Raw genomic sequence first — 72,089 nt, 5'->3', positions numbered from 1 at the left:
ATAGTCCCACTAGTGCAAAGACATTTGCAGAGCGCGTCTGCCTGCGTTGCACACTACAACTCATTCTAACCAAGCCATTATACTAGCAAACACTCAGTGTACCTAGTGGCATCCTATACGTGGCTATTGGACTTTGCTATAGTCCCACTAGTGCAAAGACATTTGCAGAGCGCGTCTGCCTGCGTTGCACACTACAACTCATTCTAACCAAGCCATTATACTAGCAAACACTCAGTGTACCTAGTGGCATCCTATACGTGGCTATTGGACTTTGCTATAGTCCCACTAGTGCAAAGACATTTGCAGAGCGCGTCTGCCTGCGTTGCACACTACAACTCATTCTAACCAAGCCATTATACTAGCAAACACTCAGTGTACCTAGTGGCATCCTATACGTGGCTATTGGACTTTGCTATAGTCCCACTAGTGCAAAGACATTTGCAGAGCGCGTCTGCCTGCATTGCACACTCCAACTCATTAAAACCAAGCCATTATACTAGCAAACACTCAGTGTACCTAGTGGCATCCTATATGTGGCTATTGGACTTTGCTATAGTCCCACTAGTGCAAAGACATTTGCATAGCGCGTCTGCCGGCATTGCACACTCAAACTCATTTTAACTAAGCCATTATACTAGCAAACACTCAGTGTACCTAGTGGCATCCTATACGTGGCTATTGGACTTTGCTATAGTCCCACTAGTGCAAAGACATTAGCAGAGCACATCTGCCTGCATTGCACACTACAACTCATTCTAACCAAGCCATTATACTAGCAAACACTCAGTGTACCTAGTGGCATCCTATACGTGGCTATTGGACTTTGCTATAGTCCCACTAGTGCAAAGACATTTGCATAGCGCGTCTGCCTGCATTGCACACTCAAACTCATTTTAACTAAGCCATTATACTAGCAAACACTCAGTGTACCTAGTGGCATCCTATACGTGGCTATTGGACTTTGCTATAGTCCCACTAGTGCAAAGACATTTGCAGAGCGCGTCTGCCTGCGTTGCACACTACAACTCATTCTAACCAAGCCATTATACTAGCAAACACTCAGTGTACCTAGTGGCATCCTATACGTGGCTATTGGACTTTGCTATAGTCCCACTAGTGCAAAGACATTTGCAGAGCGCGTCTGCCTGCGTTGCACACTACAACTCATTCTAACCAAGCCATTATACTAGCAAACACTCAGTGTACCTAGTGGCATCCTATACGTGGCTATTGGACTTTGCTATAGTCCCACTAGTGCAAAGACATTTGCAGAGCGCGTCTGCCTGCGTTGCACACTACAACTCATTCTAACCAAGCCATTATACTAGCAAACACTCAGTGTACCTAGTGGCATCCTATACGTGGCTATTGGACTTTGCTATAGTCCCACTAGTGCAAAGACATTTGCAGAGCGCGTCTGCCTGCGTTGCACACTACAACTCATTCTAACCAAGCCATTATACTAGCAAACACTCAGTGTACCTAGTGGCATCCTATACGTGGCTATTGGACTTTGCTATAGTCCCACTAGTGCAAAGACATTTGCAGAGCGCGTCTGCCTGCGTTGCACACTACAACTCATTCTAACCAAGCCATTATACTAGCAAACACTCAGTGTACCTAGTGGCATCCTATACGTGGCTATTGGACTTTGCTATAGTCCCACTAGTGCAAAGACATTTGCAGAGCGCGTCTGCCTGCGTTGCACACTACAACTCATTCTAACCAAGCCATTATACTAGCAAACACTCAGTGTACCTAGTGGCATCCTATACGTGGCTATTGGACTTTGCTATAGTCCCACTAGTGCAAAGACATTTGCAGAGCGCGTCTGCCTGCGTTGCACACTACAACTCATTCTAACCAAGCCATTATACTAGCAAACACTCAGTGTACCTAGTGGCATCCTATACGTGGCTATTGGACTTTGCTATAGTCCCACTAGTGCAAAGACATTTGCAGAGCGCGTCTGCCTGCGTTGCACACTACAACTCATTCTAACCAAGCCATTATACTAGCAAACACTCAGTGTACCTAGTGGCATCCTATACGTGGCTATTGGACTTTGCTATAGTCCCACTAGTGCAAAGACATTTGCAGAGCGCGTCTGCCTGCGTTGCACACTACAACTCATTCTAACCAAGCCATTATACTAGCAAACACTCAGTGTACCTAGTGGCATCCTATACGTGGCTATTGGACTTTGCTATAGTCCCACTAGTGCAAAGACATTTGCAGCACGTCTGCCTGCGTTGCACACTCCAACTAATTATAACTAAGTTGCATTGTCAGGGATATTTATTCTTTATTATTCTGCTGTTAATAAAGCTAGACCACCACTGCAATCTTCACCACCTCTCAATTTTTACTACCACATTTTCAGTCCACAATCTTGTCGCAATCAACATGAGTGGCAAAATGACAGATGCTGGTGGAAAGGGGAAGAGGCGTGGTGTAAAAGGCAAAAAAGGTTTTGTCCGTGGGGAAGGTGGCAAAGCTCCATTATCATCTGCTGAAGATAGACCATCTACCAGCAAAAGTAAGATGTCTACTACTTACCGTGGACAATCCGATGTGCTCCCTTTGTTACGGACACGAACAACAGGAACAAAGGTAGATGATGGGCAAAAAAGGAAAATGCTTGAATGGATCTCAAGTGGTCCAACAAGTGCCCTCTCTGCCACTTCAAGTACCGCATCCAAAAAACACCAGTCCTCTGAGTTGTCATCCCAATCAAACTTGCTTTCTCCCAGCTCTGAAGTCTCCATCAGCCCTGCACAGTATGGTGGAACTGAGATGGCTGAGTCTGCAGAGCTGTTCAGTCACACTATAGCCTGGGAATCAGAGGTCTGCTCCCAAGCTACAGTGAGTACAGAACAGGAAATGGTCTGCAGTGATGCCCAGAACCTTTGTGACTCAGATTCAGGCCGTGAGGACCAAGTTTCTGAGCATAATGTTGACCCTTTGTCACAAACTGTAACACCTGTGGTTATAGACAATGAGGAACATACTGATGAAGATGAGACGCAGATACCCGATTGGGATGACAACTTAAATATTCGGTCAGGGCAAGAAGAGGCTCGGTCTGAGGGGGAGGGGAGTGCAAACACAACAATTGATGATGACGTTCTAGATCCCACCTACTGTCAACCCCCAGTCAGGCACTCGAGGAGGTCAACAGAGGCGGTGGAGGAGGATGCAACCGACGACGAAGTTACCTTGCGCCTTCCTGGACAGAGTCGGAGCACTGGTAGCACGTCTACAACTGCATCCTCAGCCACCACTCTGCCTATGAGCATTATTCGGGGTGGATCAACAGGTCGCATGGCCTCTAAGCCTTGCCTAGCCTGGTCCTTTTTTCACATCGAAAAAGATCGCCCAACTCATGTGATATGTAACATTTGTCATGATTCTGTTAGTAGAGGTCAAAACCTCAGCAGTTTGACAACTTCTTCCATGAATCGTCACATGACTAAATATCATAAGTCCCGGTGGGAAGCTCACCGTGCTGCAATGCGGCCTAGTGGAGCGAACCATCCACCGCCCGCCCCTTCCACTGCATCCGCGCGCTCTTCATCTTCTAGGACTGTGGGGACAGCTGCCACACCTGTTTTTCCACGCAAAACTTCCACCACTGTAACCGCAACAGGCAGTTTGCTTGTAAGGTCGTCAGTTGGTTTGGAAGGGGAAACAAGTGAGTGTGTACAGCTCTCTCAGACATCGATAGCACCAACGTTGGATGAAGGCAACATCATGTCTCCGCCTGCACTTTCCTCACAAACCTGCATTTTTCAAGGGACACCCTACTCAACACCGTCTACACACAGCAGCCAGATCTCTGTCCCTCAGATGTGGTCAAATAAAAGGCCACTTCCTCCGACCCATGACAAAGCTAAGAGGTTGACTCTATCCCTCTGTAAGCTGTTGGCTACCGAAATGCTGCCTTTCCGCCTAGTGGACACACAGGATTTTAGAGACCTTATGTCTGTCGCTGTGCCCCAGTACCAGATGCCTAGTCGCCACTACTTCTCTAAGAAAGGTGTGCCCGCGCTACACCAGCATGTCGCACACAACATCACCGCTTCCTTGAGAAACTCTGTGTGTGAACGGGTGCATTTCACCACCGATACTTGGACCAGTAAGCATGGACAGGGACGTTACATGTCGCTGACTGGGCACTGGGTAACTATGGTGATAGATGGTGAAGGGTCTGCTGCACAAGTCTTGCCGTCCCCACGACTTGTGTGTCAATCCTCTGTCTGTCCAAGTTCCGCCACTGCTTCTGCATCCTCCACCTCATCTGGGTCCTCCACCTCCGCCCCAAGCCTGCCTGGTCAGGCCACCAGCGTTCTCACTGCGCAGAAGGAATCACGCACCCCTCATTACTATGCTGGCAGCAGAGCGCAACGGCATCAGGCGGTCTTTAGCTTGACATGTCTTGGTAATAAGAGTCACACAGCTGAGGAGTTGTGGTCAGCTTTGCGGTCCGAGTTTAATAAATGGTTGTCTCCACTCAAACTGCAGCCTGGTAAGGCCGTGTGCGACAATGCTGCAAACCTGGGTGCGGCACTTCGCCTGGGCAAGGTGACACACGTACCTTGTATGGCTCACGTGTTGAACCTTGTCGTGCAGCAATTTTTAACACACTATCCCGGCCTAGATGGCCTTCTGAACAGGGCACGAAAACTGTCAGCTCACTTCCGCCGTTCAAGCGCCGCAGCAGAGCGACTTGCATCGCTCCAGAAGTCTTTCGGCCTGCCGGTTCATCGCCTGAAATGCGATGTGGCGACACGCTGGAATTCAACTCTCCACATGTTACAGCGACTGTGGCAGCACCGCAGAGCCCTGGTGCAATACGTCATGACGTATAGCCTGGGCCAACGAGATGCAGAGGTGGGGCAGATCACCCTGATGGAGTGGTCTCAGATCAAGGACCTATGCACCCTTCTGCACAGTTTCGACATGGCGACGAATATGTTTAGCTCTGACAATGCCATTATCAGCATGACGATTCCAGTCATTTACATGCTGGAGCACACGCTAAACACTATTCGGAGTCAGGGGGTGGGACAACATGAAGGGGAGGAACTACAGGAGGATTCATATGCGCAAGGGACAACAACATCACGAAGGTCCAGACGTTCATCATCACCAACGCAGCAGGCATGGGACCATGGGGGACAGGGATCGACAAGGGCGCATAGTAGCAGGCGAAATGTTGAGCAAGGTGCAGGAGAACATGAAGAAATGGAGGACGAACTGTCCATGGACATGGAAGACTCAGCGGATGAGGGAGACCTTGGTCAAATTTCAGTTGAAAGAGGTTGGGGTCAGATGTCAGAGGAAGAAAGAACGGGTAGCACCTCTATGCCACAAACACAGCATGGACTTGGTCCGCATGGCTGCGCAAGACACATGAGTGCCTTTTTGTTGCACTACCTCCAACATGACAGTCGTATTGTCAAAATTAGAAGTGATGATGACTACTGGATTGCCACACTATTAGATCCCCGGTACAAGTCCAAATTTTGTGACATAATTCCAGCCATAGAAAGGGACGCACGTATGCAGGAGTATCAGCAGAAGCTGTTACTAGATCTTAGCTCGGCTTTTCCACCAAACAACCGTGCAGGTGCAGGGAGTGAATCTCCCAGTTGTAACTTGACAAACATGGGACGGTCTCGTCATCTTCAACAGTCTACCCGTACCAGTAGGACCTTTTCTGGTGCCGGTAACAGCAATTTTATGGAATCTTTTCATAATTTTTTTAGACCCTCTTTTGCAAGGCCACCAGAGACAACAAGTCTGACACATACTCAACGGCTGGAGAGGATGATACAGGAGTATCTCCAAATGAACATCGATGCCATGACTGTGCAACTGGAGCCTTGCTCCTTTTGGGCTTCAAACATAGAAAAATGGCCAGAGCTCTCCAGTTACGCCTTGGAGATTTTGTCGTGTCCAGCTGCCAGCGTTGTCTCTGAACGTGTATTCAGTGCTGCTGGGTGTGTGCTGACAGATAAGCGCACGCGTCTGTCCAGTGACAATGTGGACAGACTGACGTTCATCAAAATGAACAAGTCATGGATCCAGAAGGAATTTACTACCCCTGTGTCATCCTGGGGAGAGTAAATGCTTGTGGATTTGGAATGTGCTTGATGCAAATCAAAACATCCTGTTTGCAACTAGGGCCCAAGTGCTGCCACTGATGTGGTGGGTGTCTGTGTGGCCCAATTTTTGGAAAAAAGGGAGACTCCGCTTGGAGTAACCCTTGCTTGCTGTGTTTTTAAAAGAAGCCAAGATGAACAGAGCTGGGATCAGGAAAGACTTTGCTACCTACCCCGGTGTCATCCTGGGGACGGCTAAGAATAGCGTATTTTTGAATGTGCTTGATGCAAATCAAAACATCCTGTTTGCAACTAGGGCCCAAGTGCTGCCACTGATGTGGTGGGTGTCTGTGTGGCCCAATTTTTGGAAAAAAGGGAGACTCCGCTTGGAGTAACCCTTGCTTGCTGTGTTTTTAAAAGAAGCCAAGATGAACAGAGCTGGGATCAGGAAAGACTTTGCTACCTACCCCGGTTTCATCCTGGGGACGGCTAAGAATAGCGTATTTTTGAATGTGCTTGATGCAAATCAAAACATCCTGTTTGCAACTAGGGCCCAAGTGCTGCCACTGATGTGGTGGGTGTCTGTGTGGCCCAATTTTTGGAAAAAAGGGAGACTCCGCTTGGAGTAACCCTTGCTTGCTGTGTTTTTAAAAGAAGCCAAGATGAACAGAGCTGGGATCAGGAAAGACTTTGCTACCTACCCCGGTGTCATCCTGGGGACGGCTAAGAATAGCGTATTTTTGAATGTGCTTGATGCAAATCAAAACATCCTGTTTGCAACTAGGGCCCAAGTGCTGCCACTGATGTGGTGGGTGTCTGTGTGGCCCAATTTTTGGAAAAAAGGGAGACTCCGCTTGGAGTAACCCTTGCTTGCTGTGTTTTTAAAAGAAGCCAAGATGAACAGAGCTGGGATCAGGAAAGACTTTGCTACCTACCCCGGTGTCATCCTGGGGACGGATAAGAATAGCGTATTTTTGAATGTGCTTGATGCAAATCAAAACATCCTGTTTGCAACTAGGGCCCAAGTGCTGCCACTGATGTGGTGGGTGTCTGTGTGGCCCAATTTTTGGAAAAAAGGGAGACTCCGCTTGGAGTAACCCTTGCTTGCTGTGTTTTTAAAAGAAGCCAAGATGAACAGAGCTGGGATCAGGAAAGACTTTGCTACCTACCCCGGTTTCATCCTGGGGACGGCTAAGAATAGCGTATTTTTGAATGTGCTTGATGCAAATCAAAACATCCTGTTTGCAACTAGGGCCCAAGTGCTGCCACTGATGTGGTGGGTGTCTGTGTGGCCCAATTTTTGGAAAAAAGGGAGACTCCGCTTGGAGTAACCCTTGCTTGCTGTGTTTTTAAAAGAAGCCAAGATGAACAGAGCTGGGATCAGGAAAGACTTTGCTACCTACCCCGGTGTCATCCTGGGGACGGCTAAGAATAGCGTATTTTTGAATGTGCTTGATGCAAATCAAAACATCCTGTTTGCAACTAGGGCCCAAGTGCTGCCACTGATGTGGTGGGTGTCTGTGTGGCCCAATTTTTGGAAAAAAGGGAGACTCCGCTTGGAGTAACCCTTGCTTGCTGTGTTTTTAAAAGAAGCCAAGATGAACAGAGCTGGGATCAGGAAAGACTTTGCTACCTACCCCGGTGTCATCCTGGGGACGGATAAGAATAGCGTATTTTTGAATGTGCTTGATGCAAATCAAAACATCCTGTTTGCAACTAGGGCCCAAGTGCTGCCACTGATGTGGTGGGTGTCTGTGTGGCCCAATTTTTGGAAAAAAGGGAGACTCCGCTTGGAGTAACCCTTGCTTGCTGTGTTTTTAAAAGAAGCCAAGATGAACAGAGCTGGGATCAGGAAAGACTTTGCTACCTACCCCGGTGTCATCCTGGGGACGGCTAAGAAGAGCGTATTTTTGAATGTGCTTGATGCAAATCAAAACATCCTGTTTGCAACTAGGGCCCAAGTGCTGCCACTGATGGGGTGGGTGTCTGTGTGGCCCAATTTTTGGAAAAAAGGGAGACTCCGCTTGGAGTAACCCTTGCTTGCTGTGTTTTTAAAAGAAGCCAAGATGAACAGAGCTGGGATCAGGAAAGACTTTGCTACCTACCCCGGTGTCATCCTGGGGACGGATAAGAATGGCGTATTTTTGAATGTGCTTGATGCAAATCTAGCTGTGAAGTGTACAACTGGGGCACAACTGCTGCCACTGAATGGGTGGGTGTGTGTGGGGCCCAATTTTTGGAAAAAAGGGGAGACTCCGCTTGGAGTAACCCTTGCTTACATTGTTTTTAAAAGAAGCCAAGATGAACAAGTCATGGGTCAGCAAAGACTTTGCTACCTACCCCAGTGTCATCCTGGGGACGGCTAAGAATAGCGTATTTTTGAATGTGCTTGATGCAAATCAAAACATCCTGTTTGCAACTAGGGCCCAAGTGCTGCCACTGATGGGGTGGGTGTCTGTGTGGCCCAATTTTTGGAAAAAAGGGAGACTCCGCTTGGAGTAACCCTTGCTTGCTGTGTTTTTAAAAGAAGCCAAGATGAACAGAGCTGGGATCAGGAAAGACTTTGCTACCTACCCCGGTGTCATCCTGGGGACGGCTAAGAATAGCGTATTTTTGAATGTGCTTGATGCAAATCAAAACATCCTGTTTGCAACTAGGGCCGAAGTGCTGCCACTGATGGGGTGGGTGTCTGTGTGGCCCAATTTTTGGAAAAAAGGGAGACTCCGCTTGGAGTAACCCTTGCTTGCTGTGTTTTTAAAAGAAGCCAAGATGAACAGAGCTGGGATCAGGAAAGACTTTGCTACCTACCCCGGTGTCATCCTGGGGACGGATAAGAATGGCGTATTTTTGAATGTGCTTGATGCAAATCTAGCTGTGAAGTGTACAACTGGGGCACAACTGCTGCCACTGAATGGGTGGGTGTGTGTGGGGCCCAATTTTTGGAAAAAAGGGGAGACTCCGCTTGGAGTAACCCTTGCTTACATTGTTTTTAAAAGAAGCCAAGATGAACAAGTCATGGGTCAGCAAAGACTTTGCTACCTACCCCAGTGTCATCCTGGGGACGGCTAAGAATAGCGTATTTTTGAATGTGCTTGATGCAAATCAAAACATCCTGTTTGCAACTAGGGCCCAAGTGCTGCCACTGATGGGGTGGGTGTCTGTGTGGCCCAATTTTTGGAAAAAAGGGAGACTCCGCTTGGAGTAACCCTTGCTTGCTGTGTTTTTAAAAGAAGCCAAGATGAACAGAGCTGGGATCAGGAAAGACTTTGCTACCTACCCCGGTGTCATCCTGGGGACGGATAAGAATGGCGTATTTTTGAATGTGCTTGATGCAAATCTAGCTGTGAAGTGTACAACTGGGGCACAACTGCTGCCACTGAATGGGTGGGTGTGTGTGGGGCCCAATTTTTGGAAAAAAGGGGAGACTCCGCTTGGAGTAACCCTTGCTTACATTGTTTTTAAAAGAAGCCAAGATGAACAAGTCATGGGTCAGCAAAGACTTTGCTACCTACCCCAGTGTCATCCTGGGGACGGCTAAGAATAGCGTATTTTTGAATGTGCTTGATGCAAATCAAAACATCCTGTTTGCAACTAGGGCCCAAGTGCTGCCACTGATGGGGTGGGTGTCTGTGTGGCCCAATTTTTGGAAAAAAGGGAGACTCCGCTTGGAGTAACCCTTGCTTGCTGTGTTTTTAAAAGAAGCCAAGATGAACAGAGCTGGGATCAGGAAAGACTTTGCTACCTACCCCGGTGTCATCCTGGGGACGGATAAGAATAGCGTATTTTTGAATGTGCTTGATGCAAATCAAAACATCCTGTTTGCAACTAGGGCCCAAGTGCTGCCACTGAATGGGTGGGTGTGTGTGGGGCCCAATTTTTGGAAAAAAGGGGAGACTCCGCTTGGAGTAACCCTTGCTTACATTGTTTTTAAAAGAAGCCAAGATGAACAAGTCATGGGTCAGCAAAGACTTTGCTACCTACCCCAGTGTCATCCTGGGGACGGCTAAGAATAGCGTATTTTTGAATGTGCTTGATGCAAATCAAAACATCCTGTTTGCAACTAGGGCCCAAGTGCTGCCACTGATGGGGTGGGTGTCTGTGTGGCCCAATTTTTGGAAAAAAGGGAGACTCCGCTTGGAGTAACCCTTGCTTGCTGTGTTTTTAAAAGAAGCCAAGATGAACAGAGCTGGGATCAGGAAAGACTTTGCTACCTACCCCGGTGTCATCCTGGGGACGGCTAAGAATAGCGTATTTTTGAATGTGCTTGATGCAAATCAAAACATCCTGTTTGCAACTAGGGCCGAAGTGCTGCCACTGATGGGGTGGGTGTCTGTGTGGCCCAATTTTTGGAAAAAAGGGAGACTCCGCTTGGAGTAACCCTTGCTTGCTGTGTTTTTAAAAGAAGCCAAGATGAACAGAGCTGGGATCAGGAAAGACTTTGCTACCTACCCCGGTGTCATCCTGGGGACGGATAAGAATGGCGTATTTTTGAATGTGCTTGATGCAAATCTAGCTGTGAAGTGTACAACTGGGGCACAACTGCTGCCACTGAATGGGTGGGTGTGTGTGGGGCCCAATTTTTGGAAAAAAGGGGAGACTCCGCTTGGAGTAACCCTTGCTTACATTGTTTTTAAAAGAAGCCAAGATGAACAAGTCATGGGTCAGCAAAGACTTTGCTACCTACCCCAGTGTCATCCTGGGGACGGCTAAGAATAGCGTATTTTTGAATGTGCTTGATGCAAATCAAAACATCCTGTTTGCAACTAGGGCCGAAGTGCTGCCACTGATGGGGTGGGTGTCTGTGTGGCCCAATTTTTGGAAAAAAGGGAGACTCCGCTTGGAGTAACCCTTGCTTGCTGTGTTTTTAAAAGAAGCCAAGATGAACAGAGCTGGGATCAGGAAAGACTTTGCTACCTACCCCGGTGTCATCCTGGGGACGGATAAGAATGGCGTATTTTTGAATGTGCTTGATGCAAATCTAGCTGTGAAGTGTACAACTGGGGCACAACTGCTGCCACTGAAGGGGTGGGTGTGTGGGGCCCAATTTTTGGAAAAAAGGGAGACTCCGCTTGGAGTCACCTTGCGGTGTTTTACATGACTTTAGAAGGGCGTGCCATGCCTATATCTGTGTGTCCTCCTCTTTTTCCTTGTCCAGCTGTTTTGTTTTCGCATGAGTACATGTCCTTGTCACTTTCCCATGTGTTTGTGTTGTGTTGTGAGTTGTTTGTCACCTTTTGGACACCTTTGAGGGTGTTTTCTAGGTGTTTTACTGTGTTTGTGATTGCCTGCCATTGTTTCCTATGGGCTCGAGTTCGGTTCGTCGAACGTTCGACGAGCCGAACTCGAGCCAGACCCCCCGTTCGGCGAACCGCCTCGAGCCGAACCGGGACCGGTTCGCTCATCTCTACTGGTAACCAAGATAAACATCGGGTATCCAAGCAAAGCGCTTTGGTTAGTAACCCGATGTTTATCCTAGTTAAGTGCAGGAAGCCCACACTTCCCCGCTAAGCTCGCTCCGCCCCCTCCTGCCCGCGGCATGTACACATACATACATATACACACACACACACACACACTGCACTCTGCACACATGGTCCCGCTCGGCTTACCTGCGGTGATGAAGTCCCGCCATCCCGACCTCAGCGCTGTCACTGTCCTCCATGGCCGCCGCTTGTCACATCACCTTCTCTCGCTTCCGACCCGAGACTGACTAGCGGTGACGTCACGGGCCTCTCGCGATGCTTGGCTGTGAAGGCGGCGGTCATTGAACTCAGTGACAGGTGCTGTCAGTGTGCTGGAGATCAGCGCAGGTAATGTACCTCGCTGACAGCAGCACTTGTCATCCCCTGCAGTGACCTGGGCTGACCCATTGATGTTAGCTCAGGTCACTGCATTGCTCTCCCAGCCAATGGGGAACATTCTGCTCTTCATTGACTGAGACAGTGTGGATCGTCATGGCAACCCCTTGGATTACACCAGACCTGGATTTGTTTTTCTTTCTATTAAATTGGTTAAAGAGGGAATGTTTTGGGGAGTGTTTTTTCAAATAAAAATGTGTTTGTCGTCTATTTTTTTTTATTACTGACTGGGTTGGTGATGTCGGGTATCTGATAGATGCCTGACCTCACCAACCCCAGGGCTTGATGCCAGGTGACATTACACATCTGGTATTAACCCCATATATTACCCCGTTTTCCACCGCACCAGGGCGCGGGATGAGCTGGGGCATAGCACCAGGATTGGTGCATCTAATGGATGCGCCACTTCTGGGGCGGCTGCGGCCTGCTATTTTTAGGCTGGGGAGAGTCCAATAACCATGCACCTCCCTAGTCTGAGAATATCAGACCCCAGCTGTCTGCTTTACCTTGGCTGGTGATCCAATTTTGGGGGGGACCCCTACGTATTTTTTTTTTTTAATTATTTATTTAATTTAAAATAACAGCGTGGGGTGCCCTCAGTTTTGGATTACCAGCCAAGGTGAGGTTGTCAGCTGTGGTCTGCAGGCTGCAGCCATCTGCTTTACCCTAGCTGGCTACAAAACTAGGGGGAGCCCTACGTCATTTTTGTTTTTCATTTTTTTGGCTAAATACAAAGCTAAGCACCCCTTAGTGCCACATGAAAGGCACCAAAGGGTGCAAAATTACAAAAAGCAGGAGAGTGGAACATTATGTGTCTTTCTGCCATTATAATGACAGCAAAGACTGATATGAAGTGCACAAGCACAGGAAAATCACCAGAGCGCTCTACGCTGTGAAAAGCAGTAGAAAATGGCACTGGAGTGAACATGTGACCGCCTCATGTAGGATGAAGCTATGGATCCTGGGTAAATTTATGCATTTACCCTCCTTCAGTTTTTTTGCAGTACACAAAAAAAACGGAAGGCACACGGATGACAAACAGATGACATTCGGACCGTCTACGGAACGGAAACAGATGCCACACGGATGCACCCGTGAAAAAAAACGGACTGTTTTTTGCAGACCGCAAAAATGGATCGGTCGTGTTAATGTAGCCTTATTCTGATCTGCTGTTTATAAACAGCAGGCAGAAATAAGTGAATAACGCCCCCCGGCGTCAGAAAATCTCCGGGGTTTAAGGGCTAGCTGAGACCCTGGAGATCATGATTCAGGACGGTTTTTCCGGTCCCCGCTCACGTGATCACAGGTATACACCGTACACCGATGATCACGTTACAGTAAATGACAGCGCCGGTAAAAAATTATTTATCTCCCATCTGGCATGAACAAACACTTCTTCTCCACTTCTCCACTTCTCCACTTCTCCACTTCTCCACTTCTTCTCCACTTCTCCACTTCTTCTCCACTTCTTCTCCACTTCTTCTCCACTTCTTCTCCACTTTTTCTCCATTTTTTCCTCCACTTTTTCTCCACTTTTTCTACATTTTTTCTCCACTTTTTCTCCACTTTTTCTCCACTTTTTTTCCACTTTTTTTCCACTTCTCCACTTCTTCTCCACTTCTCCACTTCTCCACTTTTTCTCCACTTCTTCTCCACTTCTTCTCCACTTTTTCTCCACTTTTTCTCCACTTTTTCTCCACTTCTTCTCCACTTCTTCTTCACTCCTTCTCCACTTTTTCTCCATTTTTTCTCCACTTTTTCTCCACTTTTTCTACATTTTTTCTACATTTTTTCTCCACTTTTTCTCCACTTTTTCTCCACTTCTTCTCCACTTCTTCTCCACTTTTACTCCACTTTTTCTCCACTTTTTCTCCACTTTTTCTCCATTTTTTCTCCGTTCTTTTTCTATGGTCGGTCTACCCATTAGCTCTGCCATGCATAGTGTAGCTCTACACCTACTGCACATGTTACTTTATGATTGACATCTCTTTTGTACCAGAGCTGTCTAAGCCTACTCTGACCCCATATTTGTCATTACTATATTGTCCTTGTACTGTATTATGACATTTGTATCATGTGTTTCATTTCTTGCTGTGTTGCAATTTTTTTGCTGCATCCCAATTGTACCTCTACATTGTTCGAGTTTATGTTATTGTTCTCTCACTCTTGTGATACTGATTATTGTCATTTTTCAGGATTACATGCAGATAAGTCCAATCTGACGAAGGCTCAGGCCGAAACGTCATTTGTAACTTGTTTTGGACAAAAACATATATGCTTATGAAAATTTTTTTTTCTTAATACGGACCAATAAAGAGGGATTTTGCATTACTATCCGTTGTGACTTACTGACTTAGTCTGGGAGATTTAGAATGTCGAGGTTACTCACTAATTTTATCTATTATTACCTCTGAGCACCTATATACCAGTGAGCAGAGCTTCCTCTACAGTAGTTCTCCTGATTAGGCATGCCCTTACCTCATGAGCAGGGCATTGCAGCTTTGGTAGCAACCATTACGACATGGACTCTGCTGCTGTGGACCCGGGGAGAGTGAGTGCAGATTCATTGCACCCACACTCCTCACATGAAGGGTCCGCACTCCTAGAAAATGGGGGATACGTTCCCTGAGTGTCTCCCCCCCATATTCTAGACGGTCCAGAGTCGTTGTGGGACCCCTTTATTTTTTTTCTTACAATAAATTGGTGAAAGAGGAAATGTTTTGGGGACTATTTTTTCAAATAAATTTCTTTGTCGATTTTTTTTTTTCGTTAGTACTGACAGTTTATGATGTTGGGTATCTAATAGACGCCATGACATCCCAAACTGCTGGGCTTGATTTCAGGTGACTTTACAGCTAGTATCAACCCGATTTATTACCCCGTTTGCCACTGCACCAGGGCACGGGATGAGCTGGGGTGAAGCGCCAGGATTGGCGCATCTAGTGGATGCGCCACGTCTGGGGTGCCTGCGGCCTGCTATTTTTAGGCTGTGAAGGCCCAATAACTATGGACCTTCCCACCCTGAGAATACCAGACCACAGCTGTCCGCTTTACCTTGGCTGGTGATCCAATTTGGGGGGACCCTACTTTTTTTGTGTAATTATTAATATTTATAAAATAATTATAAAAAAAGAGCCTGGGGGGATCTCCACATTGGATCCCCAACCACGGTAAAGCTGCCAGCGGTGGTTTTCAGGCTATAGTCAGCTGCTTTACCCTAGCTGGCTATCAAAAATGGGGGGACCCAACGTCATTTTTTTTTTTAACTATTTTTTAAATAGAAAACATTAATGGGCTTTCCTGTATTTTGATTGCCAACCAAGTTAACGGCAGGCAGATGGGGGTGGCAGCCCATAGCTGTCTGCTTTATCTGCGCTGAGAATCAAAAATACCGCGGAGCGCTACGTAATTTTTTTTAAAGATTTATTTTTACAAATTTTATTTGTACAGATTTATTTTTACAGATTTTATTTTTTTGTGATGTCCAGCAATCAAAATACAGGGAAGCCCATTTTGTTTTTAGTTATTTAAATAAATAATTAAAAAAAATATATATGGGCTCCCGCTGCATTTTTTGTATTGCTAGCTAAGGGTAATCCAAGCAGCTACTGGCTGCTAACCCCCACTGCTTGGTGTTACCTTCACTGGCAATGGAAAATCCAGGGAAGCATTTTTTATTTTTTTTTGCCAAAAAACTACAAAAAAAGGACGTGAGCTTCGCCATATTTTTGTATGCTAGCCAGGTATAGAAGGCAGGTGCTGGAAGAGTTGGATACAGCGCCAGAAGATGGCGCTTCTATGAAAATGCCATTTTCTGAGGCGGCTGCAGACTGCAATTCGCAGCAGTGGGGCCCAGAAAGCTCAGGCCAACCTGTGTTGCGGATTCCAATCCCCAGCTGCCTAGTTGTACCTGGCTGGACACAAAAATGGGGCAAAGCCTACGTCATTTGTTTTCTAATTATTTCATGAATTTCATGAAATAATAAAAAAAGGGCTTCCCTTTATTTTTGGTTCCCAGCCGGGTACAAATAGGCAACTGGGAGCTGTACCTGGCTAGCATACAAAAATATGGCAAAGCCCACATAATTGTTTCAGGGGGCAAAAAACTTCTGCATACAGTCCTGGATGGAGTATGCTGAGCCTTGTAGTTCTGCAGCTGCTGTCTGTCTGTATGGAGAAGAGCAGACAGCAGCTGCAGAACTACAAGGCTCAGCATACTCCATCCAGGACTGTATGCAGAAGTTTTTTGCCCACCAAAAAAATGACGTGGGCTTCGCCATATTTTTGTATGCTAGCCAGGTACAGCAGGCAGCCACGGGCTGCCTCCAACCCCCAGTTGCCTTTTTTTACCCGGCTGGGAACCAAAAATATAGGGAAGCCCGTTTTTTTTAATTATTTCACTTATTTCATGAAATAATTAAAAAACAAATGACGTGGACTTCGCCCCATTTTTGTGTCCAGCCAGCTACAACTAGGCAGCTGGGGATTGGAATCCGCAGAACAGGTTAGCCCGAGGTTTCTGGGCGCCTCTGCTGCGAATTTCAGTCCGCAGCCGTCCCAGAAAATGGCGCTCTCATAGAAGCGCCATCATCTGGCGCTGTATTCAACTCTTCCAACAGCCCTGGAGCCGGGTGGCTTGTTGGGTAATCATGAGTTAATACTGGCTTTGTTTTACTAGCCAGTATTAAGCCAGAGATTCTTAATGTCAGGCACGTTTGACCCGGCCATTAAGAATCTCCAATAAAGGGTTAAAAAAAGACACCACACAGAGAAAAAATACTTTAATAGAAATAAATACACAGACACATTAGAGACTCCATCTTTATTACCCCCTGTCAGCCCAATAAATCCCCAATAAACCAGCGCTGATAAGAGGTTTTTAATAGAGGCTTAAATTATAAGCAGCAATTTCAGCGTTCCAAGTGCCTTTAAATGAATTTGAAGAAACTGCACTTCAGGATTGTAGTGAGGATTGTAGTGAGGATGAGGTGCCCCAGCCCATCACTTGATGGGCTGGGGCACCTCATCCTCACTACAATCCTCACTAGTGTAGTAGTAGTGACGATTGTAGTGAGAATGAGGTGCCCCAGCCCATCACTTGATGGGCTGGGGCACCTCATCCTCACTACAATCCTCACTAGTGTAGTAGTAGTGACGATTGTAGTGAGGATGAGGTGCACCAGTTCATCACTTGATGGGCTGGTGCACCTCATCCTCACTACAATCCTCACTACAATCGGGAAGCAGCGTGCAGCCTTCACTCCGTGAGTGATCAGTGCTGCTAGCGGTATCAGCGGTAACGCTGACAGACGCGTTTCCATAGCAACGGTGCTCCCGGAGCCGCGGTTAGCGGTGACATCACCGCTAACTGCGTTGCTATGGCAACGGTGATCTCCATTAATGACCGGCTGTGTCAGCCGGTCCCTAACGGAACGGGGAGTCAACCGTGTGCTAGAGCATATCGCCGGTACACGGCGATACACAAATGTGCACCGTGTACCAGAGAGATGCACTCGCAGGTCCTACATGACGCGTCATAGTCATGTGACCAGTCTGTAGCCAATGAGATAATAGCCACGTGACTGGTCACATAGCTATTTTGACGTCACGATAGGTCCTGCTTCTCTGCTGGCAGTGCCGGTCACCGGGAGGATTCAGCGATTATCGGATGGAATAGCGGCAGGAGACAGAGTGCAGGAGGGATCGCGGGGACCGGTAAGTGTTATGGCAATGTTTATTTACTGTATGTGTACATTTATAATGCATTTTTATGTGTTTGTGATTGCCTCCCATTATAGCCTATTGGTTCGAGTTCGGTTCGTCGAACGTTTGACGAACCGAACTCGAACGGGACCTCGGCTCGGATAAACCGACCTCGAGCCGAACCGCAACCGGTTCGCTCATCTCTACTAGCGACCACTAACGATCCGAAAAACGGGAAACATCGTTAATTGTTGACACGTCATTTCTTTCCCAAATATCATTGCTCGTTTTGGACGCAGGTTGTTCGTCAAACAACAGCGTTCCTGCATCCTCCAGCAATGAGGTGGGAGTGACATTAATGCGGTTGCTCTCTGCCCCTCCGCTTCTATTGGTGGCCCGCTGTGTGACGTCGCTGTGACGCTACACAAACCACGCCCTTAAAAAGAGTTTGTTTGCTGCCACAACGATGTCATTACGAAAGTATATTGGTGTGACGCTTACCAGCAATATTGTTCGCCACGGGCAGCGATTTGCCCGTGATGCACGAACGACGGGGGCGGGTGCTATCGTTATCGACATCGCTAGCGATGTTGCTGCATGTAAAGTGGCCTTAATATTAACTTTTGACCTATAGAATGTAAGCAAGCAAGGGCAGGGCCCTCTTTCCTCTGTATCAGTCTGTCACTACTAGTTTGTTTACTGAAATATTAAATCTGGATTTTCTATGTAACTAATAATTTTAATGTTTAACCTTTTTAAACCTAATTATTCAATCCTTTCCAAACAATGACATAATAAGAAATGCTACATAGGTAGCTACACTTACAGTAAGTAAAATATGGCAGCAAGCCTTAAGGTACTGTCACACATAACGAGATCGCTAGCGAGATCGCAGCTGAGTCACCGTTTTGGTGACGCAGTTGCGATCCCGTTAGCGATCTCGTTATGTGTGACACTTACCAGCGATCAGGCCCCTGCTGTGAGATCTCTAGTCGTTGCAGAATGGTCCAGGCCATTTTCTTCAAAGGCGATGTCCTGCTGGGCAGGACACATCGCTGTGTTTGACGCTGTGTGACAGGCTCACAGTGACTGCTGAGATCGTTATACAGGTCGCTACTGCGATCTGTATTGTTCTGCATCGCTGGTAAGATCTGACTGTGTGACATCTCACCTGCGACCTCCCAGCGACTTACCTGCGATCCCTATCAGGTCGCATCGTTTTCGGGATCGCAGGTAAGTCGTTATGTGTGAAGGTACCTTTAGTATAGGTGTGGGTTGCCCGATTGTCATATTTCACTAGTTAAACAAGTATGCAAAAATAGACATAGTTGAATGTCTAGAGTTTTTAAACCATTTTTTCTATTTTTTTTTAACAAAATTCAAGTCCTTTCCAAAATAAAATTACATGATGAGTAAAGCTAGATAGGAAAATTTCCAAAAAGATAGCCCATGGAACAACTGGGGTTTTTTTTCGGTGTGGAGTGTACAGTGGTAAAACATGAGTAATAAAACATATGTGCAAAAAAGTATTGTTTGTAACAGACACACACACATACATACACACACACATACATACACACACACACACTTTGTAAGGTCTGTAATGGTTAATTATTTTAACTATGGGGATTTTATTTATAGTAAAAAAACAATTATTCCCCTTCACAAAAAGTATTGCACAAGAATTGCAAAAAAATTCAGAACAGTAACTTGTGACAAGCAAATACTCTCTATTTGAATAAAACTGATTTAATTTCTTCTCTAAAAAATATTGTGCTGCCTTGCTGTTATTTTCTAGTGCAAAAACAATGAGATAAAATCATGTTGGTATCCTAAGCCCGCTTTACACGCTGCAATGTATCTTACAATGTGTCGGCAGATTCACATCGTAAGCGACTTACATCTGGCATCGTAAGGTACATTGCAGTGTGTGACAGGTACGTGCGATTGCGATTGAACGTTAAAACATTCATCACAGACACATCGTACCTTTCTCTAGAATTGGACGTTAGATTGTTCATCGTACCTGGAGTAGCACACATTGCAGTGTTTGACACCCCGGGAACGATGAACAGATCTTACCTGCATCCCACGGCTCACGGCCGACAATGCGGAAGGAAAGAGGTGGGCGGGATGTTTACGTCCCGCTCAGCTCTGCCCCTCCACTTCTAATGGCCGGCTGCCGCGTGACGTCGATGTGACGCCGAACGTCCCTCCCACTCCAGGAAGTGGACGTTCGAAGCTCACATCGAGGTCGTATGGAAGGTAAGTATGTGTAACAGGGGTTAATCGTTAGTGCGGCAAGTTCAACAAATTGAACGTGCCACACATACGATGGGGGCGTTGCAAATCGCATACGATATCGTATGCGAAATTGCAACGTGTAAAGCAGGCTTTAGTCTAAATAGTTTAGCAAGGCTCTTAACTGCTTCACAACCAGAGAAGTACGTTCCATTTTTTTGGGTGCTTCTCGACCAAGGACGTACTGGTACGTCCTGGCAATCGGAGGGGCACAGGGCTTTCACAGCTAGAGATGGTCTTTGCATCATCTCTGGTGGTTTAACCTCAAAATGCCACTCATGATATAGCTCACAGCACTTAAAGGACTGGGAGACGGATTGTTCTCCCTCTCCCCTCTGATCGGGACCCTCACAATGTAATCGTGAGGGCCCAATCAGTGTCATGGTTAACTGAGGTCATCATGACTAGAGACGAGTGATGTTTGAGGTTCGAGGTTCACCAATTTCATGTTCGAGTGATTTTGGGGGGTGCTCTAGATCGAACTCGAACTCGAGCTGTTTGCTAAAAGCTCGACGGTTCGAGTTACGTTCGAGAATGGTTCGATCACCAAAAGCAGGACTTTTTACAGCTACAGTGTGCAGGGAGCCATGTGTGCAGCCTGCGGTAAGGTGGTAACAAATGTTAATATCGGGTATCCAAGCAAAGCGCTTTGCTTGGTAACCCAATATTTACCCTGGTTACGTGTGCAGGGAGCCGACACTTCCCTGCTCATCTCCGCCCCCTCCTGCACTCGGCATGTACTCACACACAATCCCACTCACCTGTTCCCAGCCATGCAATCCCCGGCAGTGATGTCCTCAGCGCCACATGGCCCCGCTAGGCTCCACCCCCCCTGCACTCCGCTGCCCGTGCACATGTCCCCGCTAGGCTCCACCCCCCTGCACTCTGCTGCCCACACACATGGTCCCGCTAGGCTCCACTCACCTCGCACTCCGCCGCCTGCACACATGGCCCAGCAAGGCTCCACCCACCTCGCACTCCACACACATGGCCCTGCTCGACTCCACCCACCTTGCACTCCGCACACATTACCCCGCTTAGCTCCACCCACCTCACACTACACACACATTACCCTGCTTGGCTCCACCCACCTCACAACTCCACACACATTACCCCACTAGGCTCCACCCACCTCGCACTCCGCACACATTACCCCACTTGGCACCATCCACCTCGCACTCTGCACACATTACCCTGCTTGGCTCCACTCACCTCACACTCCGCACACATTACCCTGCTCGGCTTACCTGCGGTGATGAAGTCCCGCCCTCCCAACCTCAGCGCTTTCACTGTCCTCCATGGCCGCTGCTTGTGACATCTCCTCCTCTCGCTGCCAACACGAGACTGTGACTAGCGGTGATGTAACAGGCTCCTGCGAAACTTGGTTTTGAAGGTGGCGGTCATTGAAGTCAATGACAGCTCTGCTATTACCAGTGCAGGAGATCGTCACCGCAGGTAATGTACCTCGCTCCTGACAGCAGCACTTGTTATGCCATGCAGTGACCTGGGATGACCTATTGATGTTAGCTCAGGTCACTGCATTGCTCTCCCAGCCAATGGGGAACATTCTGTTCTTCATTGACTGGGACAGTGACTATGGTATGGATCATGATGGGACCCCCTTGGATTACAGCATACCTGGATTTGTTTTTCTTTCTAATAAACTGGTGAAAGAGGGAATGTTTTGGGGAGTGTTTTTTCAAATAAAAATGTGTTTGTCGTCTTTTTTTTTTTATTACTGACTGGTTTGGTGATGTCGGGTATCTGATAGACGCCTGACTTCACGAACCCCAGGGCTTGATGCCAGGTGACATTACACATCTGGTATTAACCCCATATATTACCCCGTTTGTCACGCACCAGGGCACGGGATAAGCTGGCGCGAAGCACCAGGATTTTCACATCTAATGTATGCGCCACTTCTGGGGCGGCTGCGGCCTGCTATTTTTAGGCTGGGGAGAGTCCAATAACCATGGACCTCCCTAGTGTGAGAATATCAGACCCCAGCTGTCCTCTTTACCTTGGCTGGTGATCCAATTTTGGGGGGACCCCCACGTGTTTATTTTTTTAAATTATTTATTTAATTTAAAATAACAGCATTGGGTGCCCTCAGTTTTGGATTACCAGCCAAGGTGAAGCTGCCAACTGTGGTTCTCAGGCTGCAGCCGTCTGCTTTACCTGAGCTGGCTATCAAAAATAGGGGGAACCCTACGTTATTTTTTTTTTTAAATGCATTTATTTTTTTGCCTAAATTACAAGGCTAAGCACCCCTTAGCGCCACATGAAAGACACCAAAGGGTGCAAAATTACAAAATGCAGGCGAGTGGGACATGATGTGTCTTTCTGCCATTATAATGACAAAAAAGACTGATATGAAGTGTACAAGCACAGGAAAATCACCAGAGCGCTCTACGCTGTGAAAACCAGTAGAAAATGGCACTGCAGTGAACATGTGACCGCCACATGTAGGTTGAAGCTTTGGATCCTGGGTAAATTTATGTATTTTCCCTCCTTCAGTTTTTTTGCAGTACGCAAAAAAAAGGGAAGGCACACGGATGACAAATGGACCGTATACAGAACGGAAACAGATGCCACACAGATGCACCCGTGATCAGCCACCCTCCCCCCACATGTGCTGCAAGCCAGCCACCCTCCCCCCACATGTGCTGCAAGCCAGCCACCCTCCCCCTACATGTGCTGCAAGCCACCCTCCCCCTACATGTGCTGCAAGCCACCCTCCCCCCGGGGGCCCCCCTCCTCCATGTGCCATCTCTCTCTCCCATGAGACTCTGCCCCCCTCCCCGATCTGCTGCCTGCTCTCTCCCATTTTCCATCTACTGCCCCCTCTCACCCTCCTCGATCTGTTGCCTCCTTCATCTGCTGCCTCTTCTGTCTGCTGTGATCCTGCTGCCTAGATCCATCCTGTAAGGTAGGTATCCCCATCTCACCTCCCCCCCATCCTCTGCCGCTCCTCCATCCGCTGCGCCATTTCCCATCCATCCGCTGCGCCATTTCCCATCATCCATCCGCTGCGCCATTTCCCATCATCCATCCGCTGCACCCTTTCCCATCCTCTGCCGCTCCTCCACCCGCTGCGCCCTTTCCCATCTTCCATCCGCTGCGCCCTTTCTCATCTGCCGCCCCGCCCTCTCGCATCGCATTATCCAGCGCAGTTGCTCGCTTCCAGACTGCAGTGGATGATGCGATGCGAGACTCGTGCATTGCTCTCACGTTTGGCACTGGTCTTGGCAGGCGCTCATTTTTTTTTTTTTTTTCTACTGATGTCTGCATTTTTTATTTCGCCAAACTAATTTTTTTTGTATGGGGGGGGTCTAGTTTCCAAAATGGGATCACATGTGGGGGAGCTCCATTGTTTAGGCACCTCAGGGGGTCTCCAAATGAAACATGGCGTCTGCTAATAATTCCAATCAATTTTAATGTGAAATGGCGCTCCTTCTCTTCTGAGCCCCGCCGTACGCCCAAACAATTGATTCCCACCACATATGAGGTATCGTCGTACTCAGGAGAAATTGCACAATACATTTTATGGTGCATTTTTTCCTGATACCCTTGTGGAAAAAAAAGCTACCTGTTTGAAAAAACAATTTTGTGGTAAAAAAAAAAAAATATTTTCACGGCTCAATATTACAAACGTTTGTGAAGCCTCCAGGGGTTCAAAGTGCTCCCTAAACAGCTAGATAAATTCCATGAGGGGTCTAGTTTCCAAAATGGGGTCAATTGTGGGGGAGCTCCATTGTTTAGGCACTTCAGGGGGTCTCCAAACGCAACATAGTGTCCGCTAATAATTCCAACCAATTTTGCTGTGAAATGGCGCTCCTTGCCTTCCGAGTCCTGCCGTGCGCCCAAACATTTGATTTCCACCACATATGAGGTACCTGTGTACTCAGGAGAAAATGCACAATACATTTTATGGTGCATTTTTTCCTGATACCCTTGTGATAAAAAAAGCTACCTGGTTGAAGCAACAGTTTTGTGGTAAAAAATTTTTTTTTTCTTTTCACGGCTCAACGTTATAAACTTCTGTGAAGCCCCCAGGGGTTCAAAGTGCACATCAAACATCTAGAAAAAATATTTGAGGGCTCTAGTTTCCAAAATGGGGTCACTTATGGGGGAGCTCCATTGTTTAGGCACCTCGGGGAGTCTTCAAACCCGACATGGCGTCCGCTAATGAGTGCAGCTAATTTTGCACTCAAAAATTCAAATGGCGCTCCTTGCCTTCCGAGTCCTGCTGTGTGCCCAAACATTTGATTTCCACCACATATGGGGTATCTGCGTACTCAGGAGAAAATGCACGATACATTTTATGATGCATTTTTCCTGATACCCTTGTGAAAATACTAATTTTTATGGCTAAAGTAACATTTTTGTGTTAAAAAAGTAAAATTTTCATTTTTTCGTCTACATTGCTTTGGTTGCTGTGAAGCTCCTAAAGGGTTAATAAACTTCTTGGATGTGGTTTTGAGCAGAGTGAGGGGTGCAGATTTTAGAATTGGGTCACTTTTGGGTATTTTCTGTCGCCTAGGTTTCTCAAATCACTCCAAATGTGATGTGGTACCTAAAAAATTTTTTTTTGTAAATTTTGTTGGAAAAATGAGAAATTGGTGATGAACTTTGAACCCTTCTAACTTCCTAACGGAATTTTTTTTTTTTCAAAAATTGTGCTGGTGTAAAGTAGACATGTGGGAAATGTTATTTAGTAACTTTTTTGTGTGACATATCTCTCAGATTTATGGGCATAAAATTTAAAATTTTGAAAATTGCAAAATTTTCAAAATTTTCGCCAAATTTCCGAAATTTTCACAAATAAACGCAAAACATATCGGCCTAAATTTACCTCTGACATGAAGTACAATATGTCACGAAAAAACAATCTCAGAATCGCCAGGATCCGTTGAAGTGTTCCAGAGTTATAACCTGTCAAAGTGACACTGGTCAGAATTGCAAAAAATGGCCGGGTCTTTAAGGTGAAAACAGGCTGGGGGCTGAATGGGTTAATGGGGTATTTCATCTCCAAGATCCTATCCCCAATATATAGTAGGTGGAATAGCAAAAATATCAGCAATTACCAATATTTGGAAATGTAGAATAGTTCTCCTGATTAGGCATGCCCTTACCTCATGAGCAGGGCATTGCAGCTTTGGTAGCAACCGTTATGACATGGACTCTGCTGCTGTGAACCCGGGGAGAGTAGGTGCAGATTCATTGCACCAACACTCCTCACATGGAGGGTCTGCACTCCTAGAAAATGGGGGATACGTTCCTTGAGCATGTCCCCCCATATTCTAGATGGTCCAAAGTCATCGTGGGACCCCCTTATTTTTTTTTCCTTACAATAAATTGGTGAAAGAGGGAATGTTTTGGGGAGTGATTTTTGAAATACATTTTTTTTGTCTATTTTTTTTGTTAGTACTGACAGTTGTGATGTCGGGTATCTGATAGACGCCATGACATCACAAACTGTTGGGCTTGATGTCAGATGACCTTACAGCTAGTATCAACCCCATTTATTACCCCATTTGCCACTACACCAGAGCACGGGATGAGCTGGGGTGAAGTGCCAGGATTGGCGCATCTAGTGGACGTGCCACTTCTGGGGCACCTGCGGCCTGCTATTTTTAGGCTGTGAAGCGCCAATAACTATGGACCTTCCCACTCTGAGAATACCAGACCACAGCTGTTAGCTTTAGTTTGGCTGGTGATCCAATTTGGGGGGGACCCTACTTTTTTTTGTAATTATTATTATTTCTAAAATAGTTATAAAAAAGATCCTGGGGTGACCTCCACATTGGATCCCCAACCACGGTAAAGCTGCCAGCTGTGGTTTTCAGGCTACAGCCGTCTGCTTTACCCTAGCTGGCTATCAAAAATGGGGGGACCCCACGTCATTTTTTTTTAAACTATTTTTCTAAATAAAAAAATTAATGGGCTTCCCTGTATTTTGATTGCCAGCCAAGGTAACGCCAGGCAGATGGGGGTGGCAACCCCTAGCTGTTGTGGCGCCCCTGAGAGTTCCGTCGCCACAGAGATATTGCACCTCAGCCAGAGGTGTGATGTCCCATCCTGGGTAAGAATGGGGTCACCTACCGGTCCACAGACTAAACTTGCACTCACCAATTGGTAGGCATACACTGGGTCAGAGATAGTGGCATCAACCCCCATAGATGTATTCATGGGGCCGTAAGTCCCATTTCTGGTCCCAATAGTGTGGGTGGGGCCTTGTCAGTGGGTGTGTGGGAGGAGTCAGCAAGTGTGGATAGACAAGGGAACCAGGAATTTCAAGTTCAGTCTAGTCTGTGAGGAGAGTTCAGAGAGACAAGGACTCGATTAGTGTAGTGTGTGAGCTGGGAGCTGAGCTGGATCGCTCAGCCCAGGAAAGCACATCCCCAGAGAGGCAAAGAGGAGAAGAACATTGGGAGTGGAGCGTAGCCAACTCACCCCGACATCGCAGCTAAAGAAATTGAATACCAGAGTTCAGGGCCACTCGAGTATTCGAGTACCGGTGGTCACATCCGGAGGACGAGAGGACTGCAGGTCTCTCTCCACCCCGCACCCGGAGGTGCAGCTGCAAATACAGGACTGGGAGCCCAGATAGACAGAACGGTACCTTTTACAGTCCATGCAGCCCGCCATACGAGGAAGGTAATAAATTACCTCAGAGCAGCAGAACGGGTCTCAGTATACTGAAACAGTGGGACCCCGTTACACAAACAGAGCGTAGGGAGCAGGCATCGTTACTCATCTGGCCAGTGTGAGACCCCCGACTGCTTCCAGGCCACTGGATCGCCAGTACCACCTGTAACAGGCTCCCTGGACTTCACTGATTGGTAAAGACAAGTAAAGGAGAAGGTAAAGAGAATCATTGTCTGTCTGTTCCTTTATACCGCCCTGTCGGCCCTGCACCTCGTTAGGAAACACCGTAGACTTTACCAAGCACCTAAAGGTTGCCCCGGGGTATCCGCTCTACCTGTGGAGAGCAAGAAACACCTCAGCTGCTATAACACCAGCCCCAGAGGTCCCTCCCAGCAGCTGCGGCACCATTGCCGCAAATTACCACAGGTGGCGTCACGAATATTCATATAAACATTATCATAATCTCCCCAATACCATCATCATTAACTGACTCCACCAGGGTCACGGAGTTGGGCTTCACCCCCACTGACTACCCTGGTCTAGTCCGGCCCGACACCGAGTCACCTAAGGCCCTGGGGTGGGCGAGTCACTTTTTTGGCGTCACGAACAGGATGTGAACAAGACCCGTTAACACGGGTGACGTGTACCTTAAAGAACTGTATTTAATAGACTGTGTTTCACTTGTGTGGAAAAACTGACGCCGCTATTAAAACTGCTAAGCTCAGGAGGAATAAGGGTGTGCCTGAAAAAGAGCGAAGATAAGCTCCGCCCCCTCTGTGCTCTGTGGGAGTGTTGAAAAATGGCGCGCTAAGAAAGTGACTGTCTGGCAGTTAATGCTGCTGTCTGGAGGAAGAGAGAAGATGGCTCCTGCAAGCGGAGATCGGGAGGAGCTTGGCTGGATCAGGCCCGTGACTGCTGCTGAGCTGAAGGATGAAGGAGCAGAGCAGAAGGGAGATAGCCGTGTGGGGGAAGGAGATTGTGCTGGCCATGAGGAATCTGCAGATGTCTGTGCAGCGAGGCCTGTGTGGAGGTGCCGCCGATGTTCATCCGGAGCCCACACCAGCTATGGCGACCCTGCTCCAGAGCATCCCTGGCCAAGCCCTGGGTAAGTCCCGCACTGTCCCTGCCCTATCGGGTGTGCTGACACCACCGGCATTACTACCGGAGGCCACTGGATTATGTGTGGCCAGGACTTTAATATGTATATAGTTGCATCAGTTGTGAACCCTACCAGAATTATGGTGGGAAAGTATCCTGCAGCACTTGTGCATTGGACAGTAAAGTGCACCAAAGACTCTAAAGTTGTTTTAAAATGTTTGCAACGTTCAAGAAAAAGTGCCTACCATAAAGGGATGAAAAGTTTATTGCTATTTTAGCATAAAAAATTTTTGCAGTTAGCACCACTGTATTTTTGTTTCAGCCCGTGGACGTGCTGGGATTTGCTGTGGGGGAGTGTGGCGCCCCTGAGGCTTCCTTCGCCACAGAGATATGGCACCTCAGCCAGAGGTGTGCTGTCTCATCCTGGGTAAGAATGAGGTCACCTACCGGTCCACAGACTAAACTTGCACACACCCATTGGTAGGCAAAACACCGGGTCAGGGATAGTGGCAGTTACCCCCATTGATGTTTTAGCCAGGGGGCAGTAAGTCCCATCCATCTTTCCCAATGGTGTGGGAGGGGCCTAGCCAGAGGGAGTGTGGGTGGAGTCAGAAAGGGAGAGCAGCTATAGGAACCAGTCAGTTCCAGTTTTACCTCAGACAGTCTAGTAATGCGGAGAAAGACTGTGGAAAAAAAAAAAGTGCAAATAGGGTCTTCCCCCAATATGTGTAGGGTAGGGAGGGGGGGAGTAAATACACTCACCAGATGCAGTTGTGAAAGTCACAACCACTATAACCGCATGTAATGTCGATCCTCGGCTGCAGCCACAAAACAGCAGATAACAGAAAGCGAAGGAGAAAGGTGTTCAAATGCCGCGCCAACGGATCACTTAGGCAGATGTTCAGATCAATGTCACTTTATTGTCATATAGGTCGACGCGTTTCCGGAGCATCTGCCCCCTTCATCAGGACCACCAGGAATAGAAATAACATCAAATCTCTTTTGATGTTATTTCTGTTCCTGGTGGTCCTGATGAAGGGGGCAGATGCTCCGGAACATCTGCCTAAGTGATCCGTTGGCGCGGCATTTGAACACCTTTCTCCTTCGCTTTCTGTTACCTCAGACAGTCTGACAGAGAAAGAAGAGAAGGGAGGTAGTTACATCAGGAGAGTGAAGGAGTAAAGTCTGAAGAGAAAGTGACAGAAAGAGGTTCCTGGTGGAGATCCTGGGTCCAGTTAGGCCCAGGTGACACCGAGAAGAAGGGATCCTAGGGCCACGGAAGGGCATATTGGCTTATTGCCTGTTCCACTGGAAGATCGGGTGGAGGGGCTGCATCCAGGGATGGTCCCTAGACTGAGGGAAGAAAGACAATTCCTCAAGAGTAACACCGAAGGCCTGGGGTGGTTGCAAGCGCCCAGGGCCACAACCTGCCACAGATCCCCTGTGAAGAGGGCAAGATACAACTGCGGTTAGCCCCCTTTGTTCAGGCCCTGTGGTGGAGGCCAAGACCAGCTCAGCTAAAACAGTCAAGGCTAAGAAGTCAGTCAGGAAAGAAACACAGGAAGGGTGCACCGATATTGACCTCTGAACTACCCGGGATCGGCGGAGGCACTGGACAGTGGATCCCAGCATACTGTGGGCACACGATTTGCTAACACCTGGACTCAGAAAGTGAGTAAAAGATCTTAACTGCAAGCCCTGTGTCGTCTGATTTATCCTGCACTCCAACCACAGCACACAACACCATAGAACCTATAAGGTACCAAAGGTTGCCCCAGGGTACCAGCTCTACCTGTGGAGAGCAAGCAACATCTCAGCTGCTATAACATTAGCCCCGGAGGTCCCTTCCAGCAGCTAGAGCCCTAAAGAGCTGCAATTTACCACACGTGGCGTCACAAATCTTTCATAAACTTTATTATAACATCTCCCCATCAATATTGCCACATTATAATTGATCCCACCAGGGTCAAGGAGTCGGGCCCCGCCACTGCGGACTACCCTGGACTAGTCTGGCCCAACACCGAGTCACCTAAGGCACTGGGGCGTGCCAGTCACTGTCTGCTTTAACTGCACTGAGAATCAAAAATACCGGGGGCGCTACGTCATTTTTTTTAATGATTTATTTTAACAGCACTGTCATGTCAGGCAATCAAAATACATAGAAGCCCATTTTATTTTAGTTATTTAAATAAATAATAAAAAAAATGTATGGGCTACCGCTGCATTTTTTGTATTGCTAGCTAAGGGTAATCCAAGCAGCTACTGACTGCTAACCCCCACTGCTTGGTGTTACCTTCACTGGCAATGGAAAATCCAGGGAAGCATTTTTTATTTTTTTTTTGCCAAAAAACTAAAAAAAAAAAATGACGTGAGCTTCGCCATATTTTTGTATGCTAGCCAGGTACAGCAGGCAGGTACGGGCTGCCCCCAACCCCCAGCTGCCTATTTGTACCCGGCTGTGAACTAAAAATATAGGGTAGCCCCTTTTTTAATTATTTCATGAATTTCATGAAATAATTAGAAAAAAAAAAACGACGTAGGCTTCGCCCCATTTTTGTGTCCAGCCGGGTACAACTAGGCAGCTGAGGATTGGAATCTGCAGCACAGGTTAGCCCGAGGTTTCTGGGCGTCTCTGCTGCGAATTGCAGTCCGCTGCCACCCCAGAAAATGGCGCATTCATAGAAACGCTATCATCTGGCGCTGTATCCAACTCTTCCAGCTGCTCTGGTGACGGTGGCTTGCTGGGTAATGATAAGTTAATACTAGCTTTGTTTTACTAGCTAGTATTAAGCCAGAGATTCTTAATGTCAGGCACGTTTGACCTGGCCATTAAGAATCTCCAATAAAGGGTTAAAAAAAAGACATCACACAGAGAAAAAATACTTTAATAGAAATAAATACACAGACACTTAGAGACTCCATGTTTATTACCCCCTCTTATCCCTCCACGATCCATGGTCTTCTGTCTTCTTTCTCCTTCAACCCATGCAGCTTTGCTTCATCAGACAGCACAGCATGGGAGGAAGGACACTGCTGCCTCGTGGAGAAATCACTCAGTGAGAGTGACCACAGGCTGCCGGCTGTTAGTGGTGACTTCACCGCTCACAGCCGGGTTACCATAGCAACAGTGCTCCAATCACGTGATACCTGGTGCCGCTATTCACTGGCTGTGACAGCCAGTCCTTGCATGTGGGCTGACTCTGCAAAGAGCACCCCATGCAGGAATCGGGAGTCGACCATGTGCCAGAGCATGTCGCCAGTACGTGGAGATACACAAATGATCACCGCGTACGGAGAGATGCACTGACAGGACCTAGGACAGGACATGACATCAAAGCCATGTGACCTGTCTGTAGTTAATGAGATAATAGACACGTGACTGGTCACATGGCTATTTCGACATCACGATAGGTCCTATCATCGGTTACTGGGAGGACGCAGTGATTATTGGAAGGAAAATTGGCAGGAAACAGAGAGCAGGATGCATCGCAGGCACCGGTAAGTGTTATGGCAATGTTTATTAACTGTATGTGTACATTTATAATGTGTTTTTGTGTGTTTGTGATTGCCTCCCATTGTTTTCAATGGGGTTCGAGAGGTTCATCAAACGGCTCATCGAACGGTTCGTCGAACGGGGCACCGTTCGACGAACCGAACCGAACTCGAGCTCTAGGGGGGGTGGCTCATCTCTAATCATGACGACTTCCTGGTCACCTGACTATGGAGAACCTGAATGATCATGACTGCAGCATGACTAATCAGGCTTTCTCAGTGCAGCTCTAACAGTTGCGATGTTCTGCAGTGATCGAGCGCTGCAGAACAATGCAGCTGCAATCAGAGCACTGTGTGCCATAAACGGACTAAATGAAAAAGTAAAAAAAGTAAACATTTTTAAAAAAATATTTAAAGAAACCCAGAAAGTAAAAAAAACAAAAAACAAAAAAACCCCTATTTTAATAGTTACATTTTGGTAAAAAATAAGAGAAAGAAAAAAAGTACACATATTTGGTTGGTAGCAAGCTGATCTAAAAAATGCTATATTAGTTAACCCCTTCAGTGAACACCGTAAAAAAAAAATGTTTTAAAAGTAATGTCTTTTATCATACAGTGAACAAAAAAGTGGAATAAAACAATCAAAATGTAAAATATAAATAAAAATAGTACCTCTGAAAATCTTTTCATCATCTTTTCACAATAAAAATGCCATCATACAGTTCCATCAGTAAAAAAATAAATAAGGTGTAGCTGTCAGTTTACATCAATGCAAAACCTGTTTTTTTTCCTATAAAATAGTTTTTATGGGGTAAAAGTGGCAACGCATAAATAAACTATAAACCGTGTTTTTCCATAATTAAGCCCTACCTCGAAATAAGCCTTAGCAGGAATTTTCTGCATTTTTAGCTTAAGGCTTAAATATAAGTCCTACCCCAAAAATAATCCCTTGTCGTGGTTCAATAATGAAGTGTCCATTCAGCAAAAAACTTAAAGAATACTGCAGAACACTTCATTATTGAAAGCAGACACCCCAAAAATAGAGATGAAAGAGGACAGAGGACCCCATAATCATACTCACCAGACACCAAATGGGAGGATCTGCAGTGGAATGCAAACCCACACACATCAGATTGCATACTCACACACATCAGATTTCACACCCACACACATCAGATCACACAACCACACACATCAGATCTCACACTCACACACATCAGATTGCACACCCACACATCAAATCGCACACCCGCACACATAAATCGCGCACACACTCACCACATCTGGCGATATTGATTACCTGTGGCCAGTACTAGAGCCTAGGATGCAGTGCACTGGAGCACGAAGACCTGCTCTTGAATGTATGAAAGACCTGTGGTGGAACACATTGATGCGTTCCACCTCAGGTCCTCTATGCATTCCACTGCAGGTTTTCACGCTGTGAGCAAGCAGGAAACACTGTGAGCGTCATGTTCTTTGACTTTTCCAGTGCTTTCAACACCATCTGGCCTGCTCTGCTGATAGGGAAGCTGGAGGGAGCCGGAGTGGACAAGCAGCTGACAGCATGGACGATCGACTACCTCACCAACAGACCACAGCATGTGAGGCTCCACGACTGTGTGTCTGATGTGGTAGTCTGCAGCACAGGGGCACCACAGGGCATGGTCCTCTTACCCTTTCTGTTCAGTTTGTCCACATTCGACTTCAGGTATAACTCGGACCACTGCCACCTTCTGAAGTTCTCGGATGATACAGCCATCATTGGATGTGTATCAGACGGGAATGACAAGTAATATAGGGGTGTCATCAGTGACTTTGTTGGCTGGTGAGAGACCAACGCTCTCCAGGTAAAAGCCAGCAAGACGAAGTAGATGGTCATAGACCTTAGGAGGAAGTCACCCCCTACAGCACCTGTGAACATCCAGGGAAAAGACGTTGAGACAGTGGACTCTTACAAGTACCTGGGTGTTCACCTCAACAATAAGATAGACTAGACTACAAACACAGACATCCTGTATAAGAAGGGCCAGAGTCGACTCCACCTACTGAGGAGGCTGAGGTCCTTCAGTGTCTGCAGGACTTTGTTAAAGACATTCTATGACACGGTGGTAGCATCTGCCCTTTTTATCGAGTTGTCTGCTGGGGGGCTGGATGTACTGAAAGGGACAGGAACAGGATTGACAAATTGGTACGGAGGTCAAGCTCTGTGCTGGGATGTCCTCTGAAGCCTTTGATTGTGGTGGGTGAGAGGAGGATGTCAGCAAAGCTGACAGCCATCATGGAAAACCCCCACCACCCTCTGCATGAAACCGTAGGGGGCCTGAGCAGCTCCTTCAGTCAGAGACTTAAACATCCTCACTGCAGGACGGAGCGCTTCCATAGATCATTCATTCCAACTGCAGTTAGACTGTATAACACATCATGATGTTATCATTCAATTAGATAATTCACCTACACTGCCATCACTAATATGCACCTTTATTTACATATATTTATTTACTGTATTAGGTATATGTTCATTGTTATATATCACATATGTATAGTGTTTGTATCTTTCTTTCTTTATTCTATCCCGCCCTCTCCTGTATTGAGCTGCAGTAATGTGCAAATTTCCCCACTGTGGGATCAATACAGTTATCTTATCTTATCTTATTATCCCATGTTCTCCTGCTGGCCAGAAGTAATTGGTATTGCCAAATGTGGTGAGTTTATGTGTGTGTGTGATCTGATGTGTGTGTGTGGATCTGATATTTGTGAGTGTATAAGCCAGATGCAGAGGAGGATCGTGTGTAGCATACCTGCAGGAAGCACCTGCCGAAAATTGCAGGAGAAACTTGGAGCCACAGAAATGTCTGGGGTATGATAAGTATGATTCCCCTGGGAAGAGGGTCTGCTTTTTTGGGGGGGTAAATTTTCTCTTAACTGTGTTTCCCCAAAAACAAGCCCTAGTGCATTTTGGGAAGCAAAAAATAGTATAAGAAATTTACATTTTCAGAGTAAATGGGGTATTAATGTATTCATACTGACTCGAAGAATAAAATTGTCTTATCATTTTTATGGCACGTGAACGAAGTAAAAAAAAATCTATTCCTGAGTTGTTGTTTCTTCTTGATTCTACTTCACAAAAAGTGGAATTGAAAACTATCAAAATGTGGCCAAAATTGGTGCCTTTAAAAACTTCAACTCATCCTAGAAAAACATGATGAATGTTTTTTCTTATAAAATAGTTTTTAAGGTGTAAAAGCTAAAAACATAAAATAAACTATAAATGTGGTATCGCTGTAATCCTACTGACCTGGAGAATAAAGCTATCTAATCACTTGTATGACACGGTGAATGGCGTAAAAAAGGAGCAATTCTTGAATTGCTGTTTCTTTTTAATTCTGCCTCACAAAAAAGCAGAATAAAAACAATAAAAAAACATTATATAACCCAAAATGGTACTAATAAAAACTCCATCTAATCCTGAAAAAAAAGCCCACATGACTGCCAGCAGAAAAAAAGTTATAGCCTTTAAAATGCAGTGATTCAAAAAACCTTTATTTTGTAAAAAAGCATTTTTTAATATGATAGTCGACACACCTAAAAAATTATATAAATCTGGTATTGCTGTAATCGTACTGAGTGGAGGAATAAAGCCAGCTAATCACTTATACCGCAAGGTGAACGATGTAAAAAAATAAATGAATAAAGCCAATTCCTCATCTGTTCTTGATTTTTTAATTCTGCCTCCAAAAGATTGCAGCTCATCTTAATCCTGCGCTGTATGCTGAGCATTTACACCATGATTATGTGAAAGGGAATGTGCTCATAACCAGTATTGGCAGTGCTTTGAAAGCAGATTGTTTTCGCTCCATCCAAACTCTACATTGTACAGTACAAAAATAGTGGATGGGATTTAACCCCTTCAGCCCCAGAGCACTTTCCGTTTTTGCGTTTTTGTTTTTTGCTCCCCTTCTTCCGAGAGCCGTAACTTTTTTATTTTTTCGTCAATCTTGCCATATAAGCGCTTGTTTTTTGCGGGACAAGTTGTACTTTTAAATTAAACCATAAGTTTACCATATGGTGTACTGGACAACAGCAAAAAAATTCCAAGTGTGTAAAAACTTCAAAAAAAGTGTGATGGCACAATAGTTTTTGGGATGTTTTATTCACGGTGTTCACTATATGGTAAAACTGATGTGATGTATGGGTATGATGCCTGAGGTCAGTGTGAGTTTGTAGACACCAAACATGTATAGGTTAACTTGTATCTAAGGGGTTAAAAAAAAATCACAAGCTTGTCCAATAAAAGTGGCGTACGTTTTGCGCCATTTTTCGAAACCCGTAGCATTCTCATTTTTTGGGATCAATGGCTCAGTGATAGCTTATTTTTTGTGTCTCTAGCTGACATTTCTAATGGTACCATTTTTGCGCAGATGCTACGTTTTGATCGCCTGTTATTGCATTTTGCATAAAACTTGCGGCGACCAAAAAACGTAATTTTGGCGTTTGGAATTTTTTTGCCACTACGCCATTTACCAATCAGATTAATTGATTTTATATTTTGATAGATCGGGAATTTCTGAACGCGGCGATACCAAATATGTGTATATTTATTTTTTTGAACCCTTTAATTTTCAATGGGGTGAAAGGGGGTGATTGAACTTTTAGGGTTTTTTTTAATTTTTTAAAACTTTTTTTTTTTACTTTTATTTTTTATTTTACTAGTTCCCCTACGGCAGGGGTCCCCAAACTTTTTACACAGGGGGCCAGTTCACTGTCCCTCAGACCGTTGGAGGGCCGGACTATAAGAAAAACTATGAAAATCCCTATGCACACTACACGTATCCCATTTTAAAGTAAAACAAAAAGGGAACAAATACAACATTCAAAATAAAGGAATAGTAAATATAACACTTAGATATACTGCACTCCCCAAATACAGCACAGTGCACCTCTGAAATGTGCATCTCCCTTCCCGCAAATAGGTCCAGCACTCTCTCCCCATATAAGTACAGCTCTCTCCCCCATAGAGGTCCAGCTCTTTCCCTCATATAGGTTTCATGCTCTCTCCCCCATATAGGTCCCATGCAGTCATCCTCATATAGGTCCCATGCAGTCTCCCTCTTATAGGTCCCATGCAGTCTCCCTCATATAGGTCCCATGCAGTCTCCCTCACATAGGTCCCATGCAGTCTCCCTCATATAGGTCCCATGCAGTCTCCCTCATATAGGGCCAGGTCTCTCCCCCATATATGTCCAGCTCTCCCCCATATAGGTCCCATGCAGTCTCCCTCATGTAGGTCTCATGCTCTTCCCCCATATAGGTCCCATGCAGTCTACCTCATATAGGGCCAGGTCTCTCCCCCATATATGTCCAGCTCTCCCCCATATAGGTCCCATCAATCCCCCATATAGATCCAGCTCTTTGATCCTCATCCATGCCCAGTAAAAAAAAGTGAAAATAGACTTTACCTTGCACTGCAGCTGCTCCCGCACTGTGGTCCCGGCTCCTCTGTATTCGGCTGTAAGGCCTAGATGAGCACGTCGTGCGTCATGATGTGATCATTCTAGGTCCGGACGACAAGCGCCGAGCGTCTACACAGGAACGAGACTTCCCATGTAGTGCTCGGCGGGTTATTTCAATTGTAAGCACCTGTGCGCTTACAATTGAAATAACACAAGGAAATTGTGACACGGGCAGGGTAAATGGCCTCCGGGGGTCGGATGCGGCCCGCGGGCCATAGTTTGGGGACCCCTGCCCTAGGGGGCTATAGCGATCAGCAATCTGATCGCTCTGATCTATCTGCTGATCACAGCTATACAGCTGTAAACAGCAGATACGGTCACTTCCTGCTTCACTGGCCTCCAGGCCGAGTGAAAACGAAAGTGAAACGTCATAGCTGCAGGCATCATCACATGACCCTGTGCTACCATGGCAACAACCTAAAGTCACGTGATCACTCACGTGACTTCCGGTAGGGGCGGCTGTAAGTGAAAATCTTCACCGCGCGTATATATATCTCGCTGCCAGACTTTGGCAGCGAGATGTAAGGGGTTAATGTTACGGGTGGAATGTGATTCCACTGGTAACATGCAGGCACACATGTCAGCTGTTGATAACAGCTGATATGTGTGCCGATCGCTGCAGCCTGCCCGCGGCAGGGGCGGGGCTTAATGTGACACGCTCCATGACGGATAGATTCGTCCATGGTCGTGAAGGGGTTAAAGAAGTCCCATGCCAACTGTACTTCTTTTCTCGGCAGCGTAAACTGATTTGTGCCGCAGCTTCCCTAGCTGCAGAATGTCAGTTTATGCTTGCAGAGTTGCAAGTGTTTTTTATGGGGAAAACAGAGTGAAAGTCCCACAGTCCCCAAACCATGATCATAGTCAAGAGCAGTTGCCGGTCTCCTACTGAGAACACTTGCGTCAACGCAGAAGAAGACATCCTGTGTCCAGGACACAGCATAAGTAGATCATGCGTACATACCCTAAGTCTCTGAAAAATGTAATTCAGACAAAATTCCCAAAGGAAAATTCCCTGTAATGCGGCATAGGGAGTCAGTTGGACCTCCCTTCTGGCCTATGGTCCAGCATTGTCCATCTTTTCATGCCTCTTTTTAGGTGTGCACAAAAGTGTGGTCATTAACAGTTTTCTTCACCTTTGAAAATGCTGACACTGCTGAACAAAGGCCAAACAGACTCCAGAGTAACTCTGCTGCCTCATTAGCGAATGGATCCATTGTGGGTTTCACCTTTGTCACATATTTTGAAGATGAAGATTGAAACTCTGATGGAAGTGCTCAGCATAGAACACAAGATCAATATGAATTGATCCAAAAGGTTGTGTACCAGAATTTCCACTATATAACATTCAACTCAACCCACAAAAACACAAGTTCTCCCTCAGGTCAATCATTGGTTAACAGAAATATAGCGGCCTCCCTACTCAAAAAAGAAATTGCAATTTTTAATTCTGCAACATTTATTGCGCTTGACACCATGGATGTTTTCCAGAGACTAAATTGTTACTACACCAGAGATGAATTCCCAGAGAAGCGTGATTTCTAAAATTTGGTAATTTGAGTGGATTTATTTTGTTCTGGCACATAACAGCTCTGCATATGGAGTCCACTAACTATTCTAAAAAAAATAGGTGCTCCAAAAACAAAATGGTGCTCCTTCCCGCCTGAGCCCTGTGATGCAGCCAAACAGTATTGTACATGTCAAATGGGGCCTTTTTTAACTATTCCCCAGGGGTTAAAACAACATTTTAATGGTAAAAATGTAATTATGTTTTGTTCACCGCAAAATAGTATAACATTTTGTTACACATCTGTAGTGTCAATATACTCACTGCACCAGTGGATAAATTCATTGATGGATGAAGTTTGTAAACTGGTCACTTGTGGGGGTTTCTCTTGTTCTAATATTTCAGGGGCTCTGTCAATGTGACATGGCACCAGTAAACTATTCTAACTAAATCTGATATCAAATATGATGTCCCTTCCATTCTACATTTTGTACTGTGCCTCAAAAGTAGTTTTCAAGCACATATGGTTAAAGCAACATTTTTTAAGCCAAAAATGTACTTTTTCATTTTCACAGTTCAAAGTTATAAAATTCTGCGAAGAACTTGGGGGTTCCAAGTGCTCACCAAACATCTAGATACATTCCTTGCGTTGTCCAGTTTCCAAAATGGAGTTCCTTGTGGGGGAGCTTCACTGTTAGGGTACCTCTGGGGTGATGCCAATGTGACATGGCATATGCAAACCATTCCAACTAAATCTCATCTTAAAAAAGTTCTGCTACCCTTCTTCACTTTGCACTGTGCCTCAAAAGTAGCTTTTGACCACATATGTGGCACTGGCATACTCAGGATAAATTGAACAACAAACTGTATGGTCGATTATCTCCTGTGACCCTTATGGAAATGAAAGCTTTGATGTTAAAACAACATTGTTGCTGGTAAAAAATGTCTTTTTTAACTTTCATGGCTCAACAATTTTATATTGGTGCTTATTAACTATTTAGATCAAATCCTTGATGGGTGTATGTTCCAAAATGGGGTCACTTGTGGGGCATCTATACTGTTAGGCATAACAGTGGCTCTCCAAATATAACATGGCTATCTATTCCAGAAAATCTGGCGCTCTAAAATTCAATTAAATTTCCACCACATATATGAATCAGGCGTACTCAGGAGAAAGTGCACAATAAATTGTATTGTGCATTTTTTTCCTGTTACCTTTGTGAAAAAAAGCTTTTTGGTTGCATATACAATTTTTTGGTAAAAATGTATTTTTTTATTTTCACAGCTCAACATGATAAAATTCTGTGAAGAACCCTGGGGTTCAAGGTGCTACTTCCTTGAGAAGTCCAGTTTCCAAAATGGGGTTACTTGTGAGGGAGCTCTACTGTTTAGGCACCTCAGGGGCTCTCCAAATGCGACATGATGTCCACTAATGATTACAGCTAATTTTGTGTTCAAAAATTCAAATGGCGCCCTTTCCCTTCCAAACCCCTGGCTTGCACCTAAACAGTAGATTACCTCCCCATGTGAAGTTTTGGCATACTCAAGAGAAATTGCACAACATTTTTATGATGCATTTTCTATTGTAAAAATGCAAAATGTGATGGTTAAAGTAACATTTTGAATGGAAAAAGTCATTTTTTTTTTCCTCCACATTGCTTTAATTTCTGTGAAGCACCTAAAGAGTTACTAAACTTCTTGGATGGGGTTTTGAGCAGTTTGAGTGGTGCCGTTTTTAGAATGTTGTCAAATTTGGGTATTTTCTGTCACATAGGCCTCTCAAAGTCACTTCAAATGGGATGTGGTGCCTAAAAATGGTTTGGTAAATTTTGATGGAAAACTGAAAAATTGATGATGATAAGCTAACTTCCTAAAAAAATGTTTCAAAAATTGGGCTGATGTAAAGTAGACATGTTAAGAATTTTATTTATTAACTATTTTGCTTGACATAACTCTTGGATTCAAGGGCCTAAAAATTCAAAGTTTGAAAATTGCTAATTTTTTGCTAAATTTCCGATATTTTCACAAATAAAAAACAAAATTAACTGCCTAAAATTGTCGCAAAAAATATCCCTGAATTACCAGGATCCAGTAAAGTAATCCAGGGGTATTATAACCTGTCAAAGGAATACTGGTTAGAATTGCAAAAAATGTCCTGGTCATTAGGCTGAAAATAGGCTCTGGGGTCAATGGGTTAAAGGGTTGACTTATAGGATGTTGTAATTGAAATGCGCTAGGACAGACGCCAAATAAATATTACAAGGGATTGATTACACTGGCTTTGTTACTGCTGTTGCTATTAGTTCTCCTAACTTTTTCTCATATCAATTCAACCTTAATTTTATTTATAGACTACTGTAAACTTCTTCTTCACTCTTGCAGTTTTACTGGACATTACTGTCTGGAGTTTGTATCTAATGATTTTGGTATTTCTCTTCTTATTTTACTACATGGCTATGAGACATCTGATACACTATCACTATCTTAAATCACCCTAAAATGGCTTCTGCATTTCCTGCCTAGGCTTTTATATAGGATATCTCCTGTGATTAGCATTTGATGTGATTTAGCATGTAATATGTTAACTGTCAGGCAATATGGGGAAGACCAAGCAGTTGCAACTTAAGCTATGGTCAATGACAGCCTTGGTTAATGGGTTGTTTGTGTAAACAAATATAATTTAAAATGGAGTTGCACTTGAGTACGAGTCTATGCACTATTTGAATGCTTCCTTTAGCAGTGTTTTGTATAGTTTTTAACAGTGTTATAACTTCTGTTAAAGCTACTGCCTCAAGGCTGCCAGCCCTCTAAAAATTATTAGTATGGGCCATCTGCTGGCCCTCGAAAAATTATGAGTGATGGCCAGCTGCTGGCCCTATAAAAAATGATTGAGGCCCATCTGATGGCCCACTAAAAATTATGAGCTAGTGCTGAATCTGTGGATATGTTGGAGGTCGTGGAGGAAGCCTCGGGGCTGTCTGGTGCCTGGAGCCAGCACAGGAGGGATTGCCGCCAACCTTATCTCGAGGAAAATCAGTGTCGGATGCCTGAACCTTCTTGTTGTGCTAATTGTACTCTGAGTAGTTGCTTCTGGGTCTCCTTGTTGTTGTCCAAAGAAGTCCCACTCCTTCTAAATGTAAATGTGTCCCTACTATGCGTGTTTTCCAGGGTGTATTGCAATCTTTCCTTTCAATTTTTTACAGCCCTTGCATTTAGTGCATAGGCTTCACCATTCTTGGAGTCTCACTCTTTAAAAATGAGAAAAATATTGTGAAATCTTATGGACATGATTCCTTTCTTTCCTGACTGAAATGGAAAAATGGAAATGGAAAAATGCTGCATTTTTGAAAGAAGGAGCATGTCAATTAGAGATAAGCCACCACCCTAGTGTTCGAGTTTGGTTCGGTTTGGTTCGTCGAACTTGGGGTATGTTCCTCGAACGTTCGTCGAACACTTTCGAACACCTTCGAACACCATTGAAAACAATGGCAGGCAAACATAAACATATACAAACATGCACAAACACGAACGCACACACACACATATTATGCTCATCTTACCTTTCGTTCCATCGCCGGCCTCCTGGGATTTCCAGTTCACTGATACAAGATGTGTATCGGGTAACCATCGCGACCAATGATGGAACTTCCGCTGACAGAGCGCTGATGTCTGTTATGCCCGGGTGGTGGATCCTCTGGACCGTGCCCCTGTCACCTCCGGCGAAGCAGCTAGAGCTACCCCTAGACTGGGATAGTCCTGCAAGCCTACCAGAGGGACCAGGGATGCGGTTGCCGGAGCAGAAGATGGGGCAAGGGCAGAGTCCTTCTTAAAGCAGGATGAGGAAGTCCTTGGGGACTCAGAGTTCCTGGTGACAGATAAGATGCCGGTGTCCAGGTACTGGTGTTAGGTAGAGTTGGCAGATGTGAGCAGAGTCCAACCAGAAGGAGGCAGGGGTCACCGGGTGAAGCCGAGGGTAAGAAGCAGGTTCAGGCTGGAGAAGATGGTGGAGTCTCAGCTGACAGTCCCCGTAGGACCACTCGGAAAGGTTGTGGCCCAGGCCAGGCTAGCTTGGCAGGACAGTCCCCGCATGACCTCTCGGACAGGTTGTGGACAGGACCAGGTTAACTTGGTAGAACTGGTTCTGTGGAAGACACAGTGTTAATGCAAGACACAGCAAGCGGGACCTGGACTCCTAGCTATAGAACTCGTAGAACAGGCGACGCCCTCCAGGCAGGATGCTCCTAATATACCTGACTCTGACTGATGCAATATCCTGTTAGGGAGTGCTGGGTCTATAAGAGGAGGTCAGTGACCGCGCGCGTGCCCTAATGTGCATGCGCGACGCCCGGGTGCCGGAGGCCAGAGCAGGGAGCGGTGCTGAGGAAGACATGTGGCTGGAGGCAAGGGACCTGGGGACCAGAGCGGTGAGTGAGGAACGACGTTGGGACCCGGGGAGCGTGACAGTACCCCCTACCGGGACATGAAGGCACGAATCAGAGGAGTACCAACGTTCTCCCAGGGTTCGCAGGACCTATCCTCGGGACCATAACCTGCCCAGTCGACCAGGAAGTACTGCCGTCCCCTAACGGTCTTCATGGCCATGATATCTCTCACCGCATAGATGTCATCATTGGCTATGGGAGGAGGAGGACTGGCATCAGAGGAGAAGGAACCGAGAACAACAGGTTTCAGCAAGGAATCCGCATGGAGGGCAGAAGCCGCAACTTGTAGGATACCTCGTTGATCCTCCTGAGGACCTTGAAGGGACCGATGTACCGCGGACCCAGCTTGTATGATGGGATTTTGAGGCGGATGTACTTGGAGGCAAGCCAGACCAAGTCCCCAGGAGAGAAGCGAGGAGGATCAAGACGTCTCTTGTCCGCATGTTTCTTCATTCGTGCAACAGCATGTCCCAGGGAGGTCTTGACTGAGGCCCATATAGCAGAGAAGTGTCTGGCTAGGGCATCTGCTGCAGGTACATCGGAAGCTGGAGAGACTGGTAACGGCACAGAAGGCTGGAGACCATAGACAACATGGAAGGGAGAACGGGAGGTGGATTCGCTGACCTGGTGGTTATGAGAGAATTCAGTCCAAGGAAGGAGCGTGGACAAGTTGTACTGGTGAGCGTTGACGTAGTGACGAAGGAAGGTGGTCATGATCTGGTTGACTCATTCCACTTGTCCGTTTGACTAAGGGTGGTAGGCAGAGGAAAAGTCCAGAGACACCCCCAGGTGTTCACAGAGAGCCCTCCAGAAGCGTGAGGTGAATTGGGTTCCTCTGTCGGACACAATATGGGCAGGAAAGCCGTGCAGCCGGAAGATGTGCTGTATGAAGGCGTCCGCGAGCTCTTGAGCAGAGGGCAATCCGCCCAGAGGAACAAAATGAGCCCTTTTCGAGAACCAGTCCACCACGACCCAGATGACTGTATGACCGGAGGACAAGGGCAAGTTCGTGACAAAGTCCATGGCTATGTGTTGCCATGGAATGGAAGCAGTCGGCAGAGGGAGAAGAGGACCAAAGGGCAGATGCTTAAGTGTCTTGTTCCGGGCACAGGAGGAACATGCAGAGACGAAGGCGGTGACATCCGTACTAAGAGACGGCCACAAATAGTGACGGGCGATGGCGCCACAGGTTTTCTTCTGGCCGGCGTGTCCGGCCACTTTCGAGGAGTGTCCCCATTGGAGGACCTTGAGTCAGTCACTCTCCGTGACGTAAGTCTTCCCAGGAGGGATCTGTGCCATGACCTTGCTAGGACAGATGATGGGCTGGTTTGGCTCCTCCTCTTGGTCCACCGGAATGAAGGACTGAGACAGGGCATTCGCCCGCACGTTTTTGTCCGCGGGCCGGTAGTGTAGCTGAAAGTCAAACCTGCCGAAGAAGAGAGACCAACGTGCTTGGCGCGGACTCAGCCTTTCAGCGGAGCATATATACTCCAGGTTTTTGTGGTCAGTATAGATGATCACCGGGTAAACCACTCCCTCCAAGAGATATCGCCATTCCTCCAACGCCATCTTAACAGCCAAGAGCTCTCGGTCACCAATGGTATAGTTACGTTCTGGGGCTGAGAAGATCTTGGAGAAGAAGCCGCAGGTGACCATCTTCCCGGTGGCGGACCTCTGCATAAGTACGGCCCCTGCCCCTGCGGAGGAGGTGTCAACCTCCAGGGTGAACTGGCAGTTCAACGAAGGTCGGTGAAGGATGGGAGAACAAGCAAAGGACTGCTTCAGAGAGCAGAAGGCGGCTTCGGCCTCGGGTGTCCAAGCCTTCGGATTGGCCCCCTTCTTGGTCAGGTCGGAGAGCGGAGCAGTTAGGGTCGAGAAGTGAGGGACAAACTGGCGATAGTAGTTAGCAAAGCCGAGGAAACGTTGGATGGCTTTTAGTCCTAAAGGAGAAGGCCAGTTGAGGATAGCAGAGACCTTCCCTGGATCTATCTGCAGACCGGTGTCCGATAACACACAGCCCAAAAAGGAAGGGATGATTATTCGAACACACACTTCTCGTGTTTGGCGTATAAGCGATTCTTCCTCAGCCTCTGTAGCACGATCTGCACATGCTCTCAATGGGTCCGTAGGTCTGGGGAGTAGATTAAGATGTCGTCCAGGTATACGACTACACAGACATAGAGGAGGTCCCTGAACACGTTGTTCACCAGCTCCTGGAAGACTGCTGGGGCATTGCAAAGACCGAAGGGCATCACGCAATATTCATAGTGCCCATCCCGGGTGTTGAATGCGGCCTTCCATTCGTCCCCGGAGCATATGCGAACCAGGTTGTAGGCCCCACGGAGATCCAATTTGGTGAATATACGGGCCCCCTGGAGCCGATCGAAGAGTTCAGGGATGAGAGGCAGGGAGTATTTGTTTTTCACGGTGATCTGGTTCAGTCCCCAGTAATCGATACAGGGCCGTAAGTCGCCTTCTTTTTTCTTGACAAAGAAGAAGCCTGCACCAGCCGGGGATGAGGACCTTCGAATAAACCCCTGTGCCAGGTTCTCGGTGATGTAGTCAGACATGGCCAGGGTCTCAGCAGGGGACAAAGGGTATATCCGTCCCCGAGGGGGTGTGGTACCGGCAGAAGGTCAATGGCACAGTCGTAGGGTCGATGTGGAGGCAATACCTTCAACTCCTTTTTATCGAACACATCTGCGAAGGACCAATAGGCTGGAGGAAGGCCAGGTAAGGAGTCCGGGACCGGAGAATGACGAATGGGCTGGACTGACTGGAGGCAGTTCACATGACAAGACGGGCCTCAGCGGATGATTTCTCCAGTACGCCAGCTGACCGTAGGTTCATGTACCCGTAACCAGGGTAAACCCAGCAGAAGCGGATGAGACATGCATGGCAGAACATAGAAGGCGATTTCTTCGGTGTGTAGCGCACCGATACGCAGTTTCACAGGTTTGGTGACGAACAGGATGGTGTCAGAGAGGGGTTCCCCATCCACAGAGGATATCACAAGGGGTGTCTGCAGCGGGGTGACAGGTACCTGGTACTTGTCCACTGTGGCCTGGTGGATGAAGTTACCCGCTGCCCCGGAGTCGAGATACACCTCTGCCATGAAGCGGGTTTCTCCTGTTTCCACCTGTACAGTCCATGTCACTGGGTCAGAGAGCTTCCCAGTACCTAGGGTGGCCTCTCCTACCAACTCTAGGCTTTGACGTTTCCCGGTTTCTCTGGGCAAGCACGCACCTGGTGTGCGCCGTCTCCACAATAGAAGCAGAGACCCTTGTCGGCTCGTTCTGCTCGACGCTGCTCGGAGGACCATAGCCGGTCCACTTGCATGGGCTCATGGATGGAGGAGCCAGAGAGTGCGGATGAGAGGATAGGCTTCTGTGGAGAAGTGGAGAGCCTTACAGGGCACTGCTCGCCGGACATTTCTTTAGACCTTTCTTGAAAGCAGAGGTCTATCCGAGTTGCGAGGGCGATTAGGGCGTCCAAGGTGGAGGGGATGTCTCGGCTGGCCAGCTCATCCTTGAGACGACCGGTAAGCCCCTCCCAGAAGGCGGCAGTCAAGGCTTCATTGTTCTACCCTAGCTCAGAGGCTAAGGTAAGGAACTGGATAGCATACTGTCCCACTGTCAAGGTCCCTTGTCGTAGTCTGAGTAACGAGGAAGCCGACGCGGAGGCGCGTCCGGCTTCATCAAAGGTAGTTCTGAAGGTATGGAGGAAGTCCCGAATGTTGTTGGTTACGGGATATTCCTTCTCCCACAAGGGATTCATCCACACCAGTGCCTTGCCCTCTAGGTGGGACATTACAAAGGCCACTTGGCCTGGTCACAAGCAAAGAGGTGCGGCAGCAGCTTGAAGTGAAGCGAACACTGGTTCACGAACCCCCGACAGGTCTTGGGATCCCTGGCGTACCGGGGCGGAGAAGCCAATCAGAGTTTTGAGGCCCCGGGGGGGCTCCCATGGGGTTCGTGGGCGTGGCCGGGGTTGACAGGGACGTGGCGGTTGTCTGCAGCGTGTTTAGGTGGGTGTCCACTGATGTCATGAAAGCCACCATACGAGATTATGTTTCGTGTTGTGGACCAGTTCCTGCTGCATTCTGGCGAACTGGGAGGTGGATCCTCTGGACCGTGCCCCTGTCACCTCCGGCAAAGCAGCTAGAGCTACCCCTAGACTGGGATAGTCCTGCAAGCCTACCAGAGGGACCAGGGATGCGGTTGCCGGAGCAGAAGGTGGGGCAAGGGCAGAGTCCTTCTAGAAGCAGGAATGAGGAAGTCCTTGAGGACACAGAGTTCCTGGTGCCAGGTAAGATGCCGGTGCCCAGGTACTGGTGCCAGGTAGAGTCGGCAGATGTGAGCAGAGTCCAACCAGAAGGAGGCAGGGGTCACCGGGTGAAGCCGAGGGTTGGAAGCGGGTTCAGGCTGGAGAAGATGGTGGAGTCTCAGCTGACAGTCCCCGTAGGACCACTCGGAAAGGTTGTGGCCCAGGCCAGGATAGCTTGGCAGGACAGTCCCCGCAGGACCTCTCGGATAGGTTGTGGACAGGACCAGGTTAAGTTGGTAGAACTGGTTCTGTGGAAGACACAGTGTTAATGCAAGACACAGCAAGCCGATGCCCAGCGCGGAGCGGCACGGCATTCACACTGCTCCAGCGGCTTTTACTATTTTGAAAAAGCCGGCCGCTCATTAAACAATCTCGTATTCCCTGCTTTCCCCGCCCACAGGCGCCTATGATTGGTTGCAGTGAGACACGCCCCCACGCTGAGTGACAGGTGTCTCACTGCACCCAATCACAGCAACTGGTGGGCGTGTCTATATTGTGAAGTGAAATAAATAATTAAATAATTTAAAAAAACGCCATGCGGTCCCCCCAATTTTAATACCAGCCAGATAAAGCCATACGGCCGAACACTGGTATTCTCAGGATTGGGAGCTCCACGTTATGGGGAGCCCCCCAGCCTAACAATATCAGTCAGCAGCCACCCAGAATTGCCACATACATTAGATGCGACAGTTCTGGAAGTGTACCAGGCTGTTCCCGATTTGCCTTGGTTCGTTGGCAAATCTGGGTAATAAGGAGTTAATGGCAGCCCATAGCTGCCACTAAATCCTAGATTAATTATGTCCGGCGTCTCCCCGAGATACCTTCCATGATTAATCTGTAAGTTACAGTAAATAAACACACACACACCCGAAAAAATCCTTTATTAGAATTAAAACCACTAACAAATTCCCTGGTTCACCACTTTAATAAGCCCCAAAAAGCCCTCCATGTCCGGTGTAATCCAGGATGGTCCAGCATCGCTTCCAGCTCTGCTGCATGAAGGTGACAAGAGCTGCAGAATACACCGCCGCTCCTGTCAGCTCCACGCAGCAACTGAAGACAGCCGCGCGATCAGCTGAGCTGTCACTGAGGTTACCCGCTGTCACTGGATACAGGGGTGGCCACGGGTAACCTCAGTGGCAGCTCAGCTGATCGCGCTATTCCCTTTAATAGCTGCGTGGAGCTGACAGGAGCGGCTGTGTCTTCTGCAGCTCCGGTCACCTCAATGCAGCAGAGCTGGAAGCGACGCTGGACCATCCTGGATTACGCCGGACATGGAGGGCTTTTTGGGGCTTATTAAAGTGGTGAATGAGGGTATTTGGTAGTGTTTTTTATTTCTAATAAAGGATTTTTTCGGGTGTGTGTGTTTATTTACTGTAACTTACAGATTAATCATGGAAGGTATCTCGGGGAGACGCCTGACATGATTAATCTAGGAGTTATTGGCAGCTATGGGCTGCCAATAACTCCTTATTACCCCGATTGCCAATGCACCAGGGCAAATCGGGAAGAGCTGGGTACAGTCCCAGAACTGTCGCATCTAATGTATGCGGCAATTCTGGGCGGCTGCTGACTTATATTGTTAGGCTGGGGGGCTCCCCATAACGTGGAGCTCCCCATCCTGAGAATACCAGCCTGAAGCCATATGGCTTTATCTGGCTGGTATTAAAATTGGGGGGACCACACGCCGTTTTTTTTAATTATTTAATTATTTATTTCACTGCACAGTATAGACACGCCCACCGGCTGCTGTGATTGGGTGCAGTGAGACACCTGTCACTCAGCGTGGGGGTGTGTCTCACTGCAACCAATTATAGGCACTTGTGGGCGGGGAAAGCAGGGAATACGAGATTGTTTAATGAGTGGCCGGCTTTTTCAAAATAGTAAATGCCGCCGGAGCAGTGTGAACGCCGTGCAGCGCCGTGCCGGGGATCGGGGATCGGTGAGTATGAGAGAGGGCTGCTAACTTCAGTCACTCAGGGGATTAGCGGTCACCGGTGAGTCCTTCACAGGTGACCGCTAATCAGGACACGACACAGACAGAGCCGCAGCATGACAATGAAATCGGGTGAAGTTCACCCAAGTTCATTCTGACCGTGCGGCTCTGTCTGTGTCTGCTGTCATCTGCCATTTAGCTCTGCTACATGGCTGTCTGTGTCTGCTGCTGAATGGCAGATGACATAGTAAAAAATACGCATTACACACGCATTACACATGCTAGTAAAATAATTTTATTCAGAAAAAGCATCGCAATTGCGTTGCACTCGGACCTAACGTGAACTAAAATCAGACGAGTTTTTTTCTGCCCAGTCGGACCGATTTTACTCGCATAGATGTGTTTCCAGCCTAAAGGCCCAGTCACACACAATGACTTACCAGCGAACCCGAAAACGATGCGACCTGATAGGGATCGCAGGTAAGTCGCTGGGAGGTCGCAGGTGAGATGTCACACAGTCAGATCTTACCAGCGATGCAGGAACAATACAATTCGCAGTAGCGTCCTGTATAAGGATCTCAGCAGTCACTGTGACCCTGTCACACAGTGTCAAACACAGCGATGTGTCCTGCCCAGCAGGACTTCGCCTTTGAAGAAAATGACCTGGACCATTCTGCAACGACTAGAGATCTCACAGCAGGGGCCTGATCGCTGGTAAGTGTCACACATAACGAGATTGCTAATGGGATCGCTACTGCGTCACCAAAACGGTGACTCAGCTGTGATCTCGCTAGCGATCTCGTTATGTGTGACAGTACCTTTAGAGTGAAAACTTTTATTGCCAATAAATGTCATGACACCAGCTGAAATCTATCAGTAATTACAAAACAATACTGCCTCTTAGTTAAGAAAAATATCTGCTGGTTCAACTGATGGACTATAAAAAGGTGTTTCATTAGCAAATTGCCACACATACGTTAAACCAGTAAGCTTACTACCAACTTTCAAACCTTTCTGGTTGCAAAACTGGTGGGTCATAATCCAAATGTGGAAAGTATGCAAAATAAAGGTACTGCATATCACCCTCAAAATACCATTCCTACAGTCAAGTGTGGAGGTGGGAACATCATGATGTAGTGCTGTGTTTCAGCATACTGGTAAACTTCATTAACATGCAGGAAGTATGAAGGAAGAATAGACCAAAGTACCATGACATTCTTGATAAGAATCTTCTGCTATATCTACCAGAATCATGAGGATGAAACAAGGGTGGATATTTTAGCAAGACAATGATCCCAAATACACAATCAAGGAAACTCTCAATGTGTTTCAGAGAAAGAAAATAAAGCTGCTAGAATAGCTCACACTGTCAACTAACCTGAATCCAATAGAAATTTTATGTGAAAGAACTAATGTTCAGAGATAGTAAAATGAGACCATGGAACCTTTAGGATTTAAAGAACTTTTGTGTGGAAGAATGTGCTGAAATCACACCTGAGCAATACATGCCAGTAGTTTCTCCAAACAGGAGGTGTCTTGAAGCTGTCATCACCAACAAAGACTTTTGTACAAAATATTAAATACATTTTAGTAAGCCTGTTGAATACTTTTTCCTTGCGTCATTTCTCATTATTACATATCACTAAATTTATGGACAGCTTGGGTTGGACTTCTCTGCCTGATTTTATTGGATGGGTTGTTATCGACATCTGGGAAAATTCAAGTCAATAGCCCCTTTAAGGCTACTTTCACACATCTGGTTTGAGCACTGCGGCTCAATCCGGCTGTGAAACCTATGCAATGGATGCGGCGAAAACACCACATCCTTTGCATAAGTTTTTACATGCGGCCCGTCCATTTTTTTCCGGTTGCAGCACGCTACTGAGCATGCGCAGTGGAAGAAACCGCATGCGGCGGCCGGATGCGGTTTTTGCCGGAGAAAAAAACGTGCCAGGGAATGTTCCATCCGGCCGCTGCATCGGCTAAATCTGCCGCATGCGGCAAAAAACAAACGGAACTCAAGCACATGCGGCACAATGCGGCGCCAATGCAAGTCAATGCTGGAAAAAACGAAACCGGCGGCAAAAAAAACAGTTTTGTTTTTTCAGCAGAGCGCCTGATTGTGCTGCACTGCTACTACCTAATGTGTGAAAGTAGCCTTAATGAAGAAAGGTGCCAAGCATTAGTTCGATTGCATTAATAAATATGCCTTAAGGTAATGTAAATATTTATATTTCCCATGTAAAAGCCTTTTAGATAAAATGAATAATAGGCTCCGTTGGTTTGAATGGATGTTATGAGCTTGACTAAATTTCTGCTGCCAATCTATATGACTATCACAAATCCTAAGAGTATACATTGCTCAAACTTTTAGTATTTTTTTCTATTACCAGTCAAGTGGCTATTCACTTTTCTCAACATTAAGAGCAGATGAGTATCAAATCAGTGTATTCTGAAGGTTGAGACCACCCACTCAAACTGGTAATTGAGAACCATGCACATTTTTAGGATTCACCAGACTGTAATTACTGATTCATTAACTAAATTAATCCCAGATTTCTCTCTATAATAAATAAAAGCACACAGATCGGCACTCATATCAAATCAGCTTCTTTCTTTGCCGTGTTTATTCAATTTTCAAAAAAAAAAATACAGTGTATTTTTTTTTTTGAAAATGGAATAAACAAGGCAAAAAAATCTAATTTGATATGAGTGCCGATCTGTGTGCTTTTATTTAATGTGGAGTCCATCCTGGGATTCGTGCACCACAACTTGGAGAGCCCACTTGTTTTTTGATTCACACAGATTTCTCTCTATTTGGTGGGAAGGATAGTACTGCACACAGTCTTATTTTTTTGTGAAAACAAAGAACACTGAACCTATTGCACCTGTTATAAGAAGTGGGGTCTGTCAGCATAATACATTTTGCATTGTGATGTTTTTTCTGTTATTGGAAAAATGCGAACAGAATCTAATGGAAGTCTATTTTATTTTGGTCTTTCTTCCTAAATATATTTTACTTTGGCTAGAAGATATTCCAGTACTTTTCAAGATTATTCTGTTAACTTGGTAATGTATCGTTAAATATTTTAGCATATCCAGCACTATTTAAGATGATGATGACACTATACATAATCTGTATAATTTAACAATATTTTCATTTTGTTCCTAATTTTAAATTCCCACGGAACATTTATGCTATTCTTCTAGCTGATCATCTGTTTACACATGCAATGCTACCCTTTTGATAACAGTTTTCAGCATTTCTGGTGGGCAAATATCCATTAATTTTCAGCTGAGACAGATAAGGGGCTGCAATAAACATGCCATTTTTCTCCTTTACAGCTACCATTTCATTAGCACCATCTATAATCAAGTGCACCTTGCACAGTAATCTTTCAATTAGGAGATTAACTGAGGCATGGGTATATATTTCCACCACCAGCAGCTGCACAGAGATTCTGCTGAAGCAGTAAACAGTAAATGATAGGAAATATTTCACTTTTATCTCATATGGCTCTGTGCTTTATACCAAGCACATTTTCTTATGAGGCGATGAAGAGAAAAAAATGTCATTAGATTTCAGTTAGCAAGAAAAAGTCAAAATGCAACGTGTATCTATATTTCTGCACCAATGTATCAGATGAGTAATCTTTATAGCTCCAGAAGCTTGAAGCCATTATTACTGGAGATGTTTAGGAACCGATGAGAGAAAAACCCTGTATTTGGTTTGTACTACAACATATACTTACAATATATGTCTGAATAGGATGCAGAAAGATCATCTACATGTCTAAAGAGTGCTTTACATGCTGCGATATCGCTTACGATATATCGTCGGGGTCACATCATTAGTGACGCACATCTGGCATCGTTAGCGACATCGCAGCCTGTGACACCTAGGAGCGACGATCATCGATCGCAAAATCGTCAAAAATCGTTGATCGTTGTCACGTCGCTCCTTTTCATAATATTGTTGGTGGGGCATGCCGCTGGTTGTTTGTCGTTCCTGCGGTATCACACATCGCTATGTGTGACACCGCAGGAACGACGAACATCTCCTTACCTGCGTCCACCGGCAATGAGGAAGGAAGGAGGTGGGCGGGATATTCCGCCCCCTCATCTCCGGCCCTCCACTTCTATTGGACGGCTGCCGTGTGACATCGCTGTGACGCCGTACGAACCGCCCCCTTACAAAGGAGGCGGTTCGCCGGCCACAGCAACGTCGCAGGCAAGGTAAGTCCGTTTGATGGGTGTAAGCAATGTTGTGCACCATGGGCAGCGATTTGCCCATGACGCACAACCAACGGGGGCGGGTACGCTCGCTAGCGATATCGATAGCGATATCGCAGCCTGTAAAGTGCCCTTTACTCTTTAGACTGCCATTGTGCTCAAAAGGTTTTTCTGGTATATATTTATGTTTGATCCGTAAGCCTGCTTTACACGTTGCAATTTTGCATACGATATTGTATGCGATTTGCAACGCTCCCATCATATGTGTGGTACGTTCAATTTGTTGAATGTGCCGCACAAATGATTAACCCCCATCACACATACTTACCTGTCCATACGACCTCGCTGTGGGCGGCGAACGTTCACTTCCTGGAGTGGGAGGGGTGTTCGGCGTCACAGCGACGTCACGCGGTAGCCGGCCAATAGAAGTGGAGGGGCGGAGCTGAGCGGGACGTAAATATCCCGCCCACCTCCTTCCTTCCGCATTGCTGGCCGGGAGCCGCAGGATACAGGTAACATCTGTTCATCGTTCCTGGGGTGTCACACACTGCGATGTGTGCTACCACAGGTACGATGAACAATCTGACATTCAATTCTAGAGAAATGAACGATGTGCGTGCGATGAACGTTTTACCATTCAATCGCAATCGCACGTACCTGTCACACACTGCAATGTACATTATGATGCCGGATGTGCGTCACTTACGACGTGACCCCGCCAACACATTGTAAGATACATTGCAGCGTGTAAAGCGGGTTTAAGGCAAGGCCATCAAGAAATCCCGTTACAAATTTGATGGTTTTAGGTTTCTATTATAACCCCTTTCCTGAATAACAATTTTAACCTTTCAAAATCTGCTTGTATATGAGAGGCACAGAAAGACATTTTACCAGGACCTAAGCCCTTTCACTAATTTAGCAGATTTCTGGCTTAATGTCTGTCTTAATACCTGCATGTTCATGTTGTAGTAGGGCAATGGCTTGTTTAATAATGTTCTCAACTTAAAGTGTATTACTTTAAAGTCTAGTAAGTTAAGATCAATCCTTCACATTTGCCATCATTACATCAATTTACAAGAGGTTTAAGCAACATTTGAATTGAATTTTCTAAAAAATTAATTTTTTTTAATTTAAGGATAAGTTCATGTAGGCATAAAAAAATCATCTGATTTTCATCCAGAAAAAACTCAATGGATTTTCATCTGTATAGCCATCCATGCATCATTTCAAATCAGTCTGAATGCCATTTGTGTTTTATATCCATATAGCATTTTTTTTATACATCAAAAGTTATTAATATTTACAAAGCCAGCTACAGTTTCCTATGTTAACCACTTCACGAGCTTTGACGTACCCATCTGTCATAGTCTGAAAGGAATTATCGACCTATGACATATGGGTATGCCATAGCAATCATGATGGTACATAGCCTGTGTCTGCATGATCTCAGTCGAGAGCTCGGCCTAAGTAGCCTCCGGCTGTCACAGGCTCTTTAACCCCCTAAATGTCACGATGAATACTGATGGCAGCATTTATACTCAGGCAGGAAGTAATAGCAAGCTTCCCATCATTGCCAGGGCAACTCAAAGTCAAATAATGATTTCCGGGTTTTTGGCTATCTTCGCACGTTAGACAATCTCAGGACGATTGTCTAAAAGGCATTCTATCATTGTAACACTGACGGGTGTAATACATTGCCATGCTTGCGCATAGCAATACACCATAACTCTGATCAGAGTAATAAAAGTTAAAGTCCCATTGAAATACTAAGTAAAAAGTGAGAAAAGTAAAAAAAAATAAGTTGTCAAAATATTTTACAATAGTTTTTTATTTCAAATAACAAACAAATGGAAAAAAATGTATGCCAATAAATATGTATATTTATGCAAAAAAAAAAAAAACACCAAACACACTACACATTTGATATTGCAGAATCCAGAATACCCAATTGTATAAAACTGTCACACTAGTTAACCCTTTAAGTGATCATCGTAAAAAAATAAAATAAAAACTATGCTCTATCATCATACTGCCCAAAAAGGGGAATTAAACATCATCAAAAATTTGTATGTAAATATAAAAGCTGAAACTAATATTGTTCCATAAAAGCAGTCTGCCAAACAGCTCCAGTAGCATAAAAATAAAAAAATCTACAGCTGTTAGAATAGAGTGATGCAAAAATAATTATTTATTACCAAAAATTGTTTTTATTGTGTAAAATTGGCAAGATAAAAAAATAAAATATAAATGTGGTACCACTGTAACCCTACTGACCCAAAGAATAAGGCTGCCTTATTACTTTTACCAAATGATGAAAAGCAATTCCAGAATTCCTGTCATGTTCATTCTACCCCCCAAAAATCAGAATGTAAAGAAATCCAAAAATGTTATGTGCCTGAAAATACTAGCAATAAAAATGCTAAAAACTCCTCCCACAAAAAACAAGCCTTCACAGTTCTCTTTTGGCAAAAATCTAGAAAAAATTTGAGCTCTCAAAATATGGCAATGCAAAAACTTATTTCTGTAAAAAAATAATTTTTTAGCGTAATAATAACCAAATCTAAAAAAAATAATCATCTAGAATCGCTGTAATCGCACCAACCTGTGGAATAAAGCTGTCAGATAACTTATACCAGAGGGTGAATAGCATAAAAAAAATAAATAAAACCTATTGACTGGAGATGAGCAATCCTGATCGGCAACGATTGGAAAATTTTAAAATCGTACGATCTTTGGCCAGATCGAATTGGGATTGGACATTCGATCATTTACCGCAAAAGTCGGCAATCTTGCCAAGGACTGGTAAATGTTCGGATAGCAAAAACCATCCTCTCCCTTCCCATCAAAGCGATGTCAAGTATTGGCATGGCTGTGATTGGACACTGTTAAAAAAGAAAGCAAAAGGGTTAAAGCAGTACATACTTACTGAGTCACCACAGCTGCAGTGCAACTTCTGGGTTCAAAAATGATCTAGAATGCATAGTCACTGCCTTTCAATTTCAACAGCATTGCTGATCGGCTGCTGTCAGCCTGCGCTCCCACCCATACAACATCTGTTATCAGCTGGAATCACAGACGCTGTATTCAGGTCTCTATCCTGGTATAAAATAAATAAATTAAACAATTGGCCTAGGCTCCCCCCATATCATGATACTTAGCCATGACGAAGCATACGCCTGAATGCTGCAGCCCCCAGCCATGTGCTTATCTTGGCTGTGTATCAAAATAGGAGGAACCGCACACGGCTTTTTTAAAATTATTTAAATAAATAATTTTAAAAAATGGTGTGGGGTCAGCTCGAATTTTGATACCCAGACAAGATGAAGCCAATTCTCAGGCTAGGAAAACCAAGGGTTATTGGGTCCCCCTAGTCTAACAAAATAAACCTGAAGCTGCCCAGGATTGTCGCATCCATTAGATGTGACAACGTCAGCACTTTACCTGGCTCTTCTTAATTGCCATGATGCGGTGGTAATTATGGTAATAAGGTGTTAATCGCAGGCCACAGCTGCCAATAAGCCCTAGATTAATAATGGGAGTGTTACATCTCCACCGGAGTCCGCTCCAGCGACTTCTGCTCCGATCACCAGGCTTCGCCGTGTTCCTGCCGTGGATGGTGCTGGTGATGGGAGAGGAGTCAATGCCAGTGGTACTGGTGGGTGCAGGCTCCGATCATCTACTGGGCTGGGTTATCTTGCGATCTGCAGTACCACTGGCTGACTGTGTGTGGCGTGTGTCTTCCAGCTGAAGTTGCCAGCGTTCAGCTACAGCCAATGGGAAGACACCACACCCTTCTTAGTTCCCCTCCTGTCTGCTGACCTCTGCCAGAGATAGTTCTGATTTCCTGGCTCCTGGTCCGCCCTATTCTGTTTAGTGATTCCTGTGTGCTGACGTCTGCTTGTTTTCTGACTACCCTTCTGCCTGCTGTTTTTATACCTCGCTGCCCGATCCAGATTTGACCTCTTCTACGTTTTCTGATTACATCCTTGCCTGCCGATTCTGTCCCTGTTCTGCTATTCCTGGTTTGACTCTGCCTGACGACTACTCTCATCGGACTGTAGCCTTCCACAGGTAGTGATCTCCAGGGCTCTGTGTAATTCCAAATCTCTGTATAGGGGTTAAAGGGTTTCAGGGTTCTGGGGGTCCTGCTTGGTGAGTGGCCTCCCTCTAGCCTGTCCATTACATCCCATCTGAGTCTGTTGATCCAGGCAGGCATTACAGGGAAGCATCTATGAGATTCCCCCCATAACTAATCTTTAAGTGAAACCTCTCATCAGTACTCCGGTGGGAAGCCAATGGGTTGCCATGACAGCCAGATGTTTGCTGAAGAGCACTGTTCCAGTCATTACAGTACCTCACTAGCCTGAGGCTGGCATTCAAAGGAGACCATGATTTTTGCTATATACAGCAATAGTGTAATTTTTTCATATTTTACATTTTAGAATTAACATAAAAGAAAAATGGTCCAATGTAAAACTTTAGACACCCTGCATAGTTAGTACCTAGTAGCACCCTCTGTGACAAGTATTAAACCTTGTAAACACTTTTTGTAGACAGCTAAGAGTAATTCAATTATTGTGTAAGGGATTATCAACCATTCTTACTTGGAAAAGTCTTCTTGTTTTGTGAGATTTCTGGTTCACCTTGCATGTACTGCTCTTTTGCGTTCTAGATATAGATTTTTAATGATATTCAGATCAGGAGACTGTGAAGGCCATTGTAAATCCTTCAGCATGCGACTTTTGAGGTAGTCTATTAAAGATTTTGATGAATGTTTAGGATCATTACCCAATTTTAGAAGCTATCTAATATTCAACAAGATTTTTTACAGAAGTTGTTACGATTGAATCCATATTTCCCACTACCCATGAAAGGTTTCCCAAAGCTTCCACACAACCCCAAAACCAAAATTGATCCACCTCTATGCTTGAAGGTTGAACTAGATGGACCTAGGTCTTTTTTCAACCTATGTAACTATGTAGCTATATATACTTAACGGCTGGCAAGATGTTCATTTCCTTAAATACTGTGCCCTGTTTTCTCCACTCATACCTTTGATAATTGTGGCCAACAGTTCTATTTTAACTTCACCATTCCACATAATTTTTTTGAGAATGCATCAGGCTTGTTTAGATGTTCTTTTGCATACTTATGATGCTAAATTTTATGGCGAGGACAAAGGAGTGGTTTTCTTCTGATGATTCTTCTATATGGGGCTTTACACGCAACGATATCGCTAACGATATGTCGTCAGGTTCACGGAATTTGTGATGCACATCCGGCATCGTTAGCGACGTCGATACGTGTGACACCTATGAGCGAGTGTTAACGATCAATAATACTCACCTAATCGTTGATCGTTGACACGTCGTTCATTTTCAAAAAATCCTTTCTGGTGCTGGACGCAGTTGTTCATCGTTTGTGAGGCAGTACACATCGCTATGTGTGACACCCCGGGAACGATGAACAGCAGCTTTCCTGCATCATCCGGCAACGAGGTGGGCATGTCGTTAATGTGGCTGGTCTCCACTCCTTCGCTTCTATTGGCGGGCAGCTCAGAGAAGTCGCTGTGATGGCGCACGAACCTCCCCCTTAAAAAAGAGGTTGTTCGCCGCCCACAGCGACGTCGCTAGGAAGGTAAGTACGTGTTACGCATCCTAGCAATATTGTGCACCATGGGCAGTGATTTGCCCGTGACGCACAAACGACGGGGGCAGGTGCTTTCATGAGCGACATCGCTAGCAATGTCGCTGCGTGTAAAGCACCCTTATGAAGCACATATTTTTAAAGGTGTCTCTGAACATCTGAACAGTAGGACAATGTACCACAACTCCAGTGGCTGCTAATTCTTTTTGAATGTTTTTTTGTGGTCAACCAGGGGTTCAGATTTTGCCACTGAAATAATCCTACAAGCAGCTCTCACAGAAATTCAGCTTGGTTTTTGAGACCTTGTCTTGACCTCCACTGTTACTGTTAACTAACATTTCTTAATTACATGTCAGACTGATGAAAGGGAATCTTAAAAATGCTTGGCAATCTTCTTATGACCTTTTCTTTTGTGAACCTCCAACATTTTCATTTTCAGAGTGCTAGGCAACTGCTTAGAAGAACCCATGGCTGCTGTTTTTGCAACAAATTTAAAGGAGACTGGGTTTTTATAAAGCTGTGAAATTTTCATCACCTGGCCTTTCATAACAAACATAGTAAATAAGAAATATCCCTAAGAGGCTAATTAAGGTCAGTCAAAGTTATCTGAGCATACAAACATACAAGCGCTTCCAAACTTTTATATTGTCCCATTTTATTTTTTTATTTTTAAAATGTAAAAGTTGAAAATATTTTTTTATCTAAAATGCAAAGAAAATGTGTCATCTTTAATGTGATGCCTTTTAGAGATCATTTAATCTTCAACTTGCCTAACTGTTCACAATAGCACTAGTTTTCATCATGGGTCCCACACCCCTGTATATTGTAAGCTTGCACCCTTTATTGCCATTAATTTGGCCCTAAAGGGTGTTTAGCCTTATTTTTAGCCCTAAATATTTTATCTTAAAAAAAAGACAAGGGGTCCCCCATATTTTTGTTAACCAGTTAAGTTGTATAAATCTAATGTAAAAGTCTAATCAGGATTCATATGTTCATAGTAAAATAAGACAAAATAATCAAAAACTAATACAAAAAATCCATTTATGGTATTCAGGTAGAACAAAAATCTTAAAAACATCATAGCATCCAGTCAAATTAAAAACATGTATAAGAATAGGGATGGGGAACTTGGTACTTTTTGTACATCATTGGTAGCTATTCTTGTGGGAATCGTAAGTGTTGTAGATGCATAGGGTCTGACAATAAACAATTTAGTTCTATTATGTCAGGGTAGAATTTTTTGTTGAAAAGATTTTTAAAGTGCCACAGTTCATTTACAGTATCATCTATATATTTCAGTGTCTATGCAAATTACAATACGTGGGATGAACCATCATGCCGGTCCATGAGAGAATGAACTAACAGGCCAAATATCATAAATGGCGTAATGAACCATAGCTTTTCCAGATATTTTATTTATAAACATGACAAAACCCTGCTGGTCTAGAAGTTTCAATAACTGAACAAATACCTGATAATTGTGCTAACAAGTATCAAAGGATGGTTAATAGGGATAGTTTTGGGATTTTTATATTTTCCTCATTGGTTGCTGAAGGACTAAATGAGTGCATCGATTCTACCTGCTAATGTAGATAATATCGATTTAAACATAAATATAATCATCACATGCAAATTGCATTTTTTATGGATTCTCTTTTTTAATATAGGTTATCATATTTTTTATGTGTTGTGTATACTTATATATGTATTTGGTTCTTGCTGGTACCTGCTCCTTCCCAACAAAAAGAGGAATACAATCCTCCAAAAGCTAAGCAAATACTCATAGAAAAGTGGCAGAAAATGTATACTGCCCAAGCCAAAAAACTAATGCACTACCAGGATGCAGCAAGACCTCCAATAAATGGAGACATCACATGTGCAAAAGGAGCAAATTACTCCACCATCTCCAATGATGGAGGGGAGCAACTGCTAGACGGTAAAATTCCACACTTGTGGCTTGCATATGGCACTGTTCACACATGCAGGTTCACAGTATCTGGTAAGCAGCCTATTATTTTCGCCCATCCCAATAGATGCAAGCGGGCTGTGCCAGTACTAAATATGTGCCCCATGCAAGGACAGTGACTATAATATTCAAGGCCTAACCAAAAGAGGCCTGGCTGCATCCTGTATAAAATATTCTGTGCAAAAGAATATGTAAATATGAGGTATTGGTTGGTAAAATGGCCATAATACGGAAGCCCACAATCCACGTCATGGATCCTCATTCTTGTGGGTCCCTACACTAATATAAAATACTAGAAGGTGGCCCGATTCTAACGCATCGGGTATTCTAGAATTTATTGTGTAGTTAATGTATGATTTGTGTTAAATATATATATATATATATATATATATATATATATATATAGATGTTGTTGTGTGTAGTTGCTAAGTGTTTGTGTAGGGCGCTGTAAATGTTCTGGGTGTTGTCTGGGTGTGGGGGTGTGTGAGAGCGGTGTTGTTTGTGTGTTGCGTTGTGTGTGTTGCGTTGCTTGTGGAGCGCTGTGTGTCTGCAGCGTTGTGTGTGTGTGGTGCTGTGTGTGATGCGTGGTTTGTGTGGGTGTGTGTGTTTTGGGGGGAGGTATGTTTTGTGTAGTGTGTATGTTGAAGGAGTAGTCCTGGGGAGAGAGGAGTATAATAGGAGGAGTAGTCCTGGGAGGAGAGGAGTATAATAATAGTAGTAGTAGTCCTGGGGGGAGAGCAGGATAATAGGGGAGAGCAGGATAATAGGAGGAGTAGTCCTGGGGGGAGAGAGGAGGATAATAGGAGGAGTAGTCCTGGGGGGAGAGGAGTATAATAGGAGGAGTAGTCCTGGGGGGGAGAGCAGGATAATATGGGGAGAGCAGGATAACAGGAGGAGTAGTCCTGGGGATAGAGGAGGATAATAGGTTGAGAAGTCCTGGGGAGAGAGTAGGATAATAGGAGGAGTAGTCCTGGGGGGAGAGGAGTATAATAGGAGAAGTAGTCCTGGAGGTGAGGAGTATAATAGGAGGAGTAGTCCTGGGGAGAGAGGAGGATAATAGGAGGAATAGTCCTGGGGGAGAGGAGTATAATAGGAGGAGTAGTCCTGGAGGTGAGGAGTATAATAGGAGGAGTAGTCCTAGGGGGAGAGGAGTATAATAGGAGGAGTAGTCCTGGAGGTGAGGAGTATAATAGGAGGAGTAGTCCTAGGGGGAGAGGAGAATAATAGGAGGAGTAGTCCTCGAGGGAGAGGAGGATAATAGAAGGAGCAGTCCTGGGGGGAGAGGAGTATAATAGGAGGAGTAGTCCTGGGGGGATAGGAGTCTAAAAGGAGGAGTAGTCCTGGGGGTATAGGAGTCTAATAGTAGGAGTAGTCCTGGGGGAGAGGAGTATAATAGGAGGAGTCCTGGGGGGAGGAGTCTAATAGTAGGAGTAGTCCTGGGGGAGAGGAGTATAATAGGAGGAGTAGTCCTGGGGGGGAGGTGTCTATTAGGTGGAGTAGTCCTTCGGGGAGGTGTATAGGTGCCCAATGTGTGTGTGGGGCGTAGCTGAGCGGGCAGAGTGTGTGGGGGGTGTGGCCGAGTAGGCAGAGTGGGTGTCTATTAGGTGGAGTAGTCCTGGGGGAAGGTGTATAGGTGCCCAATGTGTGTGGGGGGCATGGCCGAGTGGGCAGAGTGTGTGGGGGGCATGGCCGAGTGAGCAGAACATGTGGGGGGCATGGCCGAGCGGGCAAAGTGTGGGGGGGCGTGGCCGAGCGGGAAGAGTGGGTGTCTATTAGGTTAATTAATCCTGGGGGGAGGTGTATAGGTGCCCAATGTGTTTGAGGGGCGTGGCCGAGCGGGCAGAGTGTGTGGGGGGCTTGGCCAAGTGGGCAGAGTGTGTGGGGGGGCGTAGCTGAGCAGGCAGAGTGGGTGTCTATTATGTGTAGTCCTGGGGGGAGGTGTATAGGTGCCCAATGTGTGTGGGGGGTGTGGCCGAGTAGGCAGAGTGTAAGGGGGGCGTGGTCAAGCGGGCAGAGTGTGGGGGGGCGTGACCGAGCTGACAGAGTGTGTGGGGGGCGTGGCCGAGCGGGCAAAGTGTGTGGGAGGCATGGCCAAGCGGGCAAAGTGTGTGGGGTGTGTGGCCGAGCAGGCAACTATGCAAAGCGGTTTCCATAGTTACCCCATGTATATCATGGTTACCAGCGTATGCCGGCTCCTGGACACATGTGTCGGGAGTCGGGGTAAGCTAGTAAGCATGGTACACATAAGGTAACTATTCAAAGCGACAGTGCAGGTTCACTTTTTGTTTGTTGGTCTCCTGCTGCGCAGCACGCATTGGCGTGTTTGACAGCGGGAGACCAACAATCTGATTGGGCAGGGAGCCAGCATACGCTGGTAACCATGGTACACAATCGTAATTAAGCAAAGTGGTTTCCATGGTTACCCGATGTGTACCATGGTTACCAGCATACGTCGGCAACCCCAGCAACGCGAGGGTATGTTTCGGCTGGGTTGCTGGTGTGGGCTCCCGGGGGTGCCGCACTCACCTGTGAGTCGGGGCTCCGTGTGGGTTCGCGGAATGCATGTGGGGGGTGGGGCCTGGCCGAGCAGCCAATGGCGGGACCAGGCCCAGCCAAGAGGCCAATCCACGTGGGGGGCGGGGCCAGGCCGAGCCCAGCGGCCAATGCGACGGTTGTCACTGTAATGACGTCATTTTGGTGACAGACAGACAGAATAAGGCAATTATATATATAGATATATATATTGTTACGCCCAGGTGGTGGATCCTCTGGGCCGTGCACCGGACACCCCCAGTGGAGCAACTCAGAGCTAACCTCTATACAGGGACTGTCCAGTCACCCCACCAGAGGGCCTGGATGCACGGTTGCTGGAGCACAAAGCGGTACAAGAGCAGAGTCCAACCGGTAGAGGTTGCCGGGTAAAGCCGAGGTCAGGGGAAGAGTTCAGACTGGAGCAGATGGTAGTGTCACAGCAGACAATCCCCGGAGGACCACTCGGACAAGTTGAGATCAGGACCCGGTATGCTTGACAGGACAGTCCCCGCAGAACCCCTTGGACAGGTTATCAGCAGGTCCAGGTCTGGCTTTGGTAAGACTGGTTCCCGCAGGACCTCTCGGACCGGTTGTAGACAGGACCAGGTGTAGCTTTGGTAAGACTGGTTCCTGCAGGATCTCTCGGACAGGTTGTAGACAGGGCCAGGTGTAGATTTGGTAAGACTGGTTCTGTGGAAGACACAATGTTAGAACGAGACACAGCAGGAGGGACCTGGACTCCTAGCTAGAGAACTTGTAGAACAGGTGATGCCCTCAAGGCAGGAAGCTCCTTAAATACTCTAGTCATGATTTAGGCAATATCCTGTTTCAGGAGTGCTGGCCTTTTAAGAGGAGGTCAATGACCGTGCGCGCGCACTAATGCACATGCGCAATGCCCGAGTGCCGGAGGCCAGAGCAGGGAGCGGTGTTGAGGAAGCCGGGGAGCCAGGCAAGGTGTCCAGGGTCGCAGGGGAGTGTTAGGAGCGGAAGACCGGAAGCCTGGAGGGTGCCAAGGAGGACGTTTGGCTGAGGGCAGGTGATCCGGGGAGCGGGGCGGTGTGTGAGGAATGGCGTCGGGACCCGGGGAGCGTGACATTTTTATATATATATATATATATATATATATATATATCCCATAGAGGGACAGTGACTATAATATGCAAGGCCTAGCCAAAAGAGGCCTGGCTGCATCCTGTATAAAAAAGGATCAATAATTCACCAGATGGTTAACACCTGTTGAATACCTATAAGTAGAATGACCATGGGGGTCTTTTGTTTTATGCCTGAAGAAGAGAGCTGTCCGCTCTAGAAATGTGTTGTATCATGTGTTTTATTTTTTTTTTAAATAAAAAAAATATATCCTGGTTCTTACCTCCTTCTGATTGGACTGTGTGTTACGGTTGCTGCGAGCACTGGAGACTATGTCCAGATTTCTTGCTACTGCACATGTGCGAGCGCTGGAGACTAAAGGCTACTTTACACACTGCGATATCGGTCCCGATATCGCTAGTGTGGGTACCCGCCCCCATCTGTTGTGCGACACGGGCATATCGCTGCCCGTGCCGCACAACATCGCCCAGAGCCGTCACACGTACTTACCTGTCCGGCGACGTCGCTGTGACGGGCGAACCGCCTCCTTTCTAAGGGGGCGGTCCATGCGGCGTCACAGCGACGTCGCTGAAACGTCACTGAACCGCCGCCCAATCGCAGCGGAGGGGCGGAGATGAGCGGGACGTAACATCCCGCCCACCTCCTTCCTTCCGCATAGCGGCCGGGAGGCAGGTAGGGAGAGCTTCCTCGCTCCTGCGGCGTCACACGCAGCGATGTGTGCTGCCGCAGGAACGAGGAACAACCTCGTTACTGCTGAAGTAACGATAATTGGGAATGGACCCCCGTGTCGCCGATTAGCGATTTTTCACTGTTTTGCAACGATGCAAAATCGCTAATCGATGTCACACGCAACGGCATCGCTAATGCGGCCGGATGTGCGTCACGAATTCCGTGACCCCAACGACTCCGCATTAGCGATGTCGTAGCGTGTAAAGCCCGCTTAAGTCCAGATTTCTTGCTACTGCACATGTGCGAGCGCCGGATACTAAGTCCTATCTTGGAGCCATTGCACATGTGCGGGTGACATCATCGCTGACACGAGGTCACATGTCTCTGACACCTTCTATGCCGATTGGTCGCTGGTCATGTGCTTGTGACGCCTTGCTCGGTGATAGGCCAGCATGACGTCACTCCTGTCGTTCTGGCAGCGGATTGGCTCTGGTGTCCTCCATCTTGGATGAGGCACAGAGTCTATATAAGACCCTGACACACGCCGCATGGTGCTCAGTCCTCTTGGTTCATGCGTGAGAGTAGACGCTCTGTGCACGTTCCTCTAGGCATCTCTCTGTCTATGCTAGGTGAGCGCTACCGGCAGGGTAGCGTTCTTATACCTTACAGCTTCGGCTGCTGTCCGTATCCTTACCTCTTAGGGGAGCGGACATAGGCAGGTGCCTGAGGCACATGGTCTGGCTGGGCCTTGTGATTCGACTCGTAGGTGGACGTTGCCACTAGGGTAACGTTCCTTATACTGCGTCTGGCAGTTGTTCGTATCCTCGCACACTAGGGGAGCGAACAGAGGTAGGAGCTTTGTGCGGCTTATGCTGCTGTTCATCTCTTTTGCACCACTAGAAGAGCGGACCTAGGCAGGTGCCATATCTAGTGGTTCGTTTCCTCGCACACTAGTGGAGCGAACGCAGGTAGGAGCTTTGTGCGGCTTACGCTGCTGTTCGTCTCTTTTGCACCACTAGAAGAGTGGACCTAGGTAGGTGCCATTTCGCACACATTGCCTTTGTCTCTGTGATTATTAACAGAGATCATTCCACACACCCTCCAAGTAAGGGAGGAATTGCTTTACTTACTTATTATATCCTTCTGTGAGTTAACAGAGGTATTGCACTCTGCCATAGTCTGCAGCAGAGTCTCTGCACGGTGGACCCTGACTGTCTGATATCTCTTTGGTTTTTATAATCAGACAGCCCCCGTAACATTAGGACTGAGCCAAGGGTCTGGCAGTTATGGCAGAATATCAGCAGTTACATCGTTACATACAAGTACTTGAGTCACGGCTCAAGAGTATAGAGGATAAACCTCAGACCATGGTGACATCTGCACATGATCCTCGACTTGCTCTGCCAAACAGATATTCTGGCGATGCCAGATCATGTCGTGGTTTCATTAGTCAGTGTCAGATACACCTAGAGGTCAACTCTTCTCGCTTCTCTACGGAGAGGTCCAGAGTAGGCTTTATCATCTCCTTACTTCAGGACAAAGCCTTAGAATGGGCGACTCCCTTATGGGAGCGCTCTGATGTGGTTACTCTGAGACATCAAGACTTTCTTGATGCTCTTAAGGCGGTATTCATGGGTCCGCAGGTTACCCATGATGCGGCCCTGAGACTGTTAGATCTATCTCAGGGTTCGTTATCCACTAGTTCTTATGCCATTGCTTTTAGAACTCTGGTGGCAGAACTAGATTGTCCAGAGAAGGTGTTGATTCCTATCTTCTGGAGAGGGTTGGCAGGCTATGTCAAGGATGCTCTTGCTACTCGTGAGGTCCCTGCTTCTCTGGAGGACTTGATCACAGTAGCAACAAGGATCGATGTACGCCATAAGGAACGTAGACTCGAGGTCTCTTCCTCACGCCCTAAGCATCGGGCTATTCCAGTTGTTGAGGGTCCACTACCATCTTCCTCAGCATCTGAAACATCTCCCACTCCTATGGAGTTAGGTCATACGTTCTCCAGACTACGCAAGTCTGGTCCTCCTATATGTTACGTATGTCGTCAGGCTGGGCACTATGCCAACAAGTGTCCTAGTCGTCAGGGAAACTCCCTGGCCTAGTAACCATTAGAGGGGGGTTACTAGAGATGTCTTCTGCACCCTCTAAGTGTTGTATCCCAGGTCAGCTCTCGTTATCTGAGAATACATGGCCTATTATGGCTTTTGTGGATTCCGGAGCTGACGGGACTTTTGTGTCCTCAGGATTTGTAAAGGGACACAATATTCCCTCTATCATGTTAGAGGCGCCTATTCCTGTCCGTGTTGTTAATGGTACTATGTTGTCTGACTCCATTACATTGAGGACAGTTCCCTTGCGCCTTTCCCTGTCTCAGGGTCACATAGAGGAGATTTCTTTTCTTGTTTTGCCTGAGGGTATAGACGACATCCTTCTGGGTCTTCCATGGCTTCGGACTCATGCTCCTCACATTGACTGGGAGTCTGACAGCATTATTAGTTGGGGTTCGAAATGTCAGTCCCGATGTCTTCCCTTACCACCTAAGGTCGTTGCGGTTGCATCAACTGATCTCTCTCCCATACCTACACCCTATTTGGATTTCGCTGACGTGTTCTCCAAACAGGGTGCTGAGGTTCTTCCACCCCATAGGCCGTATGACTGTGCCATAGACCTTATCCCAGCTTCGGTTCCACCTAAAGGCAGGGTTTACCCCCTGTCGATACCTGAGTCGGAGGCCATGTCGACCTATATAAGAGAGTTTAGAGAAGGGGTTCATTCGTAAGTCTGTCTCTCCCGCGGGAGCTGGGTTTTTCTTTGTTCGGAAGAAAGAGGGTGATTTGCGTCCCTGCATAGATTACAGGGGTCTCAACGCAATCACAATAAAGAACAAATACCCATTACCTTTAATTTCGGAGCTCTTTGACAGACTGAGAGGAGCTCAAGTTTTTACGAAGTTGGATCTGCGGGGTGCGTATAACTTGGTACGAATTCGAAAGGGTGACGAATGGAAGACCGCTTTTAACACCCGAGACGGTCACTATGAATACCTCGTCATGCCTTTTGGGTTATGTAATGCACCCGCAGTATTTCAGGACTTCGTAAATGATGTGTTCAGGGATTTACTGTTATCCTCAGTAGTGGTGTATCTGGACGACATCCTGATTTTTTCTCCTGATCTGGAGACTCATCGTCAGGATGTCGTTCGTGTCCTTTCCCGTTTAAGGGAGCACTCATTGTTTGCTAAACTCGAGAAATGTGTATTCGAGCAGTCCTCATTGCCTTTTTTGGGTTACATTATCTCACAAGAGGGCCTGGCTATGGATCCTGCGAAGCTCTCTGCTGTCCTGCAATGGTCCGAACCTCATTCCTTGAAGGCGGTGCAACGCTTCTTAGGATTCATAAATTATTACAGGCAGTTCATACCCCATTTTTCTACTTTGGTGGCCCCTTTGGTGGCCTTGACTAAGAAAGGTGCTAATCCCAAAGCCTGGTCTACTGAGACATCTCAGGCTTTTGAGGCAGTAAAAAGACACTTTTCAACTGCTCCCGTTCTTCAAAGACCCGATGAGAGTAAGCCCTTCCTCTTAGAGGTTGATGCCTCTTCAGTGGGTGCTGGTGCGGTCTTGTATCAAAAGAACGGTGCAGGTAGAAAAAGGCCGTGTTTCTTCTTTGCTAAAACCTTTTCACCGGCAGAGAGAAACTATACCATTAGGGATAGGGAACTGCTCGCCTTGAGATTAGCCTTGGAGGAGTGGCGTCACTTGCTGGAAGGAGCGAAACATCCTTTCCAGGTCTATACAGACCATAAGAATCTGACGTACTTACAAACCGCTCAGCGTCTGAATCCTCGCCAAGCCCGCTGGTCCTTGTTTTTCTCCCGCTTTCACTTCTCCATCAACTATCTGTCTGGGAGTAAGAATAACAAGGCAGACGCCCTGTCTCGCTCTATGCTTTCTACCCAGGAAGAGATTGACGAACCTCGTCTTATCCTTCCCTCCAGGGTTTTTCATACGCTCTCCCCTGTGACGTTAGACCAAATCCCACTGGGCAAGACCTTTGTTCCGCCTGATCGACAGAATGATATACTGTCATGGGCCCACACCTCAAAGGTGGGTGGGCATTTTGGTATTAGGCGGACACGAGAGTTACTGGAGAGGTGGTATTGGTGGCCACACTTAGCCAGCCACGTCAAGAAATATGTCGGTTCCTGCTACTCGTGTGCTCGCAACCGTCCATTACGGCAGAGACCGGCTGGGCTCTTGCATCCTTTACCAGTGCCAGATAGACCATGGGAGGTGGTAGGCATGGACTTTGTGGGTGATCTTCCATGTTCACAGGGACATAGATTTGTGTGGGTCATTACGGACCATTTCTCCCGGATGGTTCATCTCGTACCGTTATCGAGAATCCCATCTTCCAGGGTACTAGCCAAACTATTCCTCAAGCATGTCTTTAGGCTTCACGGGATGCCAGATCGTATCATTTGTGATAGAGGCCCGCAATTTACTTCCCGTTTCTGGCGAGATCTTTGTAGCCTTCTGCAAATTGAGTTGAATCTCTCTTCGGCATACCATCCGGAGACTAATGGTTTGGTTGAACGTACCAATCAATCTATGATTATATACCTTTTGACACTTTGTTGCTGAGAATCACGATAACTGGTCCTCCCTTCTACCCTGGCCAGAATTTTCCCTTAACAATTCGCTGGCTGAGGCCACTGGGCAAACACCGTTCGTACTCAATAATGGGCAACACCCTAGGGTACCGGTACCGTTTCCCGCTGCTGCACCTCCTCCTCTTGTGGCCGACTGGGCAACTAATGCCAGAGAGGTTTGGGATCGGACTCAAGAGTCGATCCAAGCAGCTAAGGACCGTATGAAGACGGTGTCCGATCGGTTTCGTCGCCCGGCTCCTGTCTTTTCTCCAGGGGACTTTGTGTGGCTCTCTGCAAAACACGTGAGACTTAGAGTGAGCTCTGTCAAATTTGCTCCTCGCTTCCTGGGTCCTTATGAGGTTCTTCGACAGGTAAATCCTGTAGTCTACCAATTGAAGTTACCCGTCCATCTTAGGATTCATGACAAATTCCATGTTTCACTGCTAAAGCCGGCTATTTTACCTCACGCTCGTGAAGTGCACTCTCCTGCCTCTGATTCCTCTCGCTCTAGCTATGAGGTACGAGCCATAGTTGGTTCTAAGATGGTTAGAGGGTGCAGGTTCTTCTTGATAGATTGGGAGGGCTATGGCCCAGAACATCGCTCTTGGGAGCCTGAGGAGGCTGTCCATGCTCCCGACTTAGTTGCCGATTACCTGCGTCGCCGGGAGGGGGGCCCTTGAGGGGGAGGTACTGTTACGGTTGCTGCGAGCACTGGAGACTATGTCCAGATTTCTTGCTACTGCACATGTGCGAGCGCCGGAGACTAAGTCCAGATTTCTTGCTACTGCACATGTGCGAGCGCTGGAGACTAAGTCCAGATTTCTTGCTACTGCACATGTGCGAGCGCCGGATACTAAGTCCTATCTTGGAGCCATTGCACATGTGCGGGTGACATCATCGCTGACACGAGGTCACATGTCTCTGACACCTTCTATGCCGATTGGTCGCTGGTCATGTGCTTGTGACGCCTTGCTCGGTGATAGGCCAGCATGACGTCACTCCTGTCGTTCTGGCAGCGGATTGGCTCTGGTGTCCTCCATCTTGGATGAGGCACAGAGTCTATATAAGACCCTGACACACGCCGCATGGTGCTCAGTCCTCTTGGTTCATGCATGAGAGTAGACGCTCTGTGCACATTCCTCTAGGCATCTCTCTGTCTATGCTAGGTGAGCGCTACCAGCAGGGTAGCGTTCTTATACCTTACAGCTTCGGCTGCTGTCCGTATCCTTACCTCTTAGGGGAGCGGACATAGGCAGGTGCCTGAGGCACATGGTCTGGCTGGGCCTTGTGATTCGACTCGTAGGTGGACGTTGCCGCTAGGGTAACGTTCCTTATACTGCGTCTGGCAGTTGTTCGTATCCTCGCACACTAGGGGAGCGAACAGAGGTAGGAGCTTTGTGCGGCTTACGCTGCTGTTCGTCTCTTTTGCACCACTAGAAGAGCGGACCTAGGCAGGTGCCATATCTAGTGGTTCGTTTCCTCGCACACTAGTGGAGCGAACGCAGGTAGGAGCTTTGTGCGGCTTACGCTGCTGTTCGTCTCTTTTGCACCACTAGAAGAGCGGACCTAGGTAGGTGCCATTTCGCACACATTGCCTTTGTCTCTGTGATTATTAACAGAGATCATTCCACACACCCTCCAAGTAAGGGAGGAATTGCTTTACTTACTTATTATATCCTTCTGTGAGTTAACAGAGGTATTGCACTCTGCCATAGTCTGCAGCAGAGTCTCTGCACGGTGGACCCTGACTGTCTGATATCTCTTTGGTTTTTATAATCAGACAGCCCCCGTAACACTGTGCCTCCCTGTCGACATGTTTTGCTGCTATTCCTTGCCACTGCATCACCCCGTTGGGATCATCGATGAGTGCTTCAATCCTTTTCTTGCTTTATCCAGTGTTATGCCTGCAAATTGCATACATTTCCAGGTGAGTTTCTCCATTATTTGGTTCATTACCACTGGTCTTTACAGTTTCACACAAAGAGCGCTCCGGTGTATTTTTTCTCTCTCTCGTGAGTTTGTGCAATATTTAATTGAAGAGACACTCAGTCTTTCCTTCTTGTACAATAGATTCACAAAATATTACTTAAACAGCATCAATTAAGTTTGCAGCATATCTCTCACTGTATGTAATGGGGTCACTCCCTTTGCTTACTTTCTGGAGGTAGACACAGGAACACTGTTGCTTTAAAAGTCCAGTAATTTTATTTAAAGCAGCATAAACTTGCCCAGGTTAAAGAAATAGAAGCCTTTGATTGGCTTTACAGTAACAAAAACAACATACGGATCAGTTCATAACTTCAGAAGGATTGGCAGTGTCCAAACACTCTTACTCCTGTCAGTGT

The sequence above is a fragment of the Anomaloglossus baeobatrachus genome, chromosome 5 (genome assembly GCF_048569485.1).
Source record: "Anomaloglossus baeobatrachus isolate aAnoBae1 chromosome 5, aAnoBae1.hap1, whole genome shotgun sequence".
In the NCBI taxonomy this organism is placed as follows: domain Eukaryota; kingdom Metazoa; phylum Chordata; class Amphibia; order Anura; family Aromobatidae; genus Anomaloglossus; species Anomaloglossus baeobatrachus.
Note: the sequence above shows the minus strand (reverse complement) of the source record.